This window comes from Nothobranchius furzeri, unplaced genomic scaffold, assembly GCF_043380555.1.
Source record: "Nothobranchius furzeri strain GRZ-AD unplaced genomic scaffold, NfurGRZ-RIMD1 Scf022, whole genome shotgun sequence".
Lineage (NCBI taxonomy): Eukaryota > Metazoa > Chordata > Actinopteri > Cyprinodontiformes > Nothobranchiidae > Nothobranchius > Nothobranchius furzeri.
In genome coordinates this window covers 793,771-859,731 of record NW_027223039.1, presented here as the reverse complement: position 1 = coordinate 859,731, position 65,961 = coordinate 793,771, and positions in this window count along the sequence as shown.

Genomic DNA, 65,961 nt, shown 5'->3' with positions numbered 1-65,961 from the left:
GCTGATGGCGGGGTGGAGGAGCTGCAGCCAGCCTCCAGCAGCTGATGGCGGGGTGCAGGAGCTGCAGGCAGCCTCCAGCAGCTGATGGCGGGGTGCAGGAGCTGCAGGCAGCCTCCAGCACCTGATGGCGGGGTGGAGGAGCTGCAGCCAGCCTCCAGCAGGTCATGGTGGGGTGGAGGAGCAGCAGCCAGCCTCCAGCAGCTGATGGCGGGGTGCAGGAGCTGCAGGCAGCCTCCAGCTGGTGATGGCGGGGTGGAGGAGCAGCAGCCAGCCTCCAGCAGCCAGCCTCCAGCTGCTGATGGCGGGGTGGAGGAACAGAAGCCTCCAGCAGCTGATGGCGGGGTGCAGGAGCTCCAGGCAGCCTCCAGCAGCTGATGGCGGGGTGCAGGAGCTGCAGCCAGCCTCCAGCTGGTGATGGCGGGGTGGAGGAGCAGCAGCCAGCCTCCAGCAGCCAGCCTCCAGCTGCTGATGGCGGGGTGGAGGAACAGAAGCCTCCAGCAGCTGATGGCGGGGTGCAGGAGCTGCAGGCAGCCTCCAGCAGCTGATGGCGGGGTGCAGGAGCTGCAGCCATCCTCCAGCTGGTGATGGCGGGGTGGAGGAGCAGCAGCCAGCCTCCAGCAGCCAGCCTCCAGCTGCTGATGGCGGGGTGGAGGAACAGAAGCCTCCAGCAGCTGATGGCGGGGTGCAGGAGCTCCAGGCAGCCTCCAGCAGCTGATGGCGGGGTGCAGGAGCTGCAGCCAGCCTCCAGCTGGTGATGGCGGGGTGGAGGAGCAGCAGCCAGCCTCCAGCAGCTGATGGCGGGGTGCAGGAGCTGCAGGCAGCCTCCAGCAGCTGATGGCGGGGTGCAGGAGCTGCAGCCAGCCTCCAGCTGGTGATGGCGGGGTGGAGGAGCAGCAGCCAGCCTCCAGCAGCCAGCCTCCAGATGCTGATGGCGGGGTGGAGGAACAGAAGCCTCCAGCAGCTGATGGCGGGGTGCAGGAGCTCCAGGCAGCCTCCAGCAGCTGATGGCGGGGTGGAGGAGCTGCAGCCAGCCTCCAGCTGGTGATGGCGGGGTGGAGGAGCAGCAGCCAGCCTCCAGCAGCTGATGGCGGGGTGCAGGAGCTGCAGGCAGCCTCCAGCAGCTGATGGCGGGGTGCAGGAGCTGCAGCCAGCCTCCAGCTGGTGATGGCGGGGTGGAGGAGCAGCAGCCAGCCTCCAGCTGGTGATGGCGGGGTGGAGGAGCAGCAGCCAGCCTCCAGCTGCTGATGGTGGGGTGGAGGAACAGAAGCCTCCAGCAGCTGATGGCGGGGTGCAGGAGCACCAGGCAGCCTCCAGCAGCTGATGGCGGGGTGCAGGAGCTGCAGCCAGCCTCCAGCTGGTGATGGCGGGGTGGAGGAGCAGCAGCCAGCCTCCAGCAGCCAGCCTCCAGCTGCTGATGGCGGGGTGGAGGAACAGAAGCCTCCAGCAGCTGATGGCGGGGTGCAGGAGCAGCAGCCAGCCTCCAGCAGCTGGTGGCGGGGTGGAGGAGCAGAAGCCAGCCTCCAGCTGCTGATGGCGGGGTGGAGGAACAGAAGCCTCCAGCAGCTGATGGCGGGGTGCCGGAGCAGCAGCCAGCCTCCAGCAGCTGATGGCGGGGTGGAGGAGCTGCAGCCAGCCTCCAGCAGCTGATGGCGGGGTGCAGGAGCTGCAGCCAGCCTCCAGCAGCTGATGGCGGGGTGCAGGAGCTGCAGGCAGCCTCCAGCAGCTGATGGCGGGGTGGAGGAGCTGCAGCCAGCCTCCAGCAGGTCATGGTGGGGTGGAGGAGCAGCAGCCAGCCTCCAGCAGCTGATGGCGGGGTGCAGGAGCAGCAGCCAGCCTCCAGCAGCTGATGGCGGGGTGCAGGAGCTGCAGGCAGCCTCCAGCAGCTGATGGCGGGGTGCAGGAGCTGCAGCCAGCCTCCAGATGGTGATGGCGGGGTGGAGGAGCAGCAGCCAGCCTCCAGCAGCCAGCCTCCAGCTGCTGATGGCGGGGTGGAGGAACAGAAGCCTCCAGCAGCTGATGGCGGGGTGCAGGAGCTCCAGGCAGCCTCCAGCAGCTGATGGCGGGGTGCAGGAGCTGCAGCCAGCCTCCAGCTGGTGATGGCGGGGTGGAGGAGCAGCAGCCAGCCTCAAGCAGCCAGCCTCCAGCTGCTGATGGCGGGGTGGAGGAACAGAAGCCTCCAGCAACTGATGGCGGGGTGCAGGAGCAGCAGCCAGCCTCCAGCAGCTGGTGGCGGGGTGGAGGAGCAGAAGACAGCCTCCAGCAGCTGATGGCGGGGTGGAGGAGCTGCAGCCAGCCTCCAGCAGCTGATGGCGGCGTGCAGGAGCTGCAGGCAGCCTCCAGCAGCTGATGGCGGGGTGCAGGAGCTGCAGGCAGCCTCCAGCAGCTGATGGCGGGGTGCAGGAGCTGCAGGCAGCCTCCAGCAGCTGATGGCGGGGTGCAGGAGCTGCAGCCATCCTCCAGCTGGTGATGGCGGGGTGGAGGAGCAGCAGCCAGCCTCCAGCAGCCAGCCTCCAGCTGCTGATGGCGGGGTGGAGGAACAGAAGCCTCCAGCAGCTGATGGCGGGGTGCAGGAGCTCCAGGCAGCCTCCAGCAGCTGATGGCGGGGTGCAGGAGCTGCAGCCAGCCTCCAGCTGGTGATGGCGGGGTGGAGGAGCAGCAGCCAGCCTCCAGCAGCTGATGGCGGGGTGCAGGAGCTGCAGGCAGCCTCCAGCAGCTGATGGCGGGGTGCAGGAGCTGCAGCCAGCCTCCAGCTGGTGATGGCGGGGTGGAGGAGCAGCAGCCAGCCTCCAGCAGCCAGCCTCCAGATGCTGATGGCGGGGTGGAGGAACAGAAGCCTCCAGCAGCTGATGGCGTGGTGCAGGAGCTCCAGGCAGCCTCCAGCAGCTGATGGCGGGGTGGAGGAGCTGCAGCCAGCCTCCAGCTGGTGATGGCGGGGTGGAGGAGCAGCAGCCAGCCTCCAGCAGCTGATGGCGGGGTGCAGGAGCTGCAGGCAGCCTCCAGCAGCTGATGGCGGGGTGCAGGAGCTGCAGCCAGCCTCCAGCTGGTGATGGCGGGGTGGAGGAGCAGCAGCCAGCCTCCAGCTGCTGATGGTGGGGTGGAGGAACAGAAGCCTCCAGCAGCTGATGGCGGGGTGCAGGAGCACCAGGCAGCCTCCAGCAGCTGATGGCGGGGTGCAGGAGCTGCAGCCAGCCTCCAGCTGGTGATGGCGGGGTGGAGGAGCAGCAGCCAGCCTCCAGCAGCCAGCCTCCAGCTGCTGATGGCGGGGTGGAGGAACAGAAGCCTCCAGCAGCTGATGGCGGGGTGCAGGAGCAGCAGCCAGCCTCCAGCAGCTGGTGGCGGGGTGGAGGAGCAGAAGCCAGCCTCCAGCTGCTGATGGCGGGGTGGAGGAACAGAAGCCTCCAGCAGCTGATGGCGGGGTGGAGGAGCAGCAGCCAGCCTCCAGCAGCTGATGGCGGGGTGGAGGAGCTGCAGCCAGCCTCCAGCAGCTGATGGCGGGGTGCAGGAGCTGCAGCCAGCCTCCAGCAGCTGATGGCGGGGTGCAGGAGCTGCAGGCAGCCTCCAGCAGCTGATGGCGGGGTGGAGGAGCTGCAGCCAGCCTCCAGCAGGTCATGGTGGGGTGGAGGAGCAGCAGCCAGCCTCCAGCAGCTGATGGCGGGGTGCAGGAGCAGCAGCCAGCCTCCAGCAGCTGATGGCGGGGTGCAGGAGCTGCAGGCAGCCTCCAGCAGCTGATGGCGGGGTGCAGGAGCTGCAGCCAGCCTCCAGCTGGTGATGGCGGGGTGGAGGAGCAGCAGCCAGCCTCCAGCAGCCAGCCTCCAGCTGCTGATGGCGGGGTGGAGGAACAGAAGCCTCCAGCAGCTGATGGCGGGGTGCAGGAGCTCCAGGCAGCCTCCAGCAGCTGATGGCGGGGTGCAGGAGCTGCAGCCAGCCTCCAGCTGGTGATGGCGGGGTGGAGGAGCAGCAGCCAGCCTCAAGCAGCCAGCCTCCAGCTGCTGATGGCGGGGTGGAGGAACAGAAGCCTCCAGCAACTGATGGCGGGGTGCAGGAGCAGCAGCCAGCCTCCAGCAGCTGGTGGCGGGGTGGAGGAGCAGAAGACAGCCTCCAGCAGCTGATGGCGGGGTGGAGGAGCTGCAGCCAGCCTCCAGCAGCTGATGGCGGCGTGCAGGAGCTGCAGGCAGCCTCCAGCAGCTGATGGCGGGGTGCAGGAGCTGCAGGCAGCCTCCAGCAGCTGATGGCGGGGTGCAGGAGCTGCAGGCAGCCTCCAGCAGCTGATGGCGGGGTGCAGGAGCTGCAGCCAGCCTCCAGCTGGTGATGGCGGGGTGGAGGAGCAGCAGCCAGCCTCCAGCAGCCAGCCTCCAGCTGCTGATGGCGGGGTGGAGGAACAGAAGCCTCCAGCAGCTGATGGCGGGGTGCAGGAGCTGCAGGCATCCTCCAGCAGCTGATGGCGGGGTGCAGGAGCTGCAGCCAGCCTCCAGCTGGTGATGGCGGGGTGGAGGAGCAGCAGCCAGCCTCCAGCTGCTGATGGCGGGGTGGAGGAACAGAAGCCTCCAGCAGCTGATGGCGGGGTGCAGGAGCTCCAGGCAGCCTCCAGCAGCTGATGGCGGGGTGCAGGAGCTGCAGCCAGCCTCCAGATGGTGATGGCGGGGTGGAGGAGCAGCAGCCAGCCTCCATTAGCCAGCCTCCAGCTGCTGATGGCGGGGTGGAGGAGCAGAAGCCAGCCTCCAGCAGCTGATGGCGGGGTGGAGGAGCTGCAGCCAGCCTCCAGCAGCTGATGGCGGGGTGCAGGAGCTGCAGGCAGCCTCCAGCAGCTGATGGTGGGGTGCAGGAGCTGCAGGCAGCCTCCAGCTGGTGATGGCGGGGTGGAGGAGCAGCAGCCAGCCTCCAGCAGCCAGCCTCCAGCTGCTGATGGCGGGGTGGAGGAACAGAAGCCTCCAGCAGCTGATGGCGGGGTGCAGGAGCTCCAGGCAGCCTCCAGCAGCTGATGGCGGGGTGCAGGAGCTGCAGCCAGCCTCCAGCTGGTGATGGCGGGGTGGAGGAGCAGCAGCCAGCCTCCAGCAGCCAGCCTCCAGCTGCTGATGGCGGGTTGGAGGAACGGAAGCCTCCAGCAGCTGATGGCGGGGTGCAGGAGCAGCAGCCAGCCTCCAGCAGCTGGTGGCGGGGTGGAGGAGCAGAAGCCAGCCTCCAGCAGCTGATGGCGGGGTGGAGGAGCTGCAGCCAGCCTCCAGCAGCTGATGGCGGGGTGCAGGAGCTGCAGGCAGCCTCCAGCAGCTGATGGCGGGGTGCAGGAGCTGCAGGCAGCCTCCAGCAGCTGATGGCGGGGTGGAGGAGCTGCAGCCAGCCTCCAGCAAGTCATGGTGGGGTGGAGGAGCAGCAGCCAGCCTCCAGCAGCTGATGGCGGGGAGAAGGAGCTGCAGGCAGCCTCCAGCAGCTGATGGCGGGGTGCAGGAGCTGCAGCCAGCCTCCAGCTGGTGATGGCGGGGTGGAGGAGCAGCAGCCAGCCTCCAGCAGCCAGCCTCCACCTGCTGATGGCGGGGTGGAGGAACAGAAGCCTCCAGCAGCTGATGGCGGGGTGCAGGAGCTCCAGGCAGCCTCCAGCAGCTGATGGCGGGGTGCAGGAGCTGCAGCCAGCCTCCAGCTGGTGATGGCGGGGTGGAGGAACAGAAGCCTCCAGCAGCTGATGGCGGGGTGCAGGAGCAGCAGCCAGCCTCCAGCAGCTGGTGGCGGGGTGGAGGAGCAGAAGCCAGCCTCCAGCAGCTGATGGCGGGGTGGAGGAGCTGCAGCCAGCCTCCAGCAGCTGATGGCGGGGTGCAGGAGCTGCAGGCAGCCTCCAGCAGCTGATGGCGGGGTGCAAGAGCTGCAGGCAGCCTCCAGCACCTGATGGCGGGGTGGAGGAGCTGCAGCCAGCCTCCAGCAGGTCATGGTGGGGTGGAGGAGCAGCAGCCAGCCTCCAGCAGCTGATGGCGGGGTGCAGGAGCTGCAGGCAGCCTCCAGCTGGTGATGGCGGGGTGGAGGAGCAGCAGCCAGCCTCCAGCTGCTGATGGCGGGGTGGAGGAACAGAAGCCTCCAGCAGCTGATGGCGGGGTGCAGGAGCTCCAGGCAGCCTCCAGCAGCTGATGGCGGGGTGCAGGAGCTGCAGCCAGCCTCCAGCTGGTGATGGCGGGGTGGAGGAGCAGCAGCCAGCCTCCAGCTGCTGATGGCGGGGTGGAGGAACAGAAGCCTCCAGCAGCTGATGGCGGGGTGCAGGAGCTGCAGCCATCCTCCAGCTGGTGATGGCGGGGTGGAGGAGCAGCAGCCAGCCTCCAGCAGCTGATGGCGGGGTGCAGGATCTGCAGGCAGCCTCCAGCAGCTGATGGCGGGGTGCAGGAGCTGCAGCCAGCCTCCAGCTGGTGATGGCGGGGTGGAGGAGCAGCAGCCAGCCTCCAGCAGCCAGCCTCCAGATGCTGATGGCGGGGTGGAGGAACAGAAGCCTCCAGCAGCTGATGGCGGGGTGCAGGAGCTCCAGGCAGCCTCCAGCAGCTGATGGCGGGGTGGAGGAGCTGCAGCCAGCCTCCAGCTGGTGATGGCGGGGTGGAGGAGCAGCAGCCAGCCTCCAGCAGCTGATGGCGGGGTGCAGGAGCTGCAGGCAGCCTCCAGCAGCTGATGGCGGGGTGCAGGAGCTGCAGCCAGCCTCCAGCTGGTGATGGCGGGGTGGAGGAGCAGCAGCCAGCCTCCAGCAGCCAGCCTCCAGCTGCTGATGGTGGGGTGGAGGAACAGAAGCCTCCAGCAGCTGATGGCGGGGTGCAGGAGCTCCAGGCAGCCTCCAGCAGCTGATGGCGGGGTGCAGGAGCTGCAGCCAGCCTCCAGCTGGTGATGGCGGGGTGGAGGAGCAGCAGCCAGCCTCCAGCAGCCAGCCTCCAGCTGCTGATGGCGGGGTGGAGGAACAGAAGCCTCCAGCAGCTGATGGCGGGGTGCAGGAGCAGCAGCCAGCCTCCAGCAGCTGGTGGCGGGGTGGAGGAGCAGAAGCCAGCCTCCAGCTGCTGATGGCGGGGTGGAGGAACAGAAGCCTCCAGCAGCTGATGGCGGGGTGGAGGAGCTGCAGCCAGCCTCCAGCAGCTGATGGCGGGGTGCAGGAGCTGCAGCCAGCCTCCAGCAGCTGATGGCGGGGTGCAGGAGCTGCAGGCAGCCTCCAGCAGCTGATGGCGGGGTGGAGGAGCTGCAGCCAGCCTCCAGCAGGTCATGGTGGGGTGGAGGAGCAGCAGCCAGCCTCCAGCAGCTGATGGCGGGGTGCTGGAGCAGCAGCCAGCCTCCAGCAGCTGATGGCGGGGTGCAGGAGCTGCAGCCAGCCTCCAGCTGCTGATGGCGGGGTGGAGGAACAGAAGCCTCCAGCAGCTGATGGGGGGGTGCAGGAGCAGCAGCCAGCCTCCAGCAGCTGGTGGCGGGGTGGAGGAGCAGAAGCCAGCCTCCAGCAGCTGATGGCGGGGTGGAGGAGCTGCCGCCAGCCTCCAGCAGCTGATGGCGGGGTGCAGGAGCTGCAGGCAGCCTCCAGCAGCTGATGGCGGGGTGCAGGAGCTGCAGGCAGCCTCCAGCACCTGATGGCGGGGTGGAGGAGCTGCAGCCAGCCTCCAGCAGGTCATGGTGGGGTGGAGGAGCAGCAGCCAGCCTCCAGCAGCTGATGGCGGGGTGCAGGAGCTGCAGGCAGCCTCCAGCTGGTGATGGCGGGGTGGAGGAGCAGCAGCCAGCCTCCAGCTGCTGATGGCGGGGTGGAGGAACAGAAGCCTCCAGCAGCTGATGGCGGGGTGCCGGAGCAGCAGCCAGCCTCCAGCAGCTGATGGCGGGGTGGAGGAGCTGCAGCCAGCCTCCAGCAGCTGATGGCGGGGTGCAGGAGCTGCAGGCAGCCTCCAGCAGCTGATGGCGGGGTGCAGGAGCTGCAGCCAGCCTCCAGCTGGTGATGGCGGGTTGGAGGAGCAGCAGCCAGCCTCCAGCAGCCAGCCTCCAGATGCTGATGGCGGGGTGGAGGAACAGAAGCCTCCAGCAGCTGATGGCGGGGTGCAGGAGCTCCAGGCAGCCTCCAGCAGCTGATGGCGGGGTGGAGGAGCTGCAGGCAGCCTCCAGCAGCTGATGGCGGGGTGGAGGAGCTGCAGCCAGCCTCCAGCAAGTCATGGTGGGGTGGAGGAGCAGCAGCCAGCCTCCAGCAGCTGATGGCGGGGAGAAGGAGCTGCAGGCAGCCTCCAGCAGCTGATGGCGGGGTGCAGGAGCTGCAGCCAGCCTCCAGCTGGTGATGGCGGGGTGGAGGAGCAGCAGCCAGCCTCCAGCAGCCAGCCTCCACCTGCTGATGGCGGGGTGGAGGAACAGAAGCCTCCAGCAGCTGATGGCGGGGTGCAGGAGCTCCAGGCAGCCTCCAGCATCTGATGGCGGGGTGCAGGAGCTGCAGCCAGCCTCCAGCTGGTGATGGCGGGGTGGAGGAACAGAAGCCTCCAGCAGCTGATGGCGGGGTGCAGGAGCAGCAGCCAGCCTCCAGCAGCTGGTGGCGGGGTGGAGGAGCAGAAGCCAGCCTCCAGCAGCTGATGGCGGGGTGGAGGAGCTGCAGCCAGCCTCCAGCAGCTGATGGCGGGGTGCAGGAGCTGCAGGCAGCCTCCAGCAGCTGATGGCGGGGTGCAAGAGCTGCAGGCAGCCTCCAGCACCTGATGGCGGGGTGGAGGAGCTGCAGCCAGCCTCCAGCAGGTCATGGTGGGGTGGAGGAGCAGCAGCCAGCCTCCAGCAGCTGATGGCGGGGTGCAGGAGCTGCAGGCAGCCTCCAGCTGGTGATGGCGGGGTGGAGGAGCAGCAGCCAGCCTCCAGCTGCTGATGGCGGGGTGGAGGAACAGAAGCCTCCAGCAGCTGATGGCGGGGTGCAGGAGCTCCAGGCAGCCTCCAGCAGCTGATGGCGGGGTGCAGGAGCTGCAGCCAGCCTCCAGCTGGTGATGGCGGGGTGGAGGAGCAGCAGCCAGCCTCCAGCTGCTGATGGCGGGGTGGAGGAACAGAAGCCTCCAGCAGCTGATGGCGGGGTGCAGGAGCTGCAGCCATCCTCCAGCTGGTGATGGCGGGGTGGAGGAGCAGCAGCCAGCCTCCAGCAGCTGATGGCGGGGTGCAGGATCTGCAGGCAGCCTCCAGCAGCTGATGGCGGGGTGCAGGAGCTGCAGCCAGCCTCCAGCTGGTGATGGCGGGGTGGAGGAGCAGCAGCCAGCCTCCAGCAGCCAGCCTCCAGATGCTGATGGCGGGGTGGAGGAACAGAAGCCTCCAGCAGCTGATGGCGGGGTGCAGGAGCTCCAGGCAGCCTCCAGCAGCTGATGGCGGGGTGGAGGAGCTGCAGCCAGCCTCCAGCTGGTGATGGCGGGGTGGAGGAGCAGCAGCCAGCCTCCAGCAGCTGATGGCGGGGTGCAGGAGCTGCAGGCAGCCTCCAGCAGCTGATGGCGGGGTGCAGGAGCTGCAGCCAGCCTCCAGCTGGTGATGGCGGGGTGGAGGAGCAGCAGCCAGCCTCCAGCAGCCAGCCTCCAGCTGCTGATGGTGGGGTGGAGGAACAGAAGCCTCCAGCAGCTGATGGCGGGGTGCAGGAGCTCCAGGCAGCCTCCAGCAGCTGATGGCGGGGTGCAGGAGCTGCAGCCAGCCTCCAGCTGGTGATGGCGGGGTGGAGGAGCAGCAGCCAGCCTCCAGCAGCCAGCCTCCAGCTGCTGATGGCGGGGTGGAGGAACAGAAGCCTCCAGCAGCTGATGGCGGGGTGCAGGAGCAGCAGCCAGCCTCCAGCAGCTGGTGGCGGGGTGGAGGAGCAGAAGCCAGCCTCCAGCTGCTGATGGCGGGGTGGAGGAACAGAAGCCTCCAGCAGCTGATGGCGGGGTGGAGGAGCTGCAGCCAGCCTCCAGCAGCTGATGGCGGGGTGCAGGAGCTGCAGCCAGCCTCCAGCAGCTGATGGCGGGGTGCAGGAGCTGCAGGCAGCCTCCAGCAGCTGATGGCGGGGTGGAGGAGCTGCAGCCAGCCTCCAGCAGGTCATGGTGGGGTGGAGGAGCAGCAGCCAGCCTCCAGCAGCTGATGGCGGGGTGCTGGAGCAGCAGCCAGCCTCCAGCAGCTGATGGCGGGGTGCAGGAGCAGCAGCCAGCCTCCAGCAGCTGATGGCGGGGTGCAGGAGCTGCAGGCAGCCTCCAGCAGCTGATGGCGGGGTGCAGGAGCTGCAGCCAGCCTCCAGCTGGTGATGGCGGGGTGGAGGAGCAGCAGCCAGCCTCAAGCAGCCAGCCTCCAGCTGCTGATGGCGGGGTGGATGAACAGAAGCCTCCAGCAGCTGATGGCGGGGTGCAGGAGCAGCAGCCAGCCTCCAGCAGCTGGTGGCGGGGTGGAGGAGCAGAAGCCAGCCTCCAGCAGCTGATGGCGGGGTGGAGGAGCTGCAGCCAGCCTCCAGCAGCTCATGGCGGGGTGCAGGAGCTGCAGGCAGCCTCCAGCAGCTGATGGCGGGGTGCAGGAGCTGCAGGCAGCCTCCAGCAGCTGATGGCGGGGTGCAGGAGCTGCAGGCAGCCTCCAGCAGCTGATGGCGGGGTGCAGGAGCTGCAGGCAACCTCCAGCTGGTGATGGCGGGGTGGAGGAGCAGCAGCCAGCCTCCAGCAGCCAGCCTCCAGCTGCTGATGGCGGGGTGGAGGAACAGAAGCCTCCAGCAGCTGATGGCGGGGTGCAGGAGCAGCAGCCAGCCTCCAGCAGCTGGTGGCGGGGTGGAGGAGCAGAAGCCAGCCTCCAGCTGCTGATGGCGGGGTGGAGGAACAGAAGCCTCCAGCAGCTGATGGCGGGGTGGAGGAGCTGCAGCCAGCCTCCAGCAGCTGATGGCGGGGTGCAGGAGCTGCAGCCAGCCTCCAGCAGCTGATGGCGGGGTGCAGGAGCTGCAGGCAGCCTCCAGCAGCTGATGGCGGGGTGGAGGAGCTGCAGCCAGCCTCCAGCAGGTCATGGTGGGGTGGAGGAGCAGCAGCCAGCCTCCAGCAGCTGATGGCGGGGTGCTGGAGCAGCAGCCAGCCTCCAGCAGCTGATGGCAGGGTGCAGGAGCTGCAGGCAGCCTCCAGCAGCTGATGGCGGGGTGCAGGAGCTGCAGCTAGCCTCCAGCTGGTGATGGCGGGGTGGAGGAGCAGCAGCCAGCCTCCAGCAGCCAGCCTCCAGCTGCTGATGGCGGGGTGGAGGAACAGAAGCCTCCAGCAGCTGATGGCGGGGTGGAGGAACAGAAGCCTCCAGCAGCTGATGGCGGGATGCAGGAGCTCCAGGCAGCCTCCAGCAGCTGATGGCGGGGTGCAGGAGCTGCAGCCAGCCTCCAGCTGGTGATGGCGGGGTGGAGGAGCAGCAGCCAGCGTCCAGCAGCCAGCCTCCAGCTGCTGATGGCGGGGTGGAGGAACAGAAGCCTCCAGCATCTGATGGCGGGGTGCCGGAGCAGCAGCCAGCCTCCAGCAGCTGGTGGCGGGGTGGAGGAGCAGAAGCCAGCCTCCAGCAGCTGATGGCGGGGTGGAGGAGCTGCAGCCAGCCTCCAGCAGCTGATGGCGGGGTGCAGGAGCTGCAGGCAGCCTCCAGCAGCTGATGGCGGGGTGCAGGAGCTGCAGGCAGCCTCCAGCAGCTGATGGCGGGGTGGAGGAGCTGCAGCCAGCCTCCAGCAGGTCATGGTGGGGTGGAGGAGCAGCAGCCAGCCTCCAGCAGCTGATGGCGGGGTGCAGGAGCAGCAGCCAGCCTCCAGCAGCTGATGGCGGGGTGCAGGAGCTGCAGGCAGCCTCCAGCAGCTGATGGCGGGGTGCAGGAGCTGCAGCCAGCCTCCAGCTGGTGATGGCGGGGTGGAGGAGCAGCAGCCAGCCTCCAGCAGCCAGCCTCCAGCTGCTGATGGCGGGGTGGAGGAACACAAGCCTCCAGCAGCTGATGGCGGGGTGCAGGAGCTCCAGGCAGCCTCCAGCAGCTGATGGCGGGGTGCAGGAGCTGCAGCCAGCCTCCAGCTGGTGATGGCGGGGTGGAGGAGCAGCAGCCAGCCTCCAGCAGCCAGCCTCCAGCTGCTGATGGCGGGGTGGAGGAACAGAAGCCTCCAGCAGCTGATGGCGGGGTGCCGGAGCAGCAGCCAGCCTCCAGCAGCTGGTGGCGGGGTGGAGGAGCAGAAGCCAGCTTCCAGCAGCTGATGGCGGGGTGGAGGAGCTGCAGCCAGCCTCCAGCAGCTGATGGCGGGGTGCAGGAGCTGCAGGCAGCCTCCAGCAGCTGGTGGCGGGGTGGAGGAGCAGAAGCCAGCTTCCAGCAGCTGATGGCGGGGTGCAGGAGCTGCAGGCAGCCTCCAGCAGCTGATGGCGGGGTGCAGGAGCTGCAGGCAGCCTCCAGCAGCTGATGGCGGGGTGGAGGAGCTGCAGCCAGCCTCCAGCAGGTCATGGTGGGGTGGAGGAGCAGCAGCCAGCCTCCAGCAGCTGATGGCGGGGTGCAGGAGCAGCAGCCAGCCTCCAGCAGCTGATGGCGGGGTGCAGGAGCTGCAGGCAGCCTCCAGCAGCTGATGGCGGGGTGCAGGAGCTGCAGCCAGCCTCCAGCTGGTGATGGCGGTGTGGAGGAGCAGCACCCAGCCTCCAGCAGCTGATGGCGGGGTGCAGGAGCTGCAGGCAGTCTCCAGCAGCTGATGGCGGGGTGCAGGAGCTGCAGGCAGCCTCCAGCAGCTGATGGCGGGGTGCAGGAGCTGCAGCCAGCCTCCAGCTGGTGATGGCGGGGTGGAGGAGCAGCAGCCAGCCTCCAGAAGCTGATGGCGGGGTGCAGGAGCTGCAGGCAGCCTCCAGCAGCTGATGGCGGGGTGCAGGAGCTGCAGGCAGCCTCCAGCAGCTGATGGCGGGGTGGAGGAGCTGCAGCCAGCCTCCAGCAGGTCATGGTGGGGTGGAGGAGCAGCAGCCAGCCTCCAGCGGCTGATGGCGGGGTGCAGGAGCAGCAGCCAGCCTCCAGCAGCTGATGGCGGGGTGCAGGAGCTGCAGGCAGCCTCCAGCAGCTGGTGGCGGGGTGCAGGAGCTGCAGCCAGCCTCCAGCTGGTGATTGCGGGGTGGAGGAGCAGCAGCCAGACTCCAGCAGCCAGCCTCCAGCTGCTGATGGCGGGGTGGAGGAAATGAAGCCTCCAGCAGCTGATGGCGGGGTGCAGGAGCTCCAGGCAGCCTCCAGCAGCTTTTGGCGGGGTGCAGGAGCTGCAGCCAGCCTACAGCTGGTGATGGCGGGGTGGAGGAGCAGCAGCGAGCCTCCAGCAGCCAGCCTCCAGCTGCTGATGGCGGGGTGGAGGAACAGAAGCCTCCAGCAGCTGATGGCGGGGTGCAGGAGCAGCAGCCAGCCTCCAGCAGCTGGTGGCGGGGTGGAGGAGCAGAAGCCAGCCTCCAGCAGCTGATGGCGGGGTGGAGGAGCAGCAGCCAGCCTCCAGCAGCTGATGGCGGGGTGCAGGAGCTGCAGGCAGCCTCCAGCAGCTGATGGCGGGGTGCAGGAGCTGCAGGCAGCCTCCAGCAGCTGATGGCGGGGTGGAGGAGCTGCAGCCAGCCTCCAGCAAGTCATGGTGGGGTGGAGGAGCAGCAGCCAGCCTCCAGCAGCTGATGGCGGGGTGCAGGAGCAGCAGCCAGCCTCCAGCAGCTGATGGCGGGGTGCAGGAGCTGCAGGCAGCCTCCAGCAGCTGATGGCGGGGTGCAGGAGCTGCAGCCAGCCTCCAGCTGGTGATGCCGGGGTGGAGGAGCAGCAGCCAGCCTCCAGAAGCTGATGGCGTGGTGGAGGAACAGAAGCCTCCAGCAGCTGATGGCGGGGTGCAGGAGCAGCAGCCAGCCTCCAGCAGCTGGTGGCGGGGTGGAGGAACAGAAGCCTCCAGCAGCTGATGGCGGGGTGCCGGAGCAGCAGCCAGCCTCCAGCAGCTGATGGCGGGGTGGAGGAGCTGCAGCCAGCCTCCAGCAGCTGATGGCGGGGTGCAGGAGCTGCAGCCAGCCTCCAGCAGCTGATGGCGGGGTGCAGGAGCTGCAGGCAGCCTCCAGCAGCTGATGGCGGGGTGGAGGAGCTGCAGCCAGCCTCCAGCAGGTCATGGTGGGGTGGAGGAGCAGCAGCCAGCCTCCAGCAGCTGATGGCGAGGTGCAGGAGCAGCAGCCAGCCTCCAGCAGCTGATGGCGGGGTGCAGGAGCTGCAGGCAGCCTCCAGCAGCTGATGGCGGGGTGCAGGAGCTGCAGCCAGCCTCCAGCTGGTGATGGCGGGGTGGAGGAGCAGCAGCCAGCCTCCAGCAGCCAGCCTCCAGCTGCTGATGGCGGGGTGGAGGAACAGAAGCCTCCAGCAGCTGATGGCGGGGTGCAGGAGCTCCAGGCAGCCTCCAGCAGCTGATGGCGGGGTGCAGGAGCTGCAGCCAGCCTCCAGCTGGTGATGGCGGGGTGGAGGAGCAGCAGCCAGCCTCCAGCAGCCAGCCTCCAGCTGCTGATGGCGGGGTGGAGGAACAGAAGCCTCCAGCAGCTGATGGCGGGGTGCAGGAGCAGCAGCCAGCCTCCAGCAGCTGGTGGCGGGGTGGAGGAGCAGAAGCCAGCCTCCAGCAGCTGATGGAGGGGTGGAGGAGCTGCAGCCAGCCTCCAGCAGCTGATGGCGGGGTGCAGGAGCTGCAGGCAGCCTCCAGCAGCTGATGGCGGGGTGCAGGAGCTGCAGGCAGCCTCCAGCACCTGATGGCGGGGTGGAGGAGCTGCAGCCAGCCTCCAGCAGGTCATGGTGGGGTGGAGGAGCAGCAGCCAGCCTCCAGCAGCTGATGGCGGGGTGCAGGAGCTGCAGGCAGCCTCCAGCTGGTGATGGCGGGGTGGAGGAGCAGCAGCCAGCCTCCAGCAGCCAGCCTCCAGCAGCTGATGGCGGGGTGGAGGAACAGAAGCCTCCAGCAGCTGATGGCGGGGTGCAGGAGCTGCAGCCAGCCTCCAGCTGGTGATGGCGGGGTGGAGGAGCAGCAGCCAGCCTCCAGCAGCCAGCCTCCAGCTGCTGATGGCGGGGTGGAGGAACAGAAGCCTCCAGCAGCTGATGGCGGAGTGCAGGAGCTCCAGGCAGCCTCCAGCAGCTGATGGCGGGGTGCAGGAGCTGCAGCCAGCCTCCAGCTGGTGATGGCGGGGTGGAGGAGCAGCAGCCAGCCTCCAGCAGCTGATGGCGGGGTGCAGGAGCTGCAGGCAGCCTCCAGCAGCTGATGGCGGGGTGCAGGAGCTGGAGCCAGCCTCCAGCTGGTGATGGCGGGGTGGAGGAGCAGCAGCCAGCCTCCAGCAGCCAGCCTCCAGATGCTGATGGCGGGGTGGAGGAACAGAAGCCTCCAGCAGCTGATGGCGGGGTGCAGGAGCTCCAGGCAGCCTCCAGCAGCTGATGGCGGGGTGGAGGAGCTGCAGCCAGCCTCCAGCTGGTGATGGCGGGGTGGAGGAGCAGCAGCCAGCCTCCAGCAGCTGATGGCGGGGTGCAGGAGCTGCAGGCAGCCTCCAGCAGCTGATGGCGGGGTGCAGGAGCTGCAGCCAGCCTCCAGCTGGTGATGGCGGGGTGGAGGAGCAGCAGCCAGCCTCCAGCAGCCAGCCTCCAGCTGCTGATGGCGGGGTGGAGGAACAGAAGCCTCCAGCAGCTGATGGCGGGGTGCAGGAGCTCCAGGCAGCCTCCAGCAGCTGATGGCGGGGTGCAGGAGCTGCAGCCAGCCTCCAGCTGGTGATGGCGGGGTGGAGGAGCAGCAGCCAGCCTCCAGCAGCCAGCCTCCAGCTGCTGATGGCGGGGTGGAGGAACAGAAGCCTCCAGCAGCTGATGGCGGGGTGCAGGAGCAGCAGCCAGCCTCCAGCAGCTGGTGGCGGGGTGGAGGAGCAGAAGCCAGCCTCCAGCTGCTGATGGCGGGGTGGAGGAACATAAGCCTCCAGCAGCTGATGGCGGGGTGCCGGAGCAGCAGCCAGCCTCCAGCAGCTGATGGCGGGGTGGAGGAGCTGCAGCCAGCCTCCAGCAGCTGATGGCGGGGTGCAGGAGCTGCAGCCAGCCTCCAGCAGCTGATGGCGGGGTGCAGGAGCTGCAGGCAGCCTCCAGCAGCTGATGGCGGGGTGGAGGAGCTGCAGCCAGCCTCCAGCAGGTCATGGTGGGGTGGAGGAGCAGCAGCCAGCCTCCAGCAGCTGATGGCGGGGTGCAGGAGCAGCAGCCAGCCTCCAGCAGCTGATGGCGGGGTGCAGGAGCTGCAGGCAGCCTCCAGCAGCTGATGGCGGGGTGCAGGAGCTGCAGCCAGCCTCCAGCTGGTGATGGCGGGGTGGAGGAGCAGCAGCCAGCCTCCAGCAGCCAGCCTCCAGCTGCTGATGGCGGGGTGGAGGAACAGAAGCCTCCAGCAGCTGATGGCGGGGTGCAGGAGCTCCAGGCAGCCTCCAGCAGCTGATGGCGGGGTGCAGGAGCTGCAGCCAGCCTCCAGCTGGTGATGGCGGGGTGGAGGAGCAGCAGCCAGCCTCCAGCAGCCAGCCTCCAGCTGCTGATGGCGGGGTGGAGGAACAGAAGCCTCCAGCAGCTGATGGCGGGGTGCAGGAGCTGCAGGCAGCCTCCAGCAGCTGATGGCGGGGTGCAGGAGCTGCAGCCATCCTCCAGCTGGTGATGGCGGGGACGAGGAGCAGCAGCCAGCCTCCAGCAGCCAGCCTCCAGCTGCTGATGGCGGGGTGGAGGAACAGAAGCCTCCAGCAGCTGATGGCGGGGTGCAGGAGCTCCAGGCAGCCTCCAGCAGCTGATGGCGGGGTGCAGGAGCTGCAGCCAGCCTCCAGCTGGTGATGGCGGGGTGTAGGAGCTGCAGCCAGCCTCCAGATGGTGATGGCGGGGTCGAGGAGCAGCAGCCAGCCTCCAGCAGCTGATGGCGGGGTGCAGGAGCAGAAGCCAGCCTCCAGCTGCTGATGGCGGGGTGGAGGAACAGAAGCCTCCAGCAGCTGATGGCGGGGTGCCGGAGCAGCAGCCAGCCTCCAGCAGCTGATGGCGGGGTGGAGGAGCTGCAGCCAGCCTCCAGCAGCTGATGGCGGGGTGCAGGAGCTGCAGCCAGCCTCCAGCAGCTGATGGCGGGGTGCAGGAGCTGCAGGCAGCCTCCAGCAGCTGATGGCGGGGTGGAGGAGCTGCAGCCAGCCTCCAGCAGGTCATGGTGGGGTGGAGGAGCAGCAGCCAGCCTCCAGCAGCTGACGGCGGGGTGCAGGAGCAGCAGCCAGCCTCCAGCAGCTGATGGCGGGGTGCAGGAGCTGCAGGCAGCCTCCAGCAGCTGATGGCGGGGTGCAGGAGCTGCAGGCAGCCTCCAGCAGCTGATGGCGGGGTGCAGGAGCTGCAGGCAGCCTCCAGCAGCTGATGGCGGGGTGCAGGAGCTGCAGCCAGCCTCCAGCTGGTGATGGCGGGGTGGAGGAGCAGCAGCCAGCCTCCAGCAGCCAGCTTCCAGCTGCTGATGGCGGGGTGGAGGAACAGAAGCCTCCAGCAGCTGATGGCGGGGTGCAGGAGCTCCAGGCAGCCTCCAGCAGCTGATGGCGGGGTGCAGGAGCTGCAGCCAGCCTCCAGCTGGTGATGGCGGGGACGAGGAGCAGCAGCCAGCCTCCAGCAGCCAGCCTCCAGCTGCTGATGGCGGGGTGGAGGAACAGAAGCCTCCAGCAGCTGATGGCGGGGTGCAGGAGCTCCAGGCAGCCTCCAGCAGCTGATGGCGGGGTGCAGGAGCTGCAGCCAGCCTCCAGCTGGTGATGGCGGGGTGTAGGAGCTGCAGCCAGCCTCCAGATGGTGATGGCGGGGTCGAGGAGCAGCAGCCAGCCTCCAGCAGCTGATGGCGGGGTGCAGGAGCAGAAGCCAGCCTCCAGCTGCTGATGGCGGGGTGGAGGAACAGAAGCCTCCAGCAGCTGATGGCGGGGTGCCGGAGCAGCAGCCAGCCTCCAGCAGCTGATGGCGGGGTGGAGGAGCTGCAGCCAGCCTCCAGCAGCTGATGGCGGGGTGCAGGAGCTGCAGCCAGCCTCCAGCAGCTGATGGCGGGGTGCAGGAGCTGCAGGCAGCCTCCAGCAGCTGATGGCGGGGTGGAGGAGCTGCAGCCAGCCTCCAGCAGGTCATGGTGGGGTGGAGGAGCAGCAGCCAGCCTCCAGCAGCTGACGGCGGGGTGCAGGAGCAGCAGCCAGCCTCCAGCAGCTGATGGCGGGGTGCAGGAGCTGCAGGCAGCCTCCAGCAGCTGATGGCGGGGTGCAGGAGCTGCAGGCAGCCTCCAGCAGCTGATGGCGGGGTGCAGGAGCTGCAGGCAGCCTCCAGCAGCTGATGGCGGGGTGCAGGAGCTGCAGCCAGCCTCCAGCTGGTGATGGCGGGGTGGAGGAGCAGCAGCCAGCCTCCAGCAGCCAGCTTCCAGCTGCTGATGGCGGGGTGGAGGAACAGAAGCCTCCAGCAGCTGATGGCGGGGTGCAGGAGCTCCAGGCAGCCTCCAGCAGCTGATGGCGGGGTGCAGGAGCTGCAGCCAGCCTCCAGCTGGTGATGGCGGGGTGGAGGAGCAGCAGCCAGCCTCCAGCAGCCAGCCTCCAGCTGCTGATGGCGGGGTGGAGGAACAGAAGCCTCCAGCAGCTGATGGCGGGGTGCAGGAGCAGCAGCCAGCCTCCAGCAGCTGGTGGCGGGGTGGAGGAGCAGAAGCCAGCCTCCAGCAGCTGATGGCGGGGTGGAGGAGCTGCAGCCAGCCTCCAGCAGCTGATGGCGGGGTGCAGGAGCTGCAGGCAGCCTCCAGCAGCTGATGGCGGGGTGCAGGAGCTGCAGGCAGCCTCCAGCACCTGATGGCGGGGTGGAGGAGCTGCAGCCAGCCTCCAGCAGGTCATGGTGGGGTGGAGGAGCAGCAGCCAGCCTCCAGCAGCTGATGGCGGGGTGCAGGAGCTGCAGGCAGCCTCCAGCTGGTGATGGCGGGGTGGAGGAGCAGCAGCCAGCCTCCAGCAGCCAGCCTCCAGCTGCTGATGGCGGGGTGGAGGAACAGAAGCCTCCAGCAGCTGATGGCGGGGTGCAGGAGCTCCAGGCAGCCTCCAGCAGCTGATGGCGGGGTGCAGGAGCTGCAGCCAGCCTCCAGCTGGTGATGGCGGGGTGGAGGAGCAGCAGCCAGCCTCCAGCAGCCAGCCTCCAGCTGCTGATGGCGGGGTGGAGGAACAGAAGCCTCCAGCAGCTGATGGCGGGGTGCAGGAGCTGCAGGCAGCCTCCAGCAGCTGATGGCGGGGTGCAGGAGCTGCAGCCATCCTCCAGCTGGTGATGGCGGGGTGGAGGAGCAGCAGCCAGCCTCCAGCAGCCAGCCTCCAGCTGCTGATGGCGGGGTGGAGGAACAGAAGCCTCCAGCAGCTGATGGCGGGGTGCAGGAGCTCCAGGCAGCCTCCAGCAGCTGATGGCGGGGTGCAGGAGCTGCAGCCAGCCTCCAGCTGGTGATGGCGGGGTGTAGGAGCTGCAGCCAGCCTCCAGATGGTGATGGCGGGGTCGAGGAGCAGCAGCCAGCCTCCAGCAGCTGATGGCGGGGTGCAGGAGCAGAAGCCAGCCTCCAGCTGCTGATGGCGGGGTGGAGGAACAGAAGCCTCCAGCAGCTGATGGCGGGGTGCCGGAGCAGCAGCCAGCCTCCAGCAGCTGATGGCGGGGTGGAGGAGCTGCAGCCAGCCTCCAGCAGCTGATGGCGGGGTGCAGGAGCTGCAGCCAGCCTCCAGCAGCTGATGGCGGGGTGCAGGAGCTGCAGGCAGCCTCCAGCAGCTGATGGCGGGGTGGAGGAGCTGCAGCCAGCCTCCAGCAGGTCATGGTGGGGTGGAGGAGCAGCAGCCAGCCTCCAGCAGCTGACGGCGGGGTGCAGGAGCAGCAGCCAGCCTCCAGCAGCTGATGGCGGGGTGCAGGAGCTGCAGGCAGCCTCCAGCAGCTGATGGCGGGGTGCAGGAGCTGCAGGCAGCCTCCAGCAGCTGATGGCGGGGTGCAGGAGCTGCAGCCAGCCTCCAGCTGGTGATGGCGGGGTGGAGGAGCAGCAGCCAGCCTCCAGCAGCCAGCCTCCAGCTGCTGATGGCGGGGTGGAGGAACAGAAGCCTCCAGCAGCTGATGGCGGGGTGCAGGAGCTCCAGGCAGCCTCCAGCAGCTGATGGCGGGGTGCAGGAGCTGCAGCCAGCCTCCAGCTGGTGATGGCGGGGTGGAGGAGCAGCATCCAGCCTCCATTAGCCAGCCTCCAGCTGCTGATGGCGGGGTGGAGGAACAGAAGCCTCCAGCAGCTGATGGCGGGGTGCAGGAGCAGCAGCCAGCCTCCAGCAGCTGGTGGCGGGGTGGAGGAGCAGAAGCCAGCCTCCAGCAGCTGATGGCGGGGTGGAGGAGCTGCAGCCAGCCTCCAGCAGCTGATGGCGGGGTGCAGGAGCTGCAGGCAGGCTCCAGCAGCTGAAGGCGGGGTGCAGGAGCTGCAGGCAGCCTCCAGCTGGTGATGGCGGGGTGGAGGAGCAGCAGCCAGCCTCCAGCAGCCAGCCTCCGGCTGCTGATGGCGGGGTGGAGGAACAGAAGCCTCCAGCAGCTGATGGCGGGGTGCAGGAGCTGCAGCAAGCCTCCAGCTGGTGATGGCGGGGTGGAGGAGCAGCAGCCAGCCTCCAGCAGCCAGCCTCCAGCTGCTGATGGCGGGGTGGAGGAACGGAAGCCTCCAGCAGCTGATGGCGGGGTGCAGGAGCAGCAGCCAGCCTCCAGCAGCTGGTGGCGGGGTGGAGGAGCAGAAGCCAGCCTCCAGCAGTTGATGGCGGGGTGGAGGAGCTGCAGCCAGCCTCCAGCAGCTGATGGCGGGGTGCAGGATCTGCAGGCAGCCTCCAGCAGCTGATGGCGGGGTGCAGGAGCTGCAGGCAGCCTCCAGCAGCTGATGGCGAGCTGGAGGAGCTGCAGCCAGCCTCCAGCAGGTCATGGTGGGGTGGAGGAGCAGCAGCCAGCCTCCAGCAGCTGATGGCGGGGTGCAGGAGCAGCAGCCAGCCTCCAACAGCTGATGGCGGGGTGCAGGAGCTGCAGGCAGCCTCCAGCAGCTGATGGCGGGGTGCAGGAGCTGCAGCCAGCCTCCAGCTGGTGATGGCGGGGTGGAGGAGCAGCAGCCAGCCTCCAGCAGCCAGCCTCCAGCTGCTGATGGCGGGGTGGAGGAACAGAAGCCTCCAGCAGCTGATGGCGGGGTGCAGGAGCTCCAGGCAGCCTCCAGCAGCTGATGGCGGGGTGCAGGAGCTGCAGCCAGCCTCCAGCTGGTGATGGCGGGGTGGAGGAGCAGCAGCCAGCCTCCAGCAGCCAGCCTCCAGCTGCTGATGGCGGGGTGGAGGAACAGAAGCCTCCAGCAGCTGATGGCGGGGTGCCGGAGCAGCAGCCAGCCTCCAGCAGCTGGTGGCAGGGTGGAGGAGCAGAAGCCAGCCTCCAGCTGCTGATGGCGGGGTGGAGGAACAGAAGCCTCCAGCAGCTGATGGCGGGGTGCCGGAGCAGCAGCCAGCCTCCAGCAGCTGATGGCGGGGTGGAGGAGCTGCAGCCAGCCTCCAGCAGCTGATGGCGGGGTGCAGGAGCTGCAGGCAGCCTCCAGCAGCTGATGGCGGGGTGGAGGAGCTGCAGCCAGCCTCCAGCAGGTCATGGTGGGGTGGAGGAGCAGCAGCCAGCCTCCAGCAGCTGATGGCGGGGTGCAGGAGCAGCAGCCAGCCTCCAGCTGGTGATGGCGGGGTGGAGGAGCAGCAGCCAGCCTCAAGCAGCCAGCCTCCAGCTGCTGATGGCGGGGTGGAGGAACAGAAGCCTCCAGCAGCTGATGGCGGGGTGCAGGAGCTCCAGACAGCCTCCAGCAGCTGATGGCGGGGTGCAGGAGCTGCAGCCAGCCTCCAGCTGGTGATGGCGGGGTGCAGGAGCTGCAGCCAGCCTCCAGCTGGTGATGGCGGGGTGGAGGAGCAGCAGCCAGCCTCCAGCAGCCAGCCTCCAGCTGCTGATGGCGGGGTGGAGGAACAGAAGCCTCCAGCAGCTGATGGCGGGGTGGAGGAGCTGCAGCCAGCCTCCAGCAGGTCATGGTGGGGTGGAGGAGCAGCAGCCAGCCTCCAGCAGCTGATGGCGGGGTGCTGGAGCAGCAGCCAGCCTCCAGCAGCTGATGGCGGGGTGCAGGAGCTGCAGGTAGCCTCCAGCAGCTGATGGCGGGGTGCAGGAGCTGCAGCCAGCCTCCAGCTGGTGATGGCGGGGTGGAGGAACAGCAGCCAGCCTCCAGCAGCCAGCCTCCAGCTGCTGATGGCGGGGTGGAGGAACAGAAGCCTCCAGCAGCTGATGGCGGGGTGCAGGAGCTCCAGGCAGCCTCCAGCAGCTGGTGGCGGGGTGCAGGAGCTGCAGCCAGCCTCCAGCTGGTGATGGCGGGGTGGAGGAGCAGCAGCCAGCCTCCAGCTGCTGATGGCGGGGTGGAGGAACAGAAGCCTCCAGCAGCTGATGGCGGGGTGCAGGAGCTGCAGGCAGCCTCCAGCAGCTGATGGCGGGGTGCAGGAGCTGCAGCCAGCCTCCAGATGGGGATGGCAGGGTGGAGGAGCAGCAGCCAGCCTCCAGCAGCCAGCCTCCAGCTGCTGATGGCGGAGTGGAGGAACAGAAGCCTCCAGCAGCTGATGGCGGGGTGCAGGAGCTCCAGGCAGCCTCCAGCAGCTGATGGCGGGGTGCAGGAGCTGCAGCCAGCCTCCAGCAGCCAGCCTCCAGCTGCTGATGGCGGGGTGGAGGAACAGAAGCCTCCAGCAGCTCATGGCGGGGTGCAGGAGAGGCAGCCAGCCTCCAGCAGCTGATGGCGGGGTGGAGGAGCAGAAGCCAGCCTCCAGCAGCTGATGGCGGGTTGGAGGAGCTGCAGCCAGCCTCCAGCAGCTGATGGCGGGCCAGGAGCTGCAGGCAGCCTCCAGCAGCTGGTGGCGGGGTGGAGGAGCAGAAGCCAGCCTCCAGCAGTTGATGGCGGGGTGCAGGAGCTGCAGGCAGCCTCCAGCAGCTGATGGCGGGGTGCAGGAGCTGCAGGCAGCCTCCAGCAGCTGATGGCGGGGTGCAGGAGCTGCAGGCAGCCTCCAGCAGCTGATGGCGAGCTGGAGGAGCTGCAGCCAGCCTCCAGCAGGTCATGGTGGGGTGGAGGAGCAGCAGCCAGCCTCCAGCAGCTGATGGCGGGGTGCAGGAGCAGCAGCCAGCCTCCAGCAGCTGATGGCGGGGTGCAGGAGCTGCAGGCAGCCTCCAGCAGCTGATGGCGGGGTGCAGGAGCTGCAGCCAGCCTCCAGCTGGTGATGGCGGGGTGGAGGAGCAGCAGCCAGCCTCCAGCAGCCAGCCTCCAGCTGCTGATGGCGGGGTGGAGGAACAGAAGCCTCTAGCAGCTGATGGCGGGGTGGAGGAACAGAAGCCTCCAGCAGCTGATGGCGGGATGCAGGAGCTCCAGGCAGCCTCCAGCAGCTGATGGCGGGGTGCAGGAGCTGCAGCCAGCCTCCAGCTGGTGATGGCGGGGTGGAGGAGCAGCAGCCAGCGTCCAGCAGCCAGCGTCCAGCAGCCAGCCTCCAGCTGCTGATGGCGGGGTGGAGGAACAGAAGCCTCCAGCAGCTGATGGCGGGGTGCCAGAGCAGCAGCCAACCTCCAGCAGCACGTGGCGGGGTGGAGGAGCAGAAGCCAGCCTCCAGCAGCTGATGGCGGGGTGGAGGAGCTGCAGCCAGCCTCCAGCAGCTGATGGCGGGGTGCAGGAGCTGCAGGCAGCCTCCAGCAGCTGAAGGCGGGGTGCAGGAGCTGCAGGCAGCCTCCAGCTGGTGATGGCGGGGTGTAGGAGCAGCAGCCAGCCTCCAGCAGCCAGCCTCCGGCTGCTGATGGCGGGGTGGAGGAACAGAAGCCTCCAGCAGCTGATGGCGGGGTGCAGGAGCTCCAGGCAGCCTCCAGCAGCTGATGGCGGGGTGCAGGAGCTGCAGCAAGCCTCCAGCTGGTGATGGCGGGGTGGAGGAGCAGCAGCCAGCCTCCAGCAGCCAGCCTCCAGCTGCTGATGGCGGGGTGGAGGAACGGAAGCCTCCAGCAGCTGATGGCGGGGTGCAGGAGCAGCAGCCAGCAGCTGGTGGCAGGGTGGAGGAGCAGAAGCCAGCCTCCAGCAGCTGATGGCGGGGTGGAGGAGCTGCAGCCAGCCTCCAGCAGCTGATGGCGGGGTGCAGGATCTGCAGGCAGCCTCCAGCAGCTGATGGCGGGGTGCAGGAGCTGCAGGCAGCCTCCAGCAGCTGATGGCGAGCTGGAGGAGCTGCAGCCAGCCTCCAGCAGGTCATGGTGGGGTGGAGGAGCAGCAGCCAGCCTCCAGCAGCTGATGGCGGGGTGCAGGAGCAGCAGCCAGCCTCCAACAGCTGATGGCGGGGTGCAGGAGCTGCAGGCAGCCTCCAGCAGCTGATGGCGGGGTGCAGGAGCTGCAGCCAGCCTCCAGCTGGTGATGGCGGGGTGGAGGAGCAGCAGCCAGCCTCCAGCAGCCAGCCTCCAGCTGCTGATGGCGGGGTGGAGGAACAGAAGCCTCCAGCAGCTGATGGTGGGGTGCCGGAGCAGCAGCCAGCCTCCAGCAGCTGATGGCGGGGTGGAGGAGCTGCAGCCAGCCTCCAGCAGCTGATGGCGGGGTGCAGGAGCTGCAGGCAGCCTCCAGCAGCTGATGGCGGGGTGGAGGAGCTGCAGCCAGCCTCCAGCAGGTCATGGTGGGGTGGAGGAGCAGCAGCCAGCCTCCAGCAGCTGATGGCGGGGTGCAGGAGCAGCAGTCAGCCTCCAGCTGGTGATGGCGGGGTGGAGGAGCAGGAGCCAGCCTCCAGCAGCCAGCCTCCAGCTGCTGATGGCGGGGTGGAGGAACAGAAGCCTCCAGCAGCTGATGGCGGGGTGCAGGAGCTCCAGGCAGCCTCCAGCAGCTGATGGCGGGGTGCAGGAGCTGCAGCCAGCCTCCAGCTGGTGATGGCGGGGTGCAGGAGCTGCAGCCAGCCTCCAGCTGGTGATGGCGGGGTGGAGGAGCAGCAGCCAGCCTCCAGCAGCCAGCCTCCAGCTGCTGATGGCGGGGTGGAGGAACAGAAGCCTCCAGCAGCTGATGGCGGGATGGAGGAGCTGCAGCCAGCCTCCAGCAGGTCATGGTGGGGTGGAGGAGCAGCAGCCAGCCTCCAGCAGCTGATGGCGGGGTGCAGGAGCAGCAGCCAGCCTCCAGCAGCTGATGGCGGGGTGCAGGAGCTGCAGGCAGCCTCCAGCAGCTGATGGCGGGGTGCAGGAGCTGCAGCCAGCCTCCAGCTGGTGATGGCGGGGTGGAGGAACAGCAGCCAGCCTCCAGCAGCCAGCCTCCAGCTGCTGATGGCGGGGTGGAGGAACAGAAGCCTCCAGCAGCTGATGGCGGGGTGCAGGAGCTCCAGGCAGCCTCCAGCAGCTGATGGCGGGGTGCAGGAGCTGCAGCCAGCCTCCAGCTGGTGATGGCGGGGTGGAGGAGCAGCAGCCAGCCTCCAGCTGCTGATGGCGGGGTGGAGGAACAGAAGCCTCCAGCAGCTGATGGCGGGGTGCAGGAGCTGCAGGCAGCCTCCAGCAGCTGATGGCGGGGTGCAGGAGCTGCAGTCAGCCTCCATCTGGGGATGGCAGGGTGGAGGAGCAGCAGCCAGCCTCCAGCAGCCAGCCTCCAGCTGCTGATGGCGGAGTGGAGGAACAGAAGCCTCCAGCAGCTGATGGCGGGGTGCAGGAGCTCCAGGCAGCCTCCAGCAGCTGATGGCGGGGTGCAGGAGCTGCAGGCAGCCTCCAGCAGCTGATGGCGGGGTGCAGGAGCTGCAGCCAGCCTCCAGCAGCTGATGGCGGGGTGCAGGAGCAGCAGCCAGCCTCCAGCAGCTGATGGCGGGGTGCAGGAGCTGCAGGCAGCCTCCAGCAGCTGATGGCGGGGTGCAGGAGCTGCAGCCAGCCTCCAGCTGGTGATGGCGGGGTGGAGGAGCAGCAGCCAGCCTCCAGCAGCCAGCCTCCAGCTGCTGATGGCGGGGTGGAGGAACAGAAGCCTCCAGCAGCTGATGGCGGGGTGGAGGAACAGAAGCCTCCAGCAGCTGATGGCGGGATGCAGGAGCTCCAGGCAGCCTCCAGCAGCTGATGGCGGGGTGCAGGAGCTGCAGCCAGCCTCCAGCTGGTGATGGCGGGGTGGAGGAGCAGCAGCCAGCGTCCAGCAGCCAGCGTCCAGCAGCCAGCCTCCAGCTGCTGATGGCGGGGTGGAGGAACAGAAGCCTCCAGCAGCTGATGGCGGGGTGCCAGAGCAGCAGCCAGCCTCCAGCAGCTGGTGGCGGGGTGGAGGAGCAGAAGCCAGCCTCCAGCAGCTGATGGCGGGGTGGAGGAGCTGCAGCCAGCCTCCAGCAGCTGATGGCGGGGTGCAGGAGCTGCAGGCAGCCTCCAGCAGCTGAAGGCGGGGTGCAGGAGCTGCAGGCAGCCTCCAGCTGGTGATGGCGGGATGGAGGAGCAGCAGCCAGCCTCCAGCAGCCAGCCTCCGGCTGCTGATGGCGGGGTGGAGGAACAGAAGCTTCCAGCAGCTGATGGCGGGGTGCAGGAGCTCCAGGCAGCCTCCAGCAGCTGATGGCGGGGTGCAGGAGCTGCAGCAAGCCTCCAGCTGGTGATGGCGGGGTGGAGGAGCAGCAGCCAGCCTCCAGCTGCTGATGGCGGGGTGGAGAAACGGAAGCCTCCAGCAGCTGATGGCGGGGTGCAGGAGCAGCAGCCAGCAGCTGGTGGCAGGGTGGAGGAGCAGAAGCCAGCCTCCAGCAGCTGATGGCGGGGTGGAGGAGCTGCAGCCAGCCTCCAGCAGCTGATGGCGGGGTGCAGGATCTGCAGGCAGCCTCCAGCAGCTGATGGCGGGGTGCAGGAGCTGCAGGCAGCCTCCAGCAGCTGATGGCGAGCTGGAGGAGCTGCAGCCAGCCTCCAGCAGGTCATGGTGGGGTGGAGGAGCAGCAGCCAGCCTCCAGCAGCTGATGGCGGGGTGCAGGAGCAGCAGCCAGCCTCCAACAGCTGATGGCGGGGTGCAGGAGCTGCAGGCAGCCTCCAGCAGCTGATGGCGGGGTGCAGGAGCTGCAGCCAGCCTCCAGCTGGTGATGGCGGGGTGGAGGAGCAGCAGCCAGCCTCCAGCAGCCAGCCTCCAGCTGCTGATGGCGGGGTGGAGGAACAGAAGCCTCCAGCAGCTGATGGTGGGGTGCCGGAGCAGCAGCCAGCCTCCAGCAGCTGATGGCGGGGTGGAGGAGCTGCAGCCAGCCTCCAGCAGCTGATGGCGGGGTGCAGGAGCTGCAGGCAGCCTCCAGCAGCTGATGGCGGGGTGGAGGAGCTGCAGCCAGCCTCCAGCAGGTCATGGTGGGGTGGAGGAGCAGCAGCCAGCCTCCAGCAGCTGATGGCGGGGTGCAGGAGCAGCAGTCAGCCTCCAGCTGGTGATGGCGGGGTGGAGGAGCAGCAGCCAGCCTCCAGCAGCCAGCCTCCAGCTGCTGATGGCGGGGTGGAGGAACAGAAGCCTCCAGCAGCTGATGGCGGGGTGCAGGAGCTCCAGGCAGCCTCCAGCAGCTGATGGCGGGGTGCAGGAGCTGCAGCCAGCCTCCAGCTGGTGATGGCGGGGTGCAGGAGCTGCAGCCAGCCTCCAGCTGGTGATGGCGGGGTGGAGGAGCAGCAGCCAGCCTCCAGCAGCCAGCCTCCAGCTGCTGATGGCGGGGTGGAGGAACAGAAGCCTCCAGCAGCTGATGGCGGGATGGAGGAGCTGCAGCCAGCCTCCAGCAGGTCATGGTGGGGTGGAGGAGCAGCAGCCAGCCTCCAGCAGCTGATGGCGGGGTGCAGGAGCAGCAGCCAGCCTCCAGCAGCTGATGGCGGGGTGCAGGAGCTGCAGGCAGCCTCCAGCAGCTGATGGCGGGGTGCAGGAGCTGCAGCCAGCCTCCAGCTGGTGATGGCGGGGTGGAGGAACAGCAGCCAGCCTCCAGCAGCCAGCCTCCAGCTGCTGATGGCGGGGTGGAGGAACAGAAGCCTCCAGCAGCTGATGGCGGGGTGCAGGAGCTCCAGGCAGCCTCCAGCAGCTGATGGCGGGGTGCAGGAGCTGCAGCCAGCCTCCAGCTGGTGATGGCGGGGTGGAGGAGCAGCAGCCAGCCTCCAGCTGCTGATGGCGGGGTGGAGGAACAGAAGCCTCCAGCAGCTGATGGCGGGGTGCAGGAGCTGCAGGCAGCCTCCAGCAGCTGATGGCGGGGTGCAGGAGCTGCAGTCAGCCTCCAGCTGGGGATGGCAGGGTGGAGGAGCAGCAGCCAGCCTCCAGCAGCCAGCCTCCAGCTGCTGATGGCGGAGTGGAGGAACAGAAGCCTCCAGCAGCTGATGGCGGGGTGCAGGAGCTCCAGGCAGCCTCCAGCAGCTGATGGCGGGGTGCAGGAGCTGCAGCCAGCCTCCAGCAGCCAGCCTCCAGCTGCTGATGGCGGGGTGGAGGAACAGAAGCCTCCAGCAGCTCATGGCGGGGTGCAGGAGAGGCAGCCAGCCTCCAGCAGCTGATGGCGGGGTGGAGGAGCAGAAGCCAGCCTCCAGCAGCTGATGGCGGGTTGGAGGAGCTGCAGCCAGCCTCCAGCAGCTGATGGCGGGCCAGGAGCTGCAGGCAGCCTCCAGCAGCTGATGGCGGGGTGCAGGAGCTGCAGGCAGCCTCCAGCAGCTGGTGGCGGGGTGGAGGAGCAGAAGCCAGCCTCCAGCAGCTGATGGCGGGGTGGAGGAGCTGCAGCCAGCCTCCAGCAGTTGATGGCGGGGTGCAGGAGCTGCAGGCAGCCTCCAGCAGCTGATGGCGGGGTGCAGGAGCTGCAGGCAGCCTCCAGCAGCTGATGGCGAGCTGGAGGAGCTGCAGCCAGCCTCCAGCAGGTCATGGTGGGGTGGAGGAGCAGCAGCCAGCCTCCAGCAGCTGATGGCGGGGTGCAGGAGCAGCAGCCAGCCTCCAGCAGCTGATGGCGGGGTGCAGGAGCTGCAGGCAGCCTCCAGCAGCTGATGGCGGGGTGCAGGAGCTGCAGCCAGCCTCCAGCTGGTGATGGCGGGGTGGAGGAGCAGCAGCCAGCCTCCAGCAGCCAGCCTCCAGCTGCTGATGGCGGGGTGGAGGAACAGAAGCCTCCAGCAGCTGATGGCGGGGTGGAGGAACAGAAGCCTCCAGCAGCTGATGGCGGGATGCAGGAGCTCCAGGCAGCCTCCAGCAGCTGATGGCGGGGTGCAGGAGCTGCAGCCAGCCTCCAGCTGGTGATGGCGGGGTGGAGGAGCAGCAGCCAGCGTCCAGCAGCCAGCCTCCAGCTGCTGATGGCGGGGTGGAGGAACAGAAGCCTCCAGCAGCTGATGGCGGGGTGCCGGAGCAGCAGCCAGCCTCCAGCAGCTGGTGGCGGGGTGGAGGAGCAGAAGCCAGCCTCCAGCAGCTGATGGCGGGGTGGAGGAGCTGCAGCCAGCCTCCAGCAGCTGATGGCGGGGTGCAGGAGCTGCAGGCAGCCTCCAGCAGCTGATGGCGGGGTGCAGGAGCTGCAGGCAGCCTCCAGCAGCTGATGGCGGGGTGGAGGAGCTGCAGCCAGCCTCCAGCAGGTCATGGTGGGGTGGAGGAGCAGCAGCCAGCCTCCAGCAGCTGATGGCGGGGTGCAGGAGCAGCAGCCAGCCTCCAGCAGCTGATGGCGGGGTGCAGGAGCTGCAGGCAGCCTCCAGCAGCTGATGGCGGGGTGCAGGAGCTGCAGCCAGCCTCCAGCTGGTGATGGCGGGGTGGAGGAGCAGCAGCCAGCCTCCAGCAGCCAGCCTCCAGCTGCTGATGGCGGGGTGGAGGAACAGAAGCCTCCAGCAGCTGATGGCGGGGTGCAGGAGCTCCAGGCAGCCTCCAGCAGCTGATGGCGGGGTGCAGGAGCTGCAGCCAGCCTCCAGCTGGTGATGGCGGGGTGGAGGAGCAGCAGCCAGCCTCCAGCAGCCAGCCTCCAGCTGCTGATGGCGGGGTGGAGGAACAGAAGCCTCCAGCAGCTGATGGCGGGGTGCCGGAGCAGCAGCCAGCCTCCAGCAGCTGGTGGCGGGGTGGAGGAGCAGAAGCCAGCTTCCAGCAGCTGATGGCGGGGTGGAGGAGCTGCAGCCAGCCTCCAGCAGCTGATGGCGGGGTGCAGGAGCTGCAGGCAGCCTCCAGCAGCTGATGGCGGGGTGCAGGAGCTGCAGGCAGCCTCCAGCAGCTGATGGCGGGGTGGAGGAGCTGCAGCCAGCCTCCAGCAGGTCATGGTGGGGTGGAGGAGCAGCAGCCAGCCTCCAGCAGCTGATGGCGGGGTGCAGGAGCAGCAGCCAGCCTCCAGCAGCTGATGGCGGGGTGCAGGAGCTGCAGGCAGCCTCCAGCAGCTGATGGCGGGGTGCAGGAGCTGCAGCCAGCCTCCAGCTGGTGATGGCGGTGTGGAGGAGCAGCATCCAGCCTCCAGCAGCCAGCCTCCAGCTGCTGATGGCGGGGTGGAGGAACAGAAGCCTCCAGCAGCTGATGGCGGGGTGCAGGAGCAGCAGGCAGCCTCCAGCAGCTGATGGCGGGGTGCAGGAGCTGCAGCCAGCCTCCAGCTGGTGATGGCGGGGTGGAGGAGCAGCAGCCAGCCTCCAGCAGCTGATGGCGGGGTGCAGGAGCTGCAGGCAGCCTCCAGCAGGTGATGGCGGGGTGCAGGAGCTGCAGGCAGCCTCCAGCAGCTGATGGCGGGGTGCAGGAGCTGCAGCCAGCCTCCAGCTGGTGATGGTGGGGTGGAGGAGCAGCAGCCAGCCTCCAGAAGCTGATGGCGGGGTGCAGGAGCTGCAGGCAGCCTCCAGCAGCTGATGGCGGGGTGCAGGAGCTGCAGGCAGCCTCCAGCAGCTGATGGCGGGGTGGAGGAGCTGCAGCCAGCCTCCAGCAGGTCATGGTGGGGTGGAGGAGCAGCAGCCAGCCTCCAGCGGCTGATGGCGGGGTGCAGGAGCAGCAGCCAGCCTCCAGCAGCTGATGGCGGGGTGCAGGAGCTGCAGGCAGCCTCCAGCAGCTGGTGGCGGGGTGCAGGAGCTGCAGCCAGCCTCCAGCTGGTGATTGCGGGGTTGAGGAGCAGCAGCCAGCCTCCAGCAGCCAGCCTCCAGCTGCTGATGGCGGGGTGGAGGAAATGAAGCCTCCAGCAGCTGATGGCGGGGTGCAGGAGCTCCAGGCAGCCTCCAGCAGCTTATGGCGGGGTGCAGGAGCTGCAGCCAGCCTACAGCTGGTGATGGCGGGGTGGAGGAGCAGCAGCGAGCCTCCAGCAGCCAGCCTCCAGCTGCTGATGGCGGGGTGGAGGAACAGAAGCCTCCAGCAGCTGATGGCGGGGTGGAGGAGCAGAAGCCAGCCTCCAGCAGCTGATGGCGGGGTGGAGGAGCTGCAGCCAGCCTCCAGCAGCTGATGGCGGGGTGCAGGAGCTGCAGGCAGCCTCCAGCAGCTGATGGCGGGGTGCAGGAGCTGCAGGCAGCCTCCAGCAGCTGATGGCGGGGTGCAGGAGCTGCAGCCAGCCTCCAGCAAGTCATGGTGGGGTGGAGGAGCAGCAGCCAGCCTCCAGCAGCTGATGGTGGGGTGCAGGAGCAGCAGCCAGCCTCCAGCAGCTGATGGTGGGGTGCAGGAGCAGCAGCCAGCCTCCAGCAGCTGATGGCGGGGAGAAGGAGCTGCAGGCAGCCTCCAGCAGCTGATGGCGGGGTGCAGGAGCTGCAGCCAGCCTCCAGCTGATGATGGCGGGGTGGAGGAGCAGCAGCCAGCCTCCAGCTGCTGATGGCGGGGTGGAGGAACAGAAGCCTCCAGCAGCTGATGGCGGGGTGCAGGAGCTCCAGGCAGCCTCCAGCAGCTGATGGCGGGGTGCAGGAGCTGCAGCCAGCCTCCAGCTGGTGATGGCGGGGTGGAGGAGCAGCAGCCAGCCTCCAGCAGCCAGCCTCCAGCTGCTGATGGCGGGGTGGAGGAACAGAAGCCTCCAGCAGCTGATGGCGGGGTGCAGGAGCAGCAGCCAGCCTCCAGCAGCTGGTGGCGGGGTGGAGGAGCAGAAGCCAGCCTCCAGCAGCTGATGGCGGGGTGGAGGAGCTGCAGCCAGCCTCCAGCAGCTGATGGCGGGGTGCAGGAGCTGCAGGCAGCCTCCAGCAGCTGATGGCGGGGTGCAGGAGCTGCAGGCAGCCTCCAGCACCTGATGGCGGGGTGGAGGAGCTGCAGCCAGCCTCCAGCAGGTCATGGTGGGGTGGAGGAGCAGCAGCCAGCCTCCAGCAGCTGATGGCGGGGTGCAGGAGCTGCAGGCAGCCTCCAGCTGGTGATGGCGGGGTGGAGGAGCAGCAGCCAGCCTCCAGCAGCCAGCCTCCAGCTGCTGATGGCGGGGTGGAGGAACAGAAGCCTCCAGCAGCTGATGGCGGGGTGCAGGAGCTCCAGGCAGCCTCCAGCAGCTGATGGCGGGGTGCAGGAGCTGCAGCCAGCCTCCAGCTGGTGATGGCGGGGTGGAGGAGCAGCAGCCAGCCTCCAGCAGCCAGCCTCCAGCTGCTGATGGCGGGGTGGAGGAACAGAAGCCTCCAGCAGCTGATGGCGGGGTGCAGGAGCTGCAGGCAGCCTCCAGCAGCTGATGGCGGGGTGCAGGAGCTGCAGCCATCCTCCAGCTGGTGATGGCGGGGTGGAGGAGCAGCAGCCAGCCTCCAGCAGCCAGCCTCCAGCTGCTGATGGCGGGGTGGAGGAACAGAAGCCTCCAGCAGCTGATGGCGGGGTGCAGGAGCTCCAGGCAGCCTCCAGCAGCTGATGGCGGGGTGCAGGAGCTGCAGCCAGCCTCCAGCTGGTGATGGCGGGGTGGAGGAGCAGCAGCCAGCCTCCAGCAGCTGATGGCGGGGTGCAGGAGCTGCAGGCAGCCTCCAGCAGCTGATGGCGGGGTGCAGGAGCTGCAGCCAGCCTCCAGCTGGTGATGGCGGGGTGGAGGAGCAGCAGCCAGCCTCCAGCAGCCAGCCTCCAGATGCTGATGGCGGGGTGGAGGAACAGAAGCCTCCAGCAGCTGATGGCGGGGTGCAGGAGCTCCAGGCAGCCTCCAGCAGCTGATGGCGGGGTGGAGGAGCTGCAGCCAGCCTCCAGCTGGTGATGGCGGGGTGGAGGAGCAGCAGCCAGCCTCCAGCAGCTGATGGCGGGGTGCAGGAGCTGCAGGCAGCCTCCAGCAGCTGATGGCGGGGTGCAGGAGCTGCAGCCAGCCTCCAGCTGGTGATGGCGGGGTGGAGGAGCAGCAGCCAGCCTCCAGCTGGTGATGGCGGGGTGGAGGAGCAGCAGCCAGCCTCCAGCTGCTGATGGTGGGGTGGAGGAACAGAAGCCTCCAGCAGCTGATGGCGGGGTGCAGGAGCACCAGGCAGCCTCCAGCAGCTGATGGCGGGGTGCAGGAGCTGCAGCCAGCCTCCAGCTGGTGATGGCGGGGTGGAGGAGCAGCAGCCAGCCTCCAGCAGCCAGCCTCCAGCTGCTGATGGCGGGGTGGAGGAACAGAAGCCTCCAGCAGCTGATGGCGGGGTGCAGGAGCAGCAGCCAGCCTCCAGCAGCTGGTGGCGGGGTGGAGGAGCAGAAGCCAGCCTCCAGCTGCTGATGGCGGGGTGGAGGAACAGAAGCCTCCAGCAGCTGATGGCGGGGTGCCGGAGCAGCAGCCAGCCTCCAGCAGCTGATGGCGGGGTGGAGGAGCTGCAGCCAGCCTCCAGCAGCTGATGGCGGGGTGCAGGAGCTGCAGCCAGCCTCCAGCAGCTGATGGCGGGGTGCAGGAGCTGCAGGCAGCCTCCAGCAGCTGATGGCGGGGTGGAGGAGCTGCAGCCAGCCTCCAGCAGGTCATGGTGGGGTGGAGGAGCAGCAGCCAGCCTCCAGCAGCTGATGGCGGGGTGCAGGAGCAGCAGCCAGCCTCCAGCAGCTGATGGCGGGGTGCAGGAGCTGCAGGCAGCCTCCAGCAGCTGATGGCGGGGTGCAGGAGCTGCAGCCAGCCTCCAGATGGTGATGGCGGGGTGGAGGAGCAGCAGCCAGCCTCCAGCAGCCAGCCTCCAGCTGCTGATGGCGGGGTGGAGGAACAGAAGCCTCCAGCAGCTGATGGCGGGGTGCAGGAGCTCCAGGCAGCCTCCAGCAGCTGATGGCGGGGTGCAGGAGCTGCAGCCAGCCTCCAGCTGGTGATGGCGGGGTGGAGGAGCAGCAGCCAGCCTCAAGCAGCCAGCCTCCAGCTGCTGATGGCGGGGTGGAGGAACAGAAGCCTCCAGCAACTGATGGCGGGGTGCAGGAGCAGCAGCCAGCCTCCAGCAGCTGGTGGCGGGGTGGAGGAGCAGAAGACAGCCTCCAGCAGCTGATGGCGGGGTGGAGGAGCTGCAGCCAGCCTCCAGCAGCTGATGGCGGCGTGCAGGAGCTGCAGGCAGCCTCCAGCAGCTGATGGCGGGGTGCAGGAGCTGCAGGCAGCCTCCAGCAGCTGATGGCGGGGTGCAGGAGCTGCAGGCAGCCTCCAGCAGCTGATGGCGGGGTGCAGGAGCTGCAGCCATCCTCCAGCTGGTGATGGCGGGGTGGAGGAGCAGCAGCCAGCCTCCAGCAGCCAGCCTCCAGCTGCTGATGGCGGGGTGGAGGAACAGAAGCCTCCAGCAGCTGATGGCGGGGTGCAGGAGCTCCAGGCAGCCTCCAGCAGCTGATGGCGGGGTGCAGGAGCTGCAGCCAGCCTCCAGCTGGTGATGGCGGGGTGGAGGAGCAGCAGCCAGCCTCCAGCAGCTGATGGCGGGGTGCAGGAGCTGCAGGCAGCCTCCAGCAGCTGATGGCGGGGTGCAGGAGCTGCAGCCAGCCTCCAGCTGGTGATGGCGGGGTGGAGGAGCAGCAGCCAGCCTCCAGCAGCCAGCCTCCAGATGCTGATGGCGGGGTGGAGGAACAGAAGCCTCCAGCAGCTGATGGCGTGGTGCAGGAGCTCCAGGCAGCCTCCAGCAGCTGATGGCGGGGTGGAGGAGCTGCAGCCAGCCTCCAGCTGGTGATGGCGGGGTGGAGGAGCAGCAGCCAGCCTCCAGCAGCTGATGGCGGGGTGCAGGAGCTGCAGGCAGCCTCCAGCAGCTGATGGCGGGGTGCAGGAGCTGCAGCCAGCCTCCAGCTGGTGATGGCGGGGTGGAGGAGCAGCAGCCAGCCTCCAGCTGCTGATGGTGGGGTGGAGGAACAGAAGCCTCCAGCAGCTGATGGCGGGGTGCAGGAGCACCAGGCAGCCTCCAGCAGCTGATGGCGGGGTGCAGGAGCTGCAGCCAGCCTCCAGCTGGTGATGGCGGGGTGGAGGAGCAGCAGCCAGCCTCCAGCAGCCAGCCTCCAGCTGCTGATGGCGGGGTGGAGGAACAGAAGCCTCCAGCAGCTGATGGCGGGGTGCAGGAGCAGCAGCCAGCCTCCAGCAGCTGGTGGCGGGGTGGAGGAGCAGAAGCCAGCCTCCAGCTGCTGATGGCGGGGTGGAGGAACAGAAGCCTCCAGCAGCTGATGGCGGGGTGGAGGAGCAGCAGCCAGCCTCCAGCAGCTGATGGCGGGGTGGAGGAGCTGCAGCCAGCCTCCAGCAGCTGATGGCGGGGTGCAGGAGCTGCAGCCAGCCTCCAGCAGCTGATGGCGGGGTGCAGGAGCTGCAGGCAGCCTCCAGCAGCTGATGGCGGGGTGGAGGAGCTGCAGCCAGCCTCCAGCAGGTCATGGTGGGGTGGAGGAGCAGCAGCCAGCCTCCAGCAGCTGATGGCGGGGTGCAGGAGCAGCAGCCAGCCTCCAGCAGCTGATGGCGGGGTGCAGGAGCTGCAGGCAGCCTCCAGCAGCTGATGGCGGGGTGCAGGAGCTGCAGCCAGCCTCCAGCTGGTGATGGCGGGGTGGAGGAGCAGCAGCCAGCCTCCAGCAGCCAGCCTCCAGCTGCTGATGGCGGGGTGGAGGAACAGAAGCCTCCAGCAGCTGATGGCGGGGTGCAGGAGCTCCAGGCAGCCTCCAGCAGCTGATGGCGGGGTGCAGGAGCTGCAGCCAGCCTCCAGCTGGTGATGGCGGGGTGGAGGAGCAGCAGCCAGCCTCAAGCAGCCAGCCTCCAGCTGCTGATGGCGGGGTGGAGGAACAGAAGCCTCCAGCAACTGATGGCGGGGTGCAGGAGCAGCAGCCAGCCTCCAGCAGCTGGTGGCGGGGTGGAGGAGCAGAAGACAGCCTCCAGCAGCTGATGGCGGGGTGGAGGAGCTGCAGCCAGCCTCCAGCAGCTGATGGCGGCGTGCAGGAGCTGCAGGCAGCCTCCAGCAGCTGATGGCGGGGTGCAGGAGCTGCAGGCAGCCTCCAGCAGCTGATGGCGGGGTGCAGGAGCTGCAGGCAGCCTCCAGCAGCTGATGGCGGGGTGCAGGAGCTGCAGCCAGCCTCCAGCTGGTGATGGCGGGGTGGAGGAGCAGCAGCCAGCCTCCAGCAGCCAGCCTCCAGCTGCTGATGGCGGGGTGGAGGAACAGAAGCCTCCAGCAGCTGATGGCGGGGTGCAGGAGCTGCAGGCATCCTCCAGCAGCTGATGGCGGGGTGCAGGAGCTGCAGCCAGCCTCCAGCTGGTGATGGCGGGGTGGAGGAGCAGCAGCCAGCCTCCAGCTGCTGATGGCGGGGTGGAGGAACAGAAGCCTCCAGCAGCTGATGGCGGGGTGCAGGAGCTCCAGGCAGCCTCCAGCAGCTGATGGCGGGGTGCAGGAGCTGCAGCCAGCCTCCAGATGGTGATGGCGGGGTGGAGGAGCAGCAGCCAGCCTCCATTAGCCAGCCTCCAGCTGCTGATGGCGGGGTGGAGGAGCAGAAGCCAGCCTCCAGCAGCTGATGGCGGGGTGGAGGAGCTGCAGCCAGCCTCCAGCAGCTGATGGCGGGGTGCAGGAGCTGCAGGCAGCCTCCAGCAGCTGATGGTGGGGTGCAGGAGCTGCAGGCAGCCTCCAGCTGGTGATGGCGGGGTGGAGGAGCAGCAGCCAGCCTCCAGCAGCCAGCCTCCAGCTGCTGATGGCGGGGTGGAGGAACAGAAGCCTCCAGCAGCTGATGGCGGGGTGCAGGAGCTCCAGGCAGCCTCCAGCAGCTGATGGCGGGGTGCAGGAGCTGCAGCCAGCCTCCAGCTGGTGATGGCGGGGTGGAGGAGCAGCAGCCAGCCTCCAGCAGCCAGCCTCCAGCTGCTGATGGCGGGTTGGAGGAACGGAAGCCTCCAGCAGCTGATGGCGGGGTGCAGGAGCAGCAGCCAGCCTCCAGCAGCTGGTGGCGGGGTGGAGGAGCAGAAGCCAGCCTCCAGCAGCTGATGGCGGGGTGGAGGAGCTGCAGCCAGCCTCCAGCAGCTGATGGCGGGGTGCAGGAGCTGCAGGCAGCCTCCAGCAGCTGATGGCGGGGTGCAGGAGCTGCAGGCAGCCTCCAGCAGCTGATGGCGGGGTGGAGGAGCTGCAGCCAGCCTCCAGCAAGTCATGGTGGGGTGGAGGAGCAGCAGCCAGCCTCCAGCAGCTGATGGCGGGGAGAAGGAGCTGCAGGCAGCCTCCAGCAGCTGATGGCGGGGTGCAGGAGCTGCAGCCAGCCTCCAGCTGGTGATGGCGGGGTGGAGGAGCAGCAGCCAGCCTCCAGCAGCCAGCCTCCACCTGCTGATGGCGGGGTGGAGGAACAGAAGCCTCCAGCAGCTGATGGCGGGGTGCAGGAGCTCCAGGCAGCCTCCAGCAGCTGATGGCGGGGTGCAGGAGCTGCAGCCAGCCTCCAGCTGGTGATGGCGGGGTGGAGGAACAGAAGCCTCCAGCAGCTGATGGCGGGGTGCAGGAGCAGCAGCCAGCCTCCAGCAGCTGGTGGCGGGGTGGAGGAGCAGAAGCCAGCCTCCAGCAGCTGATGGCGGGGTGGAGGAGCTGCAGCCAGCCTCCAGCAGCTGATGGCGGGGTGCAGGAGCTGCAGGCAGCCTCCAGCAGCTGATGGCGGGGTGCAAGAGCTGCAGGCAGCCTCCAGCACCTGATGGCGGGGTGGAGGAGCTGCAGCCAGCCTCCAGCAGGTCATGGTGGGGTGGAGGAGCAGCAGCCAGCCTCCAGCAGCTGATGGCGGGGTGCAGGAGCTGCAGGCAGCCTCCAGCTGGTGATGGCGGGGTGGAGGAGCAGCAGCCAGCCTCCAGCTGCTGATGGCGGGGTGGAGGAACAGAAGCCTCCAGCAGCTGATGGCGGGGTGCAGGAGCTCCAGGCAGCCTCCAGCAGCTGATGGCGGGGTGCAGGAGCTGCAGCCAGCCTCCAGCTGGTGATGGCGGGGTGGAGGAGCAGCAGCCAGCCTCCAGCTGCTGATGGCGGGGTGGAGGAACAGAAGCCTCCAGCAGCTGATGGCGGGGTGCAGGAGCTGCAGCCATCCTCCAGCTGGTGATGGCGGGGTGGAGGAGCAGCAGCCAGCCTCCAGCAGCTGATGGCGGGGTGCAGGATCTGCAGGCAGCCTCCAGCAGCTGATGGCGGGGTGCAGGAGCTGCAGCCAGCCTCCAGCTGGTGATGGCGGGGTGGAGGAGCAGCAGCCAGCCTCCAGCAGCCAGCCTCCAGATGCTGATGGCGGGGTGGAGGAACAGAAGCCTCCAGCAGCTGATGGCGGGGTGCAGGAGCTCCAGGCAGCCTCCAGCAGCTGATGGCGGGGTGGAGGAGCTGCAGCCAGCCTCCAGCTGGTGATGGCGGGGTGGAGGAGCAGCAGCCAGCCTCCAGCAGCTGATGGCGGGGTGCAGGAGCTGCAGGCAGCCTCCAGCAGCTGATGGCGGGGTGCAGGAGCTGCAGCCAGCCTCCAGCTGGTGATGGCGGGGTGGAGGAGCAGCAGCCAGCCTCCAGCAGCCAGCCTCCAGCTGCTGATGGTGGGGTGGAGGAACAGAAGCCTCCAGCAGCTGATGGCGGGGTGCAGGAGCTCCAGGCAGCCTCCAGCAGCTGATGGCGGGGTGCAGGAGCTGCAGCCAGCCTCCAGCTGGTGATGGCGGGGTGGAGGAGCAGCAGCCAGCCTCCAGCAGCCAGCCTCCAGCTGCTGATGGCGGGGTGGAGGAACAGAAGCCTCCAGCAGCTGATGGCGGGGTGCAGGAGCAGCAGCCAGCCTCCAGCAGCTGGTGGCGGGGTGGAGGAGCAGAAGCCAGCCTCCAGCTGCTGATGGCGGGGTGGAGGAACAGAAGCCTCCAGCAGCTGATGGCGGGGTGGAGGAGCTGCAGCCAGCCTCCAGCAGCTGATGGCGGGGTGCAGGAGCTGCAGCCAGCCTCCAGCAGCTGATGGCGGGGTGCAGGAGCTGCAGGCAGCCTCCAGCAGCTGATGGCGGGGTGGAGGAGCTGCAGCCAGCCTCCAGCAGGTCATGGTGGGGTGGAGGAGCAGCAGCCAGCCTCCAGCAGCTGATGGCGGGGTGCTGGAGCAGCAGCCAGCCTCCAGCAGCTGATGGCGGGGTGCAGGAGCTGCAGCCAGCCTCCAGCTGCTGATGGCGGGGTGGAGGAACAGAAGCCTCCAGCAGCTGATGGGGGGGTGCAGGAGCAGCAGCCAGCCTCCAGCAGCTGGTGGCGGGGTGGAGGAGCAGAAGCCAGCCTCCAGCAGCTGATGGCGGGGTGGAGGAGCTGCCGCCAGCCTCCAGCAGCTGATGGCGGGGTGCAGGAGCTGCAGGCAGCCTCCAGCAGCTGATGGCGGGGTGCAGGAGCTGCAGGCAGCCTCCAGCACCTGATGGCGGGGTGGAGGAGCTGCAGCCAGCCTCCAGCAGGTCATGGTGGGGTGGAGGAGCAGCAGCCAGCCTCCAGCAGCTGATGGCGGGGTGCAGGAGCTGCAGGCAGCCTCCAGCTGGTGATGGCGGGGTGGAGGAGCAGCAGCCAGCCTCCAGCTGCTGATGGCGGGGTGGAGGAACAGAAGCCTCCAGCAGCTGATGGCGGGGTGCAGGAGCTCCAGGCAGCCTCCAGCAGCTGATGGCGGGGTGCAGGAGCTGCAGCCAGCCTCCAGCTGGTGATGGCGGGGTGGAGGAGCAGCAGCCAGCCTCCAGCAGCCAGCCTCCAGCTGCTGATGGCGGGGTGGAGGAACAGAAGCCTCCAGCAGCTGATGGCGGGGTGCAGGAGCTGCAGGCAGCCTCCAGCAGCTGATGGCGGGGTGCAGGAGCTGCAGCCATCCTCCAGCTGGTGATGGCGGGGTGGAGGAGCAGCAGCCAGCCTCCAGCAGCCAGCCTCCAGCTGCTGATGGCGGGGTGGAGGAACAGAAGCCTCCAGCAGCTGATGGCGGGGTGCAGGAGCTCCAGGCAGCCTCCAGCAGCTGATGGCGGGGTGCAGGAGCTGCAGCCAGCCTCCAGCTGGTGATGGCGGGGTGGAGGAGCAGCAGCCAGCCTCCAGCAGCTGATGGCGGGGTGCAGGAGCTGCAGGCAGCCTCCAGCAGCTGATGGCGGGGTGCAGGAGCTGCAGCCAGCCTCCAGCTGGTGATGGCGGGTTGGAGGAGCAGCAGCCAGCCTCCAGCAGCCAGCCTCCAGATGCTGATGGCGGGGTGGAGGAACAGAAGCCTCCAGCAGCTGATGGCGGGGTGCAGGAGCTCCAGGCAGCCTCCAGCAGCTGATGGCGGGGTGGAGGAGCTGCAGCCAGCCTCCAGCTGGTGATGGCGGGGTGGAGGAGCAGCAGCCAGCCTCCAGCAGCTGATGGCGGGGTGCAGGAGCTGCAGGCAGCCTCCAGCAGCTGATGGCGGGGTGCAGGAGCTGCAGCCAGCCTCCAGCTGGTGATGGCGGGGTGGAGGAGCAGCAGCCAGCCTCCAGCAGCCAGCCTCCAGCTGCTGATGGTGGGGTGGAGGAACAGAAGCCTCCAGCAGCTGATGGCGGGGTGCAGGAGCTCCAGGCAGCCTCCAGCAGCTGATGGCGGGGTGCAGGAGCTGCAGCCAGCCTCCAGCTGGTGATGGCGGGGTGGAGGAGCAGCAGCCAGCCTCCAGCAGCCAGCCTCCAGCTGCTGATGGCGGGGTGGAGGAACAGAAGCCTCCAGCAGCTGATGGCGGGGTGCAGGAGCAGCAGCCAGCCTCCAGCAGCTGGTGGCGGGGTGGAGGAGCAGAAGCCAGCCTCCAGCTGCTGATGGCGGGGTGGAGGAACAGAAGCCTCCAGCAGCTGATGGCGGGGTGGAGGAGCTGCAGCCAGCCTCCAGCAGCTGATGGCGGGGTGCAGGAGCTGCAGCCAGCCTCCAGCAGCTGATGGCGGGGTGCAGGAGCTGCAGGCAGCCTCCAGCAGCTGATGGCGGGGTGGAGGAGCTGCAGCCAGCCTCCAGCAGGTCATGGTGGGGTGGAGGAGCAGCAGCCAGCCTCCAGCAGCTGATGGCGGGGTGCTGGAGCAGCAGCCAGCCTCCAGCAGCTGATGGCGGGGTGCAGGAGCAGCAGCCAGCCTCCAGCAGCTGATGGCGGGGTGCAGGAGCTGCAGGCAGCCTCCAGCAGCTGATGGCGGGGTGCAGGAGCTGCAGCCAGCCTCCAGCTGGTGATGGCGGGGTGGAGGAGCAGCAGCCAGCCTCAAGCAGCCAGCCTCCAGCTGCTGATGGCGGGGTGGATGAACAGAAGCCTCCAGCAGCTGATGGCGGGGTGGAGGAGCTGCAGCCAGCCTCCAGCAGCTGATGGCGGGGTGCAGGAGCTGCAGCCAGCCTCCAGCAGCTGATGGCGGGGTGCAGGAGCTGCAGGCAGCCTCCAGCAGCTGATGGCGGGGTGGAGGAGCTGCAGCCAGCCTCCAGCAGGTCATGGTGGGGTGGAGGAGCAGCAGCCAGCCTCCAGCAGCTGATGGCGGGGTGCTGGAGCAGCAGCCAGCCTCCAGCAGCTGATGGCGGGGTGCAGGAGCAGCAGCCAGCCTCCAGCAGCTGATGGCGGGGTGCAGGAGCTGCAGGCAGCCTCCAGCAGCTGATGGCGGGGTGCAGGAGCTGCAGCCAGCCTCCAGCTGGTGATGGCGGGGTGGAGGAGCAGCAGCCAGCCTCAAGCAGCCAGCCTCCAGCTGCTGATGGCGGGGTGGATGAACAGAAGCCTCCAGCAGCTGATGGCGGGGTGCAGGAGCAGCAGCCAGCCTCCAGCAGCTGGTGGCGGGGTGGAGGAGCAGAAGCCAGCCTCCAGCAGCTGATGGCGGGGTGGAGGAGCTGCAGCCAGCCTCCAGCAGCTCATGGCGGGGTGCAGGAGCTGCAGGCAGCCTCCAGCAGCTGATGGCGGGGTGCAGGAGCTGCAGGCAGCCTCCAGCAGCTGATGGCGGGGTGCAGGAGCTGCAGGCAGCCTCCAGCAGCTGATGGCGGGGTGCAGGAGCTGCAGGCAACCTCCAGCTGGTGATGGCGGGGTGGAGGAGCAGCAGCCAGCCTCCAGCAGCCAGCCTCCAGCTGCTGATGGCGGGGTGGAGGAACAGAAGCCTCCAGCAGCTGATGGCGGGGTGCAGGAGCAGCAGCCAGCCTCCAGCAGCTGGTGGCGGGGTGGAGGAGCAGAAGCCAGCCTCCAGCTGCTGATGGCGGGGTGGAGGAACAGAAGCCTCCAGCAGCTGATGGCGGGGTGGAGGAGCTGCAGCCAGCCTCCAGCAGCTGATGGCGGGGTGCAGGAGCTGCAGCCAGCCTCCAGCAGCTGATGGCGGGGTGCAGGAGCTGCAGGCAGCCTCCAGCAGCTGATGGCGGGGTGGAGGAGCTGCAGCCAGCCTCCAGCAGGTCATGGTGGGGTGGAGGAGCAGCAGCCAGCCTCCAGCAGCTGATGGCGGGGTGCTGGAGCAGCAGCCAGCCTCCAGCAGCTGATGGCAGGGTGCAGGAGCTGCAGGCAGCCTCCAGCAGCTGATGGCGGGGTGCAGGAGCTGCAGCTAGCCTCCAGCTGGTGATGGCGGGGTGGAGGAGCAGCAGCCAGCCTCCAGCAGCCAGCCTCCAGCTGCTGATGGCGGGGTGGAGGAACAGAAGCCTCCAGCAGCTGATGGCGGGGTGGAGGAACAGAAGCCTCCAGCAGCTGATGGCGGGATGCAGGAGCTCCAGGCAGCCTCCAGCAGCTGATGGCGGGGTGCAGGAGCTGCAGCCAGCCTCCAGCTGGTGATGGCGGGGTGGAGGAGCAGCAGCCAGCGTCCAGCAGCCAGCCTCCAGCTGCTGATGGCGGGGTGGAGGAACAGAAGCCTCCAGCATCTGATGGCGGGGTGCCGGAGCAGCAGCCAGCCTCCAGCAGCTGGTGGCGGGGTGGAGGAGCAGAAGCCAGCCTCCAGCAGCTGATGGCGGGGTGGAGGAGCTGCAGCCAGCCTCCAGCAGCTGATGGCGGGGTGCAGGAGCTGCAGGCAGCCTCCAGCAGCTGATGGCGGGGTGCAGGAGCTGCAGGCAGCCTCCAGCAGCTGATGGCGGGGTGGAGGAGCTGCAGCCAGCCTCCAGCAGGTCATGGTGGGGTGGAGGAGCAGCAGCCAGCCTCCAGCAGCTGATGGCGGGGTGCAGGAGCAGCAGCCAGCCTCCAGCAGCTGATGGCGGGGTGCAGGAGCTGCAGGCAGCCTCCAGCAGCTGATGGCGGGGTGCAGGAGCTGCAGCCAGCCTCCAGCTGGTGATGGCGGGGTGGAGGAGCAGCAGCCAGCCTCCAGCAGCCAGCCTCCAGCTGCTGATGGCGGGGTGGAGGAACACAAGCCTCCAGCAGCTGATGGCGGGGTGCAGGAGCTCCAGGCAGCCTCCAGCAGCTGATGGCGGGGTGCAGGAGCTGCAGCCAGCCTCCAGCTGGTGATGGCGGGGTGGAGGAGCAGCAGCCAGCCTCCAGCAGCCAGCCTCCAGCTGCTGATGGCGGGGTGGAGGAACAGAAGCCTCCAGCAGCTGATGGCGGGGTGCCGGAGCAGCAGCCAGCCTCCAGCAGCTGGTGGCGGGGTGGAGGAGCAGAAGCCAGCTTCCAGCAGCTGATGGCGGGGTGGAGGAGCTGCAGCCAGCCTCCAGCAGCTGATGGCGGGGTGCAGGAGCTGCAGGCAGCCTCCAGCAGCTGATGGCGGGGTGCAGGAGCTGCAGGCAGCCTCCAGCAGCTGATGGCGGGGTGGAGGAGCTGCAGCCAGCCTCCAGCAGGTCATGGTGGGGTGGAGGAGCAGCAGCCAGCCTCCAGCAGCTGATGGCGGGGTGCAGGAGCAGCAGCCAGCCTCCAGCAGCTGATGGCGGGGTGCAGGAGCTCCAGGCAGCCTCCAGCAGCTGATGGCGGGGTGCAGGAGCTGCAGCCAGCCTCCAGCTGGTGATGGCGGGGTGGAGGAGCAGCATCCAGCCTCCAGCAGCCAGCCTCCAGCTGCTGATGGCGGGGTGGAGGAACAGAAGCCTCCAGCAGCTGATGGCGGGGTGCAGGAGCAGCAGGCAGCCTCCAGCAGCTGATGGCAGGGTGCAGGAGCTGCAGCCAGCCTCCAGCTGGTGATGGCGGGGTGGAGGAGCAGCAGCCAGCCTCCAGCAGCTGATGGCGGGGTGCAGGAGCTGCAGGCAGCCTCCAGCAGCTGATGGCGGGGTGCAGGAGCTGCAGGCAGCCTCCAGCAGCTGATGGCGGTGTGCAGGAGCTGCAGCCAGCCTCCAGCTGGTGATGGCGGGGTGGAGGAGCAGCAGCCAGCCTCCAGAAGCTGATGGCGGGGTGCAGGAGCTGCAGGCAGCCTCCAGCAGCTGATGGCGGGGTGCAGGAGCTGCAGGCAGCCTCCAGCAGCTGATGGCGGGGTAGAGGAGCTGCAGCCAGCCTCCAGCAGGTCATGGTGGGGTGGAGGAGCAGCAGCCAGCCTCCAGCGGCTGATGGCGGGGTGCAGGAGCAGCAGCCAGCCTCCAGCAGCTGATGGCGGGGTGCAGGAGCTGCAGGCAGCCTCCAGCAGCTGGTGGCGGGGTGCAGGAGCTGCAGCCAGCCTCCAGCTGGTGATTGCGGGGTGGAGGAGCAGCAGCCAGCCTCCAGCAGCCAGCCTCCAGCTGCTGATGGCGGGGTGGAGGAAATGAAGCCTCCAGCAGCTGATGGCGGGGTGCAGGAGCTCCAGGCAGCCTCCAGCAGCTTATGGCGGGGTGCAGGAGCTGCAGCCAGCCTACAGCTGGTGATGGCGGGGTGGAGGAGCAGCAGCGAGCCTCCAGCAGCCAGCCTCCAGCTGCTGATGGCGGGGTGGAGGAACAGAAGCCTCCAGCAGCTAATGGCGGGGTGCAGGAGCAGCAGCCAGCCTCCAGCAGCTGGTGGCGGGGTGGAGGAGCAGAAGCCAGCCTCCAGCAGCTGATGGCGGGGTGGAGGAGCTGCAGCCAGCCTCCAGCAGCTGATGGCGGGGTGCAGGAGCTGCAGGCAGCCTCCAGCAGCTGATGGCGGGGTGCAGGAGCTGCAGGCAGCCTCCAGCACCTGATGGCGGGGTGGAGGAGCTGCAGCCAGCCTCCAGCAGGTCATGGTGGGGTGGAGGAGCAGCAGCCAGCCTCCAGCAGCTGATGGCGGGGTGCAGGAGCTGCAGGCAGCCTCCAGCTGGTGATGGCGGGGTGGAGGAGCAGCAGCCAGCCTCCAGCAGCCAGCCTCCAGCTGCTGATGGCGGGGTGGAGGAACAGAAGCCTCCAGCAGCTGATGGCGGGGTGCAGGAGCTCCAGGCAGCCTCCAGCAGCTGATGGCGGGGTGCAGGAGCTGCAGCCAGCCTCCAGCTGGTGATGGCGGGGTGGAGGAGCAGCAGCCAGCCTCCAGCAGCCAGCCTCCAGCTGCTGATGGCGGGGTGGAGGAACAGAAGCCTCCAGCAGCTGATGGCGGGGTGCAGGAGCTGCAGGCAGCCTCCAGCAGCTGATGGCGGGGTGCAGGAGCTGCAGCCATCCTCCAGCTGGTGATGGCGGGGTGGAGGAGCAGCAGCCAGCATCCAGCAGCCAGCCTCCAGCTGCTGATGGCGGGGTGGAGGAACAGAAGCCTCCAGCAGCTGATGGCGGGGTGCAGGAGCTCCAGGCAGCCTCCAGCAGCTGATGGCGGGGTGCAGGAGCTGCAGCCAGCCTCCAGCTGGTGATGGCGGGGTGGAGGAGCAGCAGCCAGCCTCCAGCAGCTGATGGCGGGGTGCAGGAGCTGCAGGCAGCCTCCAGCAGCTGATGGTGGGGTGCAGGAGCTGCAACCAGCCTCCAGCTGGTGATGGCGGGGTGGAGGAGCAGCAGCCAGCCTCCAGCAGCCAGCCTCCAGATGCTGATGGCGGGGTGGAGGAACAGAAGCCTCCAGCAGCTGATGCCGGGGTGCAGGAGCTCCAGGCAGCCTCCAGCAGCTGATGGCGGGGTGGAGGAGCTGCAGCCAGCCTCCAGCTGGTGATGGCGGGGTGGAGGAGCAGCAGCCAGCCTCCAGCAGCTGATGGCGGGGTGCAGGAGCTGCAGGCAGCCTCCAGCAGCTGATGGCGGGGTGCAGGAGCTGCAGCCAGCCTCCAGCTGGTGATGGCGGGGTGGAGGAGCAGCAGCCAGCCTCCAGCAGCCAGCCTCCAGCTGCTGATGGTGGGGTGGAGGAACAGAAGCCTCCAGCAGCTGATGGCGGGGTGCAGGAGCTCCAGGCAGCCTCCAGCAGCTGATGGCGGGGTGCAGGAGCTGCAGCCAGCCTCCAGCTGGTGATGGCGGGGTGGAGGAGCAGCAGCCAGCCTCCAGCAGCCAGCCTCCAGCTGCTGATGGCGGGGTGGAGGAACAGAAGCCTCCAGCAGCTGTTGGCGGGGTGCAGGAGCAGCAGCCAGCCTCCAGCAGCTGGTGGCGGGGTGGAGGAGCAGAAGCCAGCCTCCAGCTGCTGATGGCGGGGTGGAGGAACAGAAGCCTCCAGCAGCTGATGGCGGGGTGCCGGAGCAGCAGCCAGCCTCCAGCAGCTGATGGCGGGGTGGAGGAGCTGCAGCCAGCCTCCAGCAGCTGATGGCGGGGTGCAGGAGCTGCAGCCAGCCTCCAGCAGCTGATGGCGGGGTGCAGGAGCTGCAGGCAGCCTCCAGCAGCTGATGGCGGGGTGGAGGAGCTGCAGCCAGCCTCCAGCAGGTCATGGTGGGGTGGAGGAGCAGCAGCCAGCCTCCAGCAGCTGATGGCGGGGTGCAGGAGCAGCAGCCAGCCTCCAGCAGCTGATGGCGGGGTGCAGGAGCTGCAGGCAGCCTCCAGCAGCTGATGGCGGGGTGCAGGAGCTGCAGCCAGCCTCCAGCTGGTGATGGCGGGGTGGAGGAGCAGCAGCCAGCCTCCAGCAGCCAGCCTCCAGCTGCTGATGGCGGGGTGGAGGAACAGAAGCCTCCAGCAGCTGATGGCGGGGTGCAGGAGCTCCAGGCAGCCTCCAGCAGCTGATGGCGGGGTGCAGGAGCTGCAGCCAGCCTCCAGCTGGTGATGGCGGGGTGGAGGAGCAGCAGCCAGCCTCAAGCAGCCAGCCTCCAGCTGCTGATGGCGGGGTGGAGGAACAGAAGCCTCCAGCAACTGATGGCGGGGTGCAGGAGCAGCAGCCAGCCTCCAGCAGCTGGTGGCGGGGTGGAGGAGCAGAAGCCAGCCTCCAGCAGCTGATGGCGGGGTGGAGGAGCTGCAGCCAGCCTCCAGCAGCTGATGGCGGCGTGCAGGAGCTGCAGGCAGCCTCCAGCAGCTGATGGCGGGGTGCAGGAGCTGCAGGCAGCCTCCAGCAGCTGATGGCGGGGTGCAGGAGCTGCAGGCAGCCTCCAGCAGCTGATGGCGGGGTGCAGGAGCTGCAGCCAGCCTCCAGCTGGTGATGGCGGGGTGGAGGAGCAGCAGCCAGCCTCCAGCAGCCAGCCTCCAGCTGCTGATGGCGGGGTGGAGGAACAGAAGCCTCCAGCAGCTGATGGCGGGGTGCAGGAGCTGCAGGCATCCTCCAGCAGCTGATGGCGGGGTGCAGGAGCTGCAGCCAGCCTCCAGCTGGTGATGGCGGGGTGGAGGAGAAGCAGCCAGCCTCCAGCAGCCAGCCTCCAGCTGCTGATGGCGGGGTGGAGGAACAGAAGCCTCCAGCAGCTGATGGCGGGGTGCAGGAGCTCCAGGCAGCCTCCAGCAGCTGATGGCGGGGTGCAGGAGCTGCAGCCAGCCTCCAGATGGTGATGGCGGGGTGGAGGAGCAGCAGCCAGCCTCCATTAGCCAGCCTCCAGCTGCTGATGGCGGGTTGGAGGAGCAGAAGCCAGCCTCCAGCAGCTGATGGCGGGGTGGAGGAGCTGCAGCCAGCCTCCAGCAGCTGATGGCGGGGTGCAGGAGCTGCAGGCAGCCTCCAGCAGCTGATGGTGGGGTGCAGGAGCTGCAGGCAGCCTCCAGCTGGTGATGGCGGGGTGGAGGAGCAGCAGCCAGCCTCCAGCAGCCAGCCTCCAGCTGCTGATGGGGGGGTGGAGGAACAGAAGCCTCCAGCAGCTGATGGCGGGGTGCAGGAGCTCCAGGCAGCCTCCAGCAGCTGATGGCGGGGTGCAGGAGCTGCAGCCAGCCTCCAGCTGGTGATGGCGGGGTGGAGGAGCAGCAGCCAGCCTCCAGCAGCTGATGGCGGGGTGGAGGAGCAGCAGCCAGCCTCCAGCAGCTGATGGCGGGGTGCAGGAGCTGCAGGCAGCCTCCAGCAGCTGATGGCGGGGTGCAGGAGCTGCAGGCAGCCTCCAGCAGCTGATGGCGGTGTGCAGGAGCTGCAGCCAGCCTCCAGCTGGTGATGGCGGGGTGGAGGAGCAGCAGCCAGCCTCCAGAAGCTGATGGCGGGGTGCAGGAGCTGCAGGCAGCCTCCAGCAGCTGATGGCGGGGTGCAGGAGCTGCAGGCAGCCTCCAGCAGCTGATGGCGGGGTAGAGGAGCTGCAGCCAGCCTCCAGCAGGTCATGGTGGGGTGGAGGAGCAGCAGCCAGCCTCCAGCGGCTGATGGCGGGGTGCAGGAGCAGCAGCCAGCCTCCAGCAGCTGATGGCGGGGTGCAGGAGCTGCAGGCAGCCTCCAGCAGCTGGTGGCGGGGTGCAGGAGCTGCAGCCAGCCTCCAGCTGGTGATTGCGGGGTGGAGGAGCAGCAGCCAGCCTCCAGCAGCCAGCCTCCAGCTGCTGATGGCGGGGTGGAGGAAATGAAGCCTCCAGCAGCTGATGGCGGGGTGCAGGAGCTCCAGGCAGCCTCCAGCAGCTTATGGCGGGGTGCAGGAGCTGCAGCCAGCCTACAGCTGGTGATGGCGGGGTGGAGGAGCAGCAGCGAGCCTCCAGCAGCCAGCCTCCAGCTGCTGATGGCGGGGTGGAGGAACAGAAGCCTCCAGCAGCTAATGGCGGGGTGCAGGAGCAGCAGCCAGCCTCCAGCAGCTGGTGGCGGGGTGGAGGAGCAGAAGCCAGCCTCCAGCAGCTGATGGCGGGGTGGAGGAGCTGCAGCCAGCCTCCAGCAGCTGATGGCGGGGTGCAGGAGCTGCAGGCAGCCTCCAGCAGCTGATGGCGGGGTGCAGGAGCTGCAGGCAGCCTCCAGCACCTGATGGCGGGGTGGAGGAGCTGCAGCCAGCCTCCAGCAGGTCATGGTGGGGTGGAGGAGCAGCAGCCAGCCTCCAGCAGCTGATGGCGGGGTGCAGGAGCTGCAGGCAGCCTCCAGCTGGTGATGGCGGGGTGGAGGAGCAGCAGCCAGCCTCCAGCAGCCAGCCTCCAGCTGCTGATGGCGGGGTGGAGGAACAGAAGCCTCCAGCAGCTGATGGCGGGGTGCAGGAGCTCCAGGCAGCCTCCAGCAGCTGATGGCGGGGTGCAGGAGCTGCAGCCAGCCTCCAGCTGGTGATGGCGGGGTGGAGGAGCAGCAGCCAGCCTCCAGCAGCCAGCCTCCAGCTGCTGATGGCGGGGTGGAGGAACAGAAGCCTCCAGCAGCTGATGGCGGGGTGCAGGAGCTGCAGGCAGCCTCCAGCAGCTGATGGCGGGGTGCAGGAGCTGCAGCCATCCTCCAGCTGGTGATGGCGGGGTGGAGGAGCAGCAGCCAGCATCCAGCAGCCAGCCTCCAGCTGCTGATGGCGGGGTGGAGGAACAGAAGCCTCCAGCAGCTGATGGCGGGGTGCAGGAGCTCCAGGCAGCCTCCAGCAGCTGATGGCGGGGTGCAGGAGCTGCAGCCAGCCTCCAGCTGGTGATGGCGGGGTGGAGGAGCAGCAGCCAGCCTCCAGCAGCTGATGGCGGGGTGCAGGAGCTGCAGGCAGCCTCCAGCAGCTGATGGTGGGGTGCAGGAGCTGCAGCCAGCCTCCAGCTGGTGATGGCGGGGTGGAGGAGCAGCAGCCAGCCTCCAGCAGCCAGCCTCCAGATGCTGATGGCGGGGTGGAGGAACAGAAGCCTCCAGCAGCTGATGCCGGGGTGCAGGAGCTCCAGGCAGCCTCCAGCAGCTGATGGCGGGGTGGAGGAGCTGCAGCCAGCCTCCAGCTGGTGATGGCGGGGTGGAGGAGCAGCAGCCAGCCTCCAGCAGCTGATGGCGGGGTGCAGGAGCTGCAGGCAGCCTCCAGCAGCTGATGGCGGGGTGCAGGAGCTGCAGCCAGCCTCCAGCTGGTGATGGCGGGGTGGAGGAGCAGCAGCCAGCCTCCAGCAGCCAGCCTCCAGCTGCTGATGGTGGGGTGGAGGAACAGAAGCCTCCAGCAGCTGATGGCGGGGTGCAGGAGCTCCAGGCAGCCTCCAGCAGCTGATGGCGGGGTGCAGGAGCTGCAGCCAGCCTCCAGCTGGTGATGGCGGGGTGGAGGAGCAGCAGCCAGCCTCCAGCAGCCAGCCTCCAGCTGCTGATGGCGGGGTGGAGGAACAGAAGCCTCCAGCAGCTGTTGGCGGGGTGCAGGAGCAGCAGCCAGCCTCCAGCAGCTGGTGGCGGGGTGGAGGAGCAGAAGCCAGCCTCCAGCTGCTGATGGCGGGGTGGAGGAACAGAAGCCTCCAGCAGCTGATGGCGGGGTGCCGGAGCAGCAGCCAGCCTCCAGCAGCTGATGGCGGGGTGGAGGAGCTGCAGCCAGCCTCCAGCAGCTGATGGCGGGGTGCAGGAGCTGCAGCCAGCCTCCAGCAGCTGATGGCGGGGTGCAGGAGCTGCAGGCAGCCTCCAGCAGCTGATGGCGGGGTGGAGGAGCTGCAGCCAGCCTCCAGCAGGTCATGGTGGGGTGGAGGAGCAGCAGCCAGCCTCCAGCAGCTGATGGCGGGGTGCAGGAGCAGCAGCCAGCCTCCAGCAGCTGATGGCGGGGTGCAGGAGCTGCAGGCAGCCTCCAGCAGCTGATGGCGGGGTGCAGGAGCTGCAGCCAGCCTCCAGCTGGTGATGGCGGGGTGGAGGAGCAGCAGCCAGCCTCCAGCAGCCAGCCTCCAGCTGCTGATGGCGGGGTGGAGGAACAGAAGCCTCCAGCAGCTGATGGCGGGGTGCAGGGGCTCCAGGCAGCCTCCAGCAGCTGATGGCGGGGTGCAGGAGCTGCAGCCAGCCTCCAGCTGGTGATGGCGGGGTGGAGGAGCAGCAGCCAGCCTCAAGCAGCCAGCCTCCAGCTGCTGATGGCGGGGTGGAGGAACAGAAGCCTCCAGCAACTGATGGCGGGGTGCAGGAGCAGCAGCCAGCCTCCAGCAGCTGGTGGCGGGGTGGAGGAGCAGAAGCCAGCCTCCAGCAGCTGATGGCGGGGTGGAGGAGCTGCAGCCAGCCTCCAGCAGCTGATGGCGGCGTGCAGGAGCTGCAGGAAGCCTCCAGCAGCTGATGGCGGGGTGCAGGAGCTGCAGGCAGCCTCCAGCAGCTGATGGCGGGGTGCAGGAGCTGCAGGCAGCCTCCAGCAGCTGATGGCGGGGTGCAGGAGCTGCAGCCAGCCTCCAGCTGGTGATGGCGGGGTGGAGGAGCAGCAGCCAGCCTCCAGCAGCCAGCCTCCAGCTGCTGATGGCGGGGTGGAGGAACAGAAGCCTCCAGCAGCTGATGGCGGGGTGCAGGAGCTGCAGGCATCCTCCAGCAGCTGATGGCGGGGTGCAGGAGCTGCAGCCAGCCTCCAGCTGGTGATGGCGGGGTGGAGGAGAAGCAGCCAGCCTCCAGCAGCCAGCCTCCAGCTGCTGATGGCGGGGTGGAGGAACAGAAGCCTCCAGCAGCTGATGGCGGGGTGCAGGAGCTCCAGGCAGCCTCCAGCAGCTGATGGCGGGGTGCAGGAGCTGCAGCCAGCCTCCAGATGGTGATGGCGGGGTGGAGGAGCAGCAGCCAGCCTCCATTAGCCAGCCTCCAGCTGCTGATGGCGGGTTGGAGGAGCAGAAGCCAGCCTCCAGCAGCTGATGGCGGGGTGGAGGAGCTGCAGCCAGCCTCCAGCAGCTGATGGCGGGGTGCAGGAGCTGCAGGCAGCCTCCAGCAGCTGATGGTGGGGTGCAGGAGCTGCAGGCAGCCTCCAGCTGGTGATGGCGGGGTGGAGGAGCAGCAGCCAGCCTCCAGCAGCCAGCCTCCAGCTGCTGATGGGGGGGTGGAGGAACAGAAGCCTCCAGCAGCTGATGGCGGGGTGCAGGAGCTCCAGGCAGCCTCCAGCAGCTGATGGCGGGGTGCAGGAGCTGCAGCCAGCCTCCAGCTGGTGATGGCGGGGTGGAGGAGCAGCAGCCAGCCTCCAGCAGCCAGCCTCCAGCTGCTGATGGCGGGTTGGAGGAACGGAAGCCTCCAGCAGCTGATGGCGGGGTGCAGGAGCAGCAGCCAGCCTCCAGCAGCTGGTGGCGGGGTGGAGGAGCAGAAGCCAGCCTCCAGCAGCTGATGGCGGGGTGGAGGAGCTGCAGCCAGCCTCCAGCAGCTGATGGCGGGGTGCAGGAGCTGCAGGCAGCCTCCAGCAGCTGATGGCGGGGTGCAGGAGCTGCAGGCAGCCTCCAGCAGCTGATGGCGGGGTGGAGGAGCTGCAGCCAGCCTCCAGCAAGTCATGGTGGGGTGGAGGAGCAGCAGCCAGCCTCCAGCAGCTGATGGCGGCGTGCAGGAGCAGCAGCCAGCCTCCAGCAGCTGATGGCGGGGAGAAGGAGCTGCAGGCAGCCTCCAGCAGCTGATGGCGGGGTGCAGGAGCTGCAGCCAGCCTCCAGCTGGTGATGGCGGGGTGGAGGAGCAGCAGCCAGCCTCCAGCAGCCAGCCTCCACCTGCTGATGGCGGGGTGGAGGAACAGAAGCCTCCAGCAGCTGATGGCGGGGTGCAGGAGCTCCAGGCAGCCTCCAGCAGCTGATGGCGGGGTGCAGGAGCTGCAGCCAGCCTCCAGCTGGTGATGGCGGGGTGGAGGAACAGAAGCCTCCAGCAGCTGATGGCGGGGTGCAGGAGCAGCAGCCAGCCTCCAGCAGCTGGTGGCGGGGTGGAGGAGCAGAAGCCAGCCTCCAGCAGCTGATGGCGGGGTGGAGGAGCTGCAGCCAGCCTCCAGCAGCTGATGGCGGGGTGCAGGAGCTGCAGGCAGCCTCCAGCAGCTGATGGCGGGGTGCAGGAGCTGCAGGCAGCCTCCAGCACCTGATGGCGGGGTGGAGGAGCTGCAGCCAGCCTCCAGCAGGTCATGGTGGGGTGGAGGAGCAGCAGCCAGCCTCCAGCAGCTGATGGCGGGGTGCAGGAGCTGCAGGCAGCCTCCAGCTGGTGATGGCGGGGTGGAGGAGCAGCAGCCAGCCTCCAGCTGCTGATGGCGGGGTGGAGGAACAGAAGCCTCCAGCAGCTGATGGCGGGGTGCAGGAGCTCCAGGCAGCCTCCAGCAGCTGATGGCGGGGTGCAGGAGCTGCAGCCAGCCTCCAGCTGGTGATGGCGGGGTGGAGGAGCAGCAGCCAGCCTCCAGCAGCCAACCTCCAGCTGCTGATGGCGGGGTGGAGGAACAGAAGCCTCCAGCAGCTGATGGCGGGGTGCAGGAGCTGCAGGCAGCCTCCAGCAACTGATGGCGGGGTGCAGGAGCTGCAGCCATCCTCCAGCTGGTGATGGCGGGGTGGAGGAGCAGCAGCCAGCCTCCAGCAGCCAGCCTCCAGCTGCTGATGGCGGGGTGGAGGAACAGAAGCCTCCAGCAGCTGATGGCGGGGTGCAGGAGCTCCAGGCAGCCTCCAGCAGCTGATGGCGGGGTGCAGGAGCTGCAGCCAGCCTCCAGCTGGTGATGGCGGGGTGGAGGAGCAGCAGCCAGCCTCCAGCAGCTGATGGCGGGGTGCAGGAGCTGCAGGCAGCCTCCAGCAGCTGATGGCGGGGTGCAGGAGCTGCAGCCAGCCTCCAGCTGGTGATGGCGGGATGGAGGAGCAGCAGCCAGCCTCCAGCAGCCAGCCTCCAGATGCTGATGGCGGGGTGGAGGAACAGAAGCCTCCAGCAGCTGATGGCGGGGTGCAGGAGCTCCAGGCAGCCTCCAGCAGCTGATGGCGGGGTGGAGGAGCTGCAGCCAGCCTCCAGCTGGTGATGGCGGGGTGGAGGAGCAGCAGCCAGCCTCCAGCAGCTGATGGCGGGGTGCAGGAGCTGCAGGCAGCCTCCAGCAGCTGATGGCGGGGTGCAGGAGCTGCAGCCAGCCTCCAGCTGGTGATGGCGGGGTGGAGGAGCAGCAGCCAGCCTCCAGCAGCCAGCCTCCAGCTGCTGATGGTGGGGTGGAGGAACAGAAGCCTCCAGCAGCTGATGGCGGGGTGCAGGAGCTCCAGGCAGCCTCCAGCAGCTGATGGCGGGGTGCAGGAGCTGCAGCCAGCCTCCAGCTGGTGATGGCGGGGTGGAGGAGCAGCAGCCAGCCTCCAGCAGCCAGCCTCCAGCTGCTGATGGCGGGGTGGAGGAACAGAAGCCTCCAGCAGCTGATGGCGGGGTGCAGGAGCAGCAGCCAGCCTCCAGCAGCTGGTGGCGGGGTGGAGGAGCAGAAGCCAGCCTCCAGCTGCTGATGGCGGGGTGGAGGAACAGAAGCCTCCAGCAGCTGATGGCGGGGTGGAGGAGCTGCAGCCAGCCTCCAGCAGCTGATGGCGGGGTGCAGGAGCTGCAGGCAGCCTCCAGCAGCTGATGGCGGGGTGGAGGAGCTGCAGCCAGCCTCCAGCAGGTCATGGTGGGGTGGAGGAGCAGCAGCCAGCCTCCAGCAGCTGATGGCGGGGTGCTGGAGCAGCAGCCAGCCTCCAGCAGCTGATGGCGGGGTGGAGGAGCTGCAGCCAGCCTCCAGCAGCTGATGGCGGGGTGCAGGAGCTGCAGGCAGCCTCCAGCAGCTGATGGCGGGGTGCAGGAGCTGCAGGCAGCCTCCAGCACCTGATGGCGGGGTGGAGGAGCTGCAGCCAGCCTCCAGCAGGTCATGGTGGGGTGGAGGAGCAGCAGCCAGCCTCCAGCAGCTGATGGCGGGGTGCAGGAGCTGCAGGCAGCCTCCAGCTGGTGATGGCGGGGTGGAGGAGCAGCAGCCAGCCTCCAGCTGCTGATGGCGGGGTGGAGGAACAGAAGCCTCCAGCAGCTGATGGCGGGGTGCAGGAGCTCCAGGCAGCCTCCAGCAGCTGATGGCGGGGTGCAGGAGCTGCAGCCAGCCTCCAGCTGGTGATGGCGGGGTGGAGGAGCAGCAGCCAGCCTCCAGCAGCCAGCCTCCAGCTGCTGATGGCGGGGTGGAGGAACAGAAGCCTCCAGCAGCTGATGGCGGGGTGCAGGAGCTGCAGGCAGCCTCCAGCAGCTGATGGCGGGGTGCAGGAGCTGCAGCCATCCTCCAGCTGGTGATGGCGGGGTGGAGGAGCAGCAGCCAGCCTCCAGCAGCCAGCCTCCAGCTGCTGATGGCGGGGTGGAGGAACAGAAGCCTCCAGCAGCTGATGGCGGGGTGCAGGAGCTCCAGGCAGCCTCCAGCAGCTGATGGCGGGGTGCAGGAGCTGCAGCCAGCCTCCAGCTGGTGATGGCGGGGTGGAGGAGCAGCAGCCAGCCTCCAGCAGCTGATGGCGGGGTGCAGGAGCTGCAGGCAGCCTCCAGCAGCTGATGGCGGGGTGCAGGAGCTGCAGCCAGCCTCCAGCTGGTGATGGCGGGGTGGAGGAGCAGCAGCCAGCCTCCAGCAGCCAGCCTCCAGATGCTGATGGCGGGGTGGAGGAACAGAAGCCTCCAGCAGCTGATGGCGGGGTGCAGGAGCTCCAGGCAGCCTCCAGCAGCTGATGGCGGGGTGGAGGAGCTGCAGCCAGCCTCCAGCTGGTGATGGCGGGGTGGAGGAGCAGCAGCCAGCCTCCAGCAGCTGATGGCGGGGTGCAGGAGCTGCAGGCAGCCTCCAGCAGCTGATGGCGGGGTGCAGGAGCTGCAGCCAGCCTCCAGCTGGTGATGGCGGGGTGGAGGAGCAGCAGCCAGCCTCCAGCAGCCAGCCTCCAGCTGCTGATGGTGGGGTGGAGGAACAGAAGCCTCCAGCAGCTGATGGCGGGGTGCAGGAGCAGCAGCCAGCCTCCAGCAGCTGGTGGCGGGGTGGAGGAGCAGAAGCCAGCCTCCAGCTGCTGATGGCGGGGTGGAGGAACAGAAGCCTCCAGCAGCTGATGGCGGGGTGGAGGAGCTGCAGCCAGCCTCCAGCAGCTGATGGCGGGGTGCAGGAGCTGCAGCCAGCCTCCAGCAGCTGATGGCGGGGTGCAGGAGCTGCAGCCAGCCTCCAGCAGCTGATGGCGGGGTGCAGGAGCTGCAGGCAGCCTCCAGCAGCTGATGGCGGGGTGGAGGAGCTGCAGCCAGCCTCCAGCAGGTCATGGTGGGGTGGAGGAGCAGCAGCCAGCCTCCAGCAGCTGATGGCGGGGTGCTGGAGCAGCAGCCAGCCTCCAGCAGCTGATGGCGGGGTGCAGGAGCTGCAGGCAGCCTCCAGCAGCTGATGGCGGGGTGGAGGAGCTGCAGCCAGCCTCCAGCAGGTCATGGTGGGGTGGAGGAGCAGCAGCCAGCCTCCAGCAGCTGATGGCGGGGTGCTGGAGCAGCAGCCAGCCTCCAGCAGCTGATGGCGGGGTGCAGGAGCTGCAGCCAGCCTCCAGCTGCTGATGGCGGGGTGGAGGAACAGAAGCCTCCAGCAGCTGATGGCGGGGTGCAGGAGCAGCAGCCAGCCTCCAGCAGCTGATGGCGGGGTGGAGGAGCTGCAGCCAGCCTCCAGCAGCTGATGGCGGGGTGGAGGAGCTGCAGCCAGCCTCCAGCAGCTGATGGCGGGGTGCAGGAGCTGCAGGCAGCCTCCAGCAGCTGATGGCGGGGTGCAGGAGCTGCAGGCAGCCTCCAGCACCTGATGGCGGGGTGGAGGAGCTGCAGCCAGCCTCCAGCAGGTCATGGTGGGGTGGAGGAGCAGCAGCCAGCCTCCAGCAGCTGATGGCGGGGTGCAGGAGCTGCAGGCAGCCTCCAGCTGGTGATGGCGGGGTGGAGGAGCAGCAGCCAGCCTCCAGCTGCTGATGGCGGGGTGGAGGAACAGAAGCCTCCAGCAGCTGATGGCGGGGTGCAGGAGCTCCAGGCAGCCTCCAGCAGCTGATGGCGGGGTGCAGGAGCTGCAGCCAGCCTCCAGCTGGTTATGGCGGGGTGGAGGAGCAGCAGCCAGCCTCCAGCAGCCAGCCTCCAGCTGCTGATGGCGGGGTGGAGGAACAGAAGCCTCCAGCAGCTGATGGCGGGGTGCAGGAGCTGCAGGCAGCCTCCAGCAGCTGATGGCGGGGTGCAGGAGCTGCAGCCAGCCTCCAGCTGGTGATGGCGGGGTGGAGGAGCAGCAGCCAGCCTCCAGCAGCTGATGGCGGGGTGCAGGAGCTCCAGGCAGCCTCCAGCAGCTGATGGCGGGGTGCAGGAGCTGCAGCCAGCCTCCAGCTGGTGATGGCGGGGTGGAGGAGCAGCAGCCAGCCTCCAGCAGCTGATGGCGGGGTGCAGGAGCTGCAGGCAGCCTCCAGCAGCTGATGGCGGGGTGCAGGAGCTGCAGCCAGCCTCCAGCTGGTGATGGCGGGGTGGAGGAGCAGCAGCCAGCCTCCAGCAGCCAGCCTCCAGATGCTGATGGCGGGGTGGAGGAACAGAAGCCTCCAGCAGCTGATGGCGGGGTGCAGGAGCTCCAGGCAGCCTCCAGCAGCTGATGGCGGGGTGGAGGAGCTGCAGCCAGCCTCCAGCTGGTGATGGCGGGGTGGAGGAGCAGCAGCCAGCCTCCAGCAGCTGATGGCGGGGTGCAGGAGCTGCAGGCAGCCTCCAGCAGCTGATGGCGGGGTGCAGGAGCTGCAGCCAGCCTCCAGCTGGTGATGGCGGGGTGGAGGAGCAGCAGCCAGCCTCCAGCAGCCAGCCTCCAGCTGCTGATGGTGGGGTGGAGGAACAGAAGCCTCCAGCAGCTGATGGCGGGGTGCAGGAGCTCCAGGCAGCCTCCAGCAGCTGATGGCGGGGTGCAGGAGCTGCAGCCAGCCTCCAGCTGGTGATGGCGGGGTGGAGGAGCAGCAGCCAGCCTCCAGCAGCCAGCCTCCAGCTGCTGATGGCGGGGTGGAGGAACAGAAGCCTCCAGCAGCTGATGGCGGGGTGCAGGAGCAGCAGCCAGCCTCCAGCAGCTGGTGGCGGGGTGGAGGAGCAGAAGCCAGCCTCCAGCTGCTGATGGCGGGGTGGAGGAACAGAAGCCTCCAGCAGCTGATGGCGGGGTGGAGGAGCTGCAGCCAGCCTCCAGCAGCTGATGGCGGGGTGCAGGAGCTGCAGCCAGCCTCCAGCAGCTGATGGCGGGGTGCAGGAGCTGCAGGCAGCCTCCAGCAGCTGATGGCGGGGTGGAGGAGCTGCAGCCAGCCTCCAGCAGGTCATGGTGGGGTGGAGGAGCAGCAGCCAGCCTCCAGCAGCTGATGGCGGGGTGCTGGAGCAGCAGCCAGCCTCCAGCAGCTGATGGCGGGGTGCAGGAGCTGCAGGCAGCCTCCAGCAGCTGATGGCGGGGTGCAGGAGCTGCAGCCAGCCTCCAGCTGGTGATGGCGGGGTGGAGGAGCAGCAGCCAGCCTCAAGCAGCCAGCCTCCAGCTGCTGATGGCGGGGTGGATGAACAGAAGCCTCCAGCAGCTGATGGCGGGGTGCAGGAGCAGCAGCCAGCCTCCAGCAGCTGGTGGCGGGGTGGAGGAGCAGAAGCCAGCCTCCAGCAGCTGATGGCGGGGTGGAGGAGCTGCAGCCAGCCTCCAGCAGCTCATGGCGGGGTGCAGGAGCTGCAGGCAGCCTCCAGCAGCTGATGGCGGGGTGCAGGAGCTGCAGGCAGCCTCCAGCAGCTGATGGCGGGGTGCAGGAGCTGCAGGCAGCCTCCAGCAGCTGATGGCGGGGTGCAGGAGCTGCAGCCAGCCTCCAGCTGGTGATGGCGGGGTGGAGGAGCAGCAGCCAGCCTCCAGCAGCCAGCCTCCAGCTGCTGATGGCGGGGTGGAGGAACAGAAGCCTCCAGCAGCTGATGGCGGGGTGCAGGAGCAGCAGCCAGCCTCCAGCAGCTGGTGGCGGGGTGGAGGAGCAGAAGCCAGCCTCCAGCTGCTGATGGCGGGGTGGAGGAACAGAAGCCTCCAGCAGCTGATGGCGGGGTGGAGGAGCTGCAGCCAGCCTCCAGCAGCTGATGGCGGGGTGCAGGAGCTGCAGCCAGCCTCCAGCAGCTGATGGCGGGGTGCAGGAGCTGCAGGCAGCCTCCAGCAGCTGATGGCGGGGTGGAGGAGCTGCAGCCAGCCTCCAGCAGGTCATGGTGGGGTGGAGGAGCAGCAGCCAGCCTCCAGCAGCTGATGGCGGGGTGCTGGAGCAGCAGCCAGCCTCCAGCAGCTGATGGCAGGGTGCAGGAGCTGCAGGCAGCCTCCAGCAGCTGATGGCGGGGTGCAGGAGCTGCAGCCAGCCTCCAGCTGGTGATGGCGGGGTGGAGGAGCAGCAGCCAGCCTCCAGCAGCCAGCCTCCAGCTGCTGATGGCGGGGTGGAGGAACAGAAGCCTCCAGCAGCTGATGGCGGGGTGCAGGAGCTCCAGGCAGCCTCCAGCAGCTGATGGCGGGGTGCAGGAGCTGCAGCCAGCCTCCAGCTGGTGATGGCGGGGTGGAGGAGCAGCAGCCAGCCTCCAGATGCTGATGGCGGGGTGGAGGAACAGAAGCCTCCAGCAGCTGATGGCGGGGTGCAGGAGCAGCAGCCAGCCTCCAGCAGCTGGTGGCGGGGTGGAGGAGCAGAAGCCAGCCTCCAGCAGCTGATGGCGGGGTGGAGGAGCTGCAGCCAGCCTCCAGCAGCTCATGGCGGGGTGCAGGAGCTGCAGGCAGCCTCCAGCAGCTGATGGCGGGGTGCAGGAGCTGCAGGCAGCCTCCAGCAGCTGATGGCGGGGTGCAGGAGCTGCAGGCAGCCTCCAGCAGCTGATGGCGGGGTGCAGGAGCTGCAGCCAGCCTCCAGCTGGTGATGGCGGGGTGGAGGAGCAGCAGCCAGCCTCCAGCAGCCAGCCTCCAGCTGCTGATGGCGGGGTGGAGGAACAGAAGCCTCCAGCAGCTGATGGCGGGGTGCAGGAGCTGCAGGCAGCCTCCAGCAGCTGATGGCGGGGTGCAGGAGCTGCAGCCAGCCTCCAGCTGGTGATGGCGGGGTGGAGGAGCAGCAGCCAGCCTCCAGCAGCCAGCCTCCAGCTGCTGATGGCGGGGTGGAGGAACAGAAGCCTCCAGCAGCTGATGGCGGGGTGCAGGAGCTCCAGGCAGCCTCCAGCAGCTGATGGCGGGGTGCAGGAGCTGCAGCCAGCCTCCAGATGGTGATGGCGGGGTGGAGGAGCAGCAGCCAGCCTCCATTAGCCAGCCTCCAGCTGCTGATGGCGGGGTGCAGGAGCTGCAGGCAGCCTCCAGCAGCTGATGGCGGGGTGCAGGAGCTCCAGGCAGCCTCCAGCAGCTGATGGCGGGGTGCAGGAGCTGCAGCCAGCCTCCAGCTGGTGATGGCGGGGTGGAGGAGAAGCAGCCAGCCTCCAGCAGCTGATGGCGGGGTGCAGGAGCTGCAGGCAGCCTCCAGCAGCTGATGGCGGGGTGCAGGAGCTGCAGCCAGCCTCCAGCTGGTGATGGCGGGGTGGAGGAGCAGCAGCCAGCCTCCAGCAGCCAGCCTCCAGATGCTGATGGCGGGGTGGAGGAACAGAAGCCTCCAGCAGCTGATGGCGGGGTGCAGGAGCTCCAGGCAGCCTCCAGCAGCTGATGGCGGGGTGGAGGAGCTGCAGCCAGCCTCCAGCTGGTGATGGCGGGGTGGAGGAGCAGCAGCCAGCCTCCAGCAGCTGATGGCGGGGTGCAGGAGCTGCAGGCAGCCTCCAGCAGCTGATGGCGGGGTGCAGGAGCTGCAGCCAGCCTCCAGCTGGTGATGGCGGGGTGGAGGAGCAGCAGCCAGCCTCCAGCAGCCAGCCTCCAGCTGCTGATGGTGGGGTGGAGGAACAGAAGCCTCCAGCAGCTGATGGCGGGGTGCAGGAGCTCCAGGCAGCCTCCAGCAGCTGATGGCGGGGTGCAGGAGCTGCAGCCAGCCTCCAGCTGGTGATGGCGGGGTGGAGGAGCAGCAGCCAGCCTCCAGCTGCTGATGGCGGGGTGGAGGAACAGAAGCCTCCAGCAGCTGATGGCGGGGTGCAGGAGCAGCAGCCAGCCTCCAGCAGCTGGTGGCGGGGTGGAGGGGCAGAAGCCAGCCTCCAGCTGCTGATGGCGGGGTGGAGGAACAGAAGCCTCCAGCAGCTGATGGCGGGGTGCCGGAGCAGCAGCCAGCCTCCAGCAGCTGATGGCGGGCTGGAGGAGCTGCAGCCAACCTCCAGCAGCTGATGGCGGGGTGCAGGAGCTGCAGCCAGCCTCCAGCAGCTGATGGCGGGGTGCAGGAGCTGCAGGCAGCCTCCAGCAGCTGATGGCGGGGTGGAGGAGCTGCAGCCAGCCTCCAGCAGGTCATGGTGGGGTGGAGGAGCAGCAGCCAGCCTCCAGCAGCTGATGGCGGGGTGCAGGAGCAGCAGCCAGCCTCCAGCAGCTGATGGCGGGGTGCAGGAGCTGCAGGCAGCCTCCAGCAGCTGATGGCGTGTTGCAGGAGCTGCAGCCAGCCTCCAGCTGGTGATGGCGGGGTGGAGGAGCAGCAGCCAGCCTCCAGCAGCCAGCCTCCAGCTGCTGATGGCGGGGTGGAGGAACAGAAGCCTCCAGCAGCTGATGGCGGGCTGCAGGAGCTCCAGGCAGCCTCCAGCAGCTGATGGCGGGGTGCAGGAGCTGCAGCCAGCCTCCAGCTGGTGATGGCGGGGTGGAGGAGCAGCAGCCAGCCTCAAGCAGCCAGCCTCCAGCTGCTGATGGCGGGGTGGAGGAACAGAAGCCTCCAGCAGCTGATGGCGGGGTGCAGGAGCAGCAGCCAGCCTCCAGCAGCTGGTGGCGGGGTGGAGGAGCAGAAGCCAGCCTCCAGCAGCTGATGGCGGGGTGGAGGAGCTGCAGCCAGCCTCCAGCAGCTGATGGCGGCGTGCAGGAGCTGCAGGCAGCCTCCAGCAGCTGATGGCGGGGTGCAGGAGCTGCAGGCAGCCTCCAGCAGCTGATGGCGTGGTGCAGGAGCTGCAGGCAGCCTCCAGCAGCTGATGGCGGGGTGCAGGAGCTGCAGCCAGCCTCCAGCTGGTGATGGCGGGGTGGAGGAGCAGCAGCCAGCCTCCAGCAGCCAGCCTCCAGCTGCTGATGGCGGGGTGGAGGAACAGAAGCCTCCAGCAGCTGATGGCGGGGTGCAGGAGCTCCAGGCAGCCTCCAGCAGCTGATGGCGGGGTGCAGGAGCTGCAGCCAGCCTCCAGATGGTGATGGCGGGGTGGAGGAGCAGCAGCCAGCCTCCATTAGCCAGCCTCCAGCTGCTGATGGCGGGGTGGAGGAGCAGAAGCCAGCCTCCAGCAGCTGATGGCGGGGTGGAGGAGCTGCAGCCAGCCTCCAGCAGCTGATGGCGGGGTGCAGGAGCTGCAGGCAGCCTCCAGCAGCTGATGGTGGGGTGCAGGAGCTGCAGGCAGCCTCCAGCTGGTGATGGCGGGGTGGAGGAGCAGCATCCAGCCTCCAGCAGCCAGCCTCCAGCTGCTGATGGTGGGGTGGAGGAACAGAAGCCTCCAGCAGCTGATGGCGGGGTGCAGGAGCTCCAGGCAGCCTCCAGCAGCTGATGGCGGGGTGCAGGAGCTGCAGCCAGCCTCCAGCTGGTGATGGCGGGGTGGAGCAGCAGCAGCCAGCCTCCAGCAGCCAGCCTCCAGCTGCTGATGGCGGGGTGGAGGAACGGAAGCCTCCAGCAGCTGATGGCGGGGTGCAGGAGCAGCAGCCAGCCTCCAGCAGCTGGTGGCGGGGTGGAGGAGCAGAAGCCAGCCTCCAGCAGCTGATGGCGGGGTGGAGGAGCAGCAGCCAGCCACCATTAGCCAGCCTCCAGCTGCTGATGGCGGGGTGCAGGAGCTGCAGGCAGCCTCCAGCAGCTGATGGCGGGGTGCAGGAGCTGCAGGCAGCCTCCAGCAGCTGATGGCGGGGTGCAGGAGCTGCAGCCATCCTCCAGCTGGTGATGGCGGGGTGGAGGAGCAGCAGCCAGCCTCCAGCAGCCAGCCTCCAGCTGCTGATGGCGGGGTGGAGGAACAGAAGCCTCCAGCAGCTGATGGCGGGGTGCAGGAGCTCCAGGCAGCCTCCAGCAGCTGATGGCGGGGTGCAGGAGCTGCAGCCAGCCTCCAGCTGGTGATGGCGGGGTGGAGGAGAAGCAGCCAGCCTCCAGCAGCTGATGGCGGGGTGCAGGAGCTGCAGGCAGCCTCCAGCAGCTGATGGCGGGGTGCAGGAGCTGCAGCCAGCCTCCAGCTGGTGATGGCGGGGTGGAGGAGCAGCAGCCAGCCTCCATTAGCCAGCCTCCATTAGCCAGCCTCCAGCTGCTGATGGCGGGGTGGAGGAGCAGAAGCCAGCCTCCAGCAGCTGATGGCGGGGTGGAGGAGCTGCAGCCAGCCTCCAGCAGCTGATGGCGGGGTGCAGGAGCTGCAGGCAGCCTCCAGCAGCTGATGGTGGGGTGCAGGAGCTGCAGGCAGCCTCCAGCTGGTGATGGCGGGGTGGAGGAGCAGCAGCCAGCCTCCAGCAGCCAGCCTCCAGCTGCTGATGGCGGGGTGGAGGAACAGAAGCCTCCAGCAGCTGATGGCGGGGTGCAGGAGCTCCAGGCAGCCTCCAGCAGCTGATGGCGGGGTGCAGGAGCTGCAGCCAGCCTCCAGCTGGTGATGGCGGGGTGGAGGAGCAGCAGCCAGCCTCCAGCAGCCAGCCTCCAGCTGCTTATGGCGGGGTGGAGGAACGGAAGCCTCCAGCAGCTGATGGCGGGGTGCAGGAGCAGCAGCCAGCCTCCAGCAGCTGGTGGCGGGGTGGAGGAGCAGAAGCCAGCCTCCAGCAGCTGATGGCGGGGTGGAGGAGCTGCAGCCAGCCTCCAGCAGCTGATGGCGGGGTGCAGGAGCTGCAGCCAGCCTCCAGATGGTGATGGCGGGGTGGAGGAGCAGCAGCCAGCCTCCATTAGCCAGCCTCCAGCTGCTGATGGTGGGGTGCAGGAGCTGCAGGCAGCCTCCAGCAGCTGATGGCGGGGTGCAGGAGCTGCAGGCAGCCTCCAGCAGCTGATGGCGGGGTGCAGGAGCTGCAGCCATCCTCCAGCTGGTGATGGCGGGGTGGAGGAGCAGCAGCCAGCCTCCAGCAGCCAGCCTCCAGCTGCTGATGGCGGGTTGGAGGAACAGAAGCCTCCAGCAGCTGATGGCGGGGTGCAGGAGCTCCAGGCAGCCTCCAGCAGCTGATGGCGGGGTGCAGGAGCTGCAGCCAGCCTCCAGCTGGTGATGGCGGGGTGGAGGAGAAGCAGCCAGCCTCCAGCAGCTGATGGCGGGGTGCAGGAGCTGCAGGCAGCCTCCAGCAGCTGATGGCGGGGTGCAGGAGCTGCAGCCAGCCTCCAGCTGGTGATGGCGGGGTGGAGGAGCAGCAGCCAGCCTCCAGCTGGTGATGGCGGGGTGGAGGAGCAGCAGCCAGCCTCCAGCAGCTGATGGCGGGGTGCAGGAGCTGCAGGCAGCCTCCAGCAGCTGATGGCGGGGTGCAGGAGCTGCAGCCAGCCTCCAGCTGGTGATGGCGGGGTGGAGGAGCAGCAGCCAGCCTCCAGCAGCCAGCCTCCAGCTGCTGATGGCGGGGTGGAGGAACAGAAGCCTCCAGCAGCTGATGGCGGGGTGCAGGAGCAGCAGCCAGCCTCCAGCAGCTGGTGGCGGGGTGGAGGGGCAGAAGCCAGCCTCCAGCTGCTGATGGCGGGGTGGAGGAACAGAAGCCTCCAGCAGCTGATGGCGGGGTGCCAGAGCAGCAGCCAGCCTCCAGCAGCTGATGGCGGGGTGGAGGAGCTGCAGCCAACCTCCAGCAGCTGATGGCGGGGTGCAGGAGCTGCAGCCAGCCTCCAGCAGCTGATGGCGGGGTGCAGGAGCTGCAGGCAGCCTCCAGCAGCTGATGGCGGGGTGGAGGAGCTGCAGCCAGCCTCCAGCAGGTCATGGTGGGGTGGAGGAGCAGCAGCCAGCCTCCAGCAGCTGATGGCGGGGTGCAGGAGCAGCAGCCAGCCTCCAGCAGCTGATGGCGGGGTGCAGGAGTTGCAGGCAGCCTCCAGCAGCTAATGGCGGGGTGCAGGAGCTGCAGCCAGCCTCCAGCTGGTGATGGCGGGGTGGAGGAGCAGCAGCCAGCCTCCAGCAGCCAGCCTCCAGCTGCTGATGGCGGGGTGGAGGAACAGAAGCCTCCAGCAGCTGATGGCGGGGTGCAGGAGCTCCAGGCAGCCTCCAGCAGCTGATGGCGGGGTGCAGGAGCTGCAGCCCGCCTCCAGCTGGTGATGGCGGGGTGGAGGAGCAGCAGCCAGCCTCAAGCAGCCAGCCTCCAGCAGCTGATGGCGGGGTGCAGGAGCAGCAGCCAGCCTCCAGCAGCTGGTGGCGGGGTGGAGGAGCAGAAGCCAGCCTCCAGCAGCTGATGGCGGGGTGGAGGAGCTGCAGCCAGCCTCCAGCAGCTGATGGCGGAGTGCAGGAGCTGCAGGCAGCCTCCAGCAGCTGATGGCGGGGTGCAGGAGCTGCAGGCAGCCTCCAGCAGCTGATGGCGGGGTGCAGGAGCTGCAGGCAGCCTCCAGCAGCTGATGGCGGGGTGCAGGAGCTGCAGCCAGCCTCCAGCTGGTGATGGCGGGGTGGAGGAGCAGCAGCCAGCCTCCAGCAGCCAGCCTCCAGCTGCTGATGGCGGGGTGGAGGAACAGAAGCCTCCAGCAGCTGATGGCGGGGTGCAGGAGCTCCAGGCAGCCTCCAGCAGCTGATGGCGGGGTGCAGGAGCTGCAGCCAGCCTCCAGCTGGTGATGGCGGGGTGGAGGAGCAGCAGCCAGCCTCCAGCAGCCAGCCTCCAGCTGCTGATGGCGGGGTGGAGGAACGGAAGCCTCCAGCAGCTGATGGCGGGGTGCAGGAGCAGCAGCCAGCCTCCAGCAGCTGGTGGCGGGGTGGAGGAGCAGAAGCCAGCCTCCAGCAGCTGATGGCGGGGTGGAGGAGCTGCAGCCAGCCTCCAGCAGCTGATGGCGGGGTGCAGGAGCTGCAGGCAGCCTCCAGCAGCTGATGGCGGGGTGCAGGAGCTGCAGGCAGCCTCCAGCAGCTGATGGCGGGGTGGAGGAGCTGCAGCCAGCCTCCAGCAAGTCATGGTGG